The 59306-nt window shown below is 44.9% G+C and overlaps 1 protein-coding gene across 1 annotated transcript; it reads left to right on the forward strand.

Annotated features, from left to right (window-relative positions):
- Nucleotides 1-5336: 5336 nt before the first annotated feature.
- On the forward strand, nt 5337-36941 carry LOC102444904 (SUN domain-containing protein 3-like). Its single transcript, XM_075931447.1, has 13 exons — nt 5337-5436; nt 18335-18443; nt 22292-22387; nt 23909-23993; nt 24973-25043; nt 26086-26147; nt 26514-26554; nt 27020-27179; nt 29623-29707; nt 30301-30416; nt 32121-32288; nt 35475-35564; nt 36703-36941. The coding sequence occupies exons 2-13, from the start codon at nt 18356-18358 to the stop codon at nt 36820-36822; spliced, it is 1182 nt and encodes a 393-aa protein (XP_075787562.1). The 5' UTR covers nt 5337-5436; nt 18335-18355; the 3' UTR covers nt 36823-36941.
- Nucleotides 36942-59306: the final 22365 nt, after the last annotated feature.

Below are 59306 nucleotides of genomic sequence, written 5' to 3' on the forward strand. Positions count from 1 at the left end.
AGTTCACTGGACCACTCCACCTCCTGCCCTTCAAGTCACCCCCTCCGCCCACCTTTGGAGTGACAAGACACAGGATAAAGGACCCGCTGAAGGGAGAGAGGTGGGGTGGGCTCTGGAATGGGCTAGGGGATCAAGCAGCAGCAGCCTGGAGAGCGCAGCATGGTGGGTTCAAGTCCTGACTATCCTGGGAGCAGCCAGACAGCTGCCCCAGGGATGGAGCAGCAGAAAGAAGGCAGCTCCACCCCACCCCCAAAAGCAGCTGGCATGTACAGCAATGGCTCCATGTGCTGCCCCTCACCCACAGGCACTGACCCCACAGCCTCCACTGGCCATGGTTCTCCATCATTGATCAAGGGGAGCTACAGGAGTGGCATCTACTGGCATGTGGAGAACCCCTGCTCTGATTTCCTCAGCAGGCTGCAGGGACATGTCAGCCACCTCCGGGAGCACAACCAACCACAGGGATACTCCAGACATGACCAGTTAGGCACTTTGGTACTCAAAGAATTAAATTTAAACATAAGAGAGAAATGCAAGTTATGAAATGCATAGTCCAGTCAAAAACTAGAAATGACCCACTTTGCAAGCAGTAAAAGAAGTGGCATGTACATGTTGAGTCAGGAGATGAAAGGGAAGGACAGTGTGGCTGTGTCTACATTGGCACCCTTTTCCGTTAAAGGGATGCTAATGAGACTCTTCGGAATTGCAAATGCTGCGGGGGATTTAAATATCCCCCGCAGCATTTGCATGAACATGGCTGCCGCTTTTTTCCGGCTCGGGGTTTTGCCGGAGAAAAGCGCCAGTCTAGACGGGATCTTGCGGAAAATAAACCCTTTTCCGCAAGATCCCTTATTCCTACTTTCAAAGTAGGAATAAGGGTTCCTCCGGAAAAGGGATTATTTTCCGGAGAATCACATCTACACTGGCGCTTTTCTCCGGCAAAAACCCTGAGCCGGAAAAAAGCGGCAGCCATGTAAATGCAAATGCCGCGGGGGGATATTTAAATCCCCCGCGGATTTGCAATTCCGAAGTGTCTCATTAGCATCCCTTTTCCGGAAAGGTATGCCAATGTAGACATAGCCACAGTGTGTGAGAGTGACAGAGATTTGCATTGCCAAGCTTCCTCCATCCCCTTCTCTCTCTGGAGGGCGGGGGAGGAGGGACACCCTGACATCAGCCTCCCTGTTCTCCCTCTGGCACCCTGCACGGCAAGCAGGAGGCTTCCAAGAGGCAGCTCCAAGGCAGAGGGAAGGAGCTCTTGAAATCTTCTTGGCTAAACCAGTCAGGATCACCTGTAAGAGGCTCCAAAATCTACTGGTAGATCCCAATCTGCTGGTTGATGACCACTGCATTAAGCAAAGACTGCATATTGCTGGACATCTCAAAGCTCAGGACAAGTAGAAAGAACGAATGGGACAATAAATAGAGCCCTGAGAAAAGGAGCAATCAATAGAGTTAAGATTAGAATTTAAAATTACCTTTAATATTGATAGCTGTCAGGGGAACTATGGCCTCACATAGTGTAATTTTATTTAAAGCTGTGTCTGGGAGATATGTGAGATTACCTGAGGAATAGTCAGTAATTGGCACACCCCCAAACGGACTGAAATTTAGGGTGTTTACAGATCAATGGACACAACAACTGTTACCCAGGGCATGTCTAGACTATGGGTTTTTTTCCGAAAGGAGATATGCAAATTTGGCACTGATTTGCATATCCTCTTCTAATCACATTTTCAAAAGTGGGTCTTTTGAAAGTGAAAGTAGTCTGGATGTGGTTTTTTTGGGGGAAAACCGCTCTTCTTTAAAAAAGGAGGTTTATGTGGTTTTTTGAAAAAGTTTTTTTTTCATGAAAAAATCCACACCCAGACTACTTTCACTTTCTAAAGACCCACTTTTGAAATTGCAATCGGAAGATGATATGCAAATTAGCACCGAATTTTCATATCTCCTTTTGGAAAAAAAAGTAGTCTAAATGTGCCCACAGTGCACTCATAGGCAAGATGGCAAATTCCCAGTCCTGCTGGCCACTCCCTTGGTGGTACATCTGTCCCTAGTAGTCACTCTCTGTGTTGCCAGCCCCCCTCCCTTACCATGTTATGGACAACAGTCTCTTTTCTGGCATTTTTGGTTTTGCTGACACAGCCAAACCCTGACCTTGCTTTAGGTTAGGTGAAGAACCGTATTTGGTGGTTTTAATGCTTAGGCTGTGTCTAGACTGGCAAGTTTTTCCGCAAAATCATCTGCTTTTGCGGAAAAAGTTGCCAGCTGTCTACACTGGCTGCTTGAATTTCTGCAAAAGCACTGATGATCTCATGTAAGATTGTCAGTGCTTTTGCGGAAATACTATGCTGCTCCCGTTCGGGCAAAAGTCTTTTTCCAAAAACCTTTTGCACAAAAGGACCAGTGTAGACAGCAGAGATTTGTTTTCCGCAAAAAAGGCCCGATCGCGAAAATGGCGATCGGGGCTTTTTTGCGGAAAAGCGCATCTAGATTGGCCATGGACGCTTTTCCGCAAAAAGTGCTTTTGCGGAAAAGCGTCCTGCCAATCTAGACACGCTTTTCCGAAAATGCTTTTAATGGAAAACTTTTCCGTTAAAAGCATTTCCGGAAAATCATGCCAGTGTAGATGTAGCCTTACTGTTTAGGAGGAGTTCTTGAACAAACAGACTGCAAACAGACTCACAGACAGACGCACAAATTTCTAAAATTATATATATAGAATCATAGAACTGGAAGGGACCTCAAGAGGTCATTGAGTCCAGTCCCCTGCAAGAGTCCAGCCCACTACCAAGCACTGTCTAGATCATCCCTGACAGCTGTCTGTCTAACCTGCACTTAAATATCTCCAGTGATATTTATTCCCCAACTCCCTTAGGTAATTTATTCCAGTGTTTAACCACCCTGACAGGAAGTTTTTCCTACTGTCCAGCCTAACCTCCCTTGCTACAAATTAAGCCCATTGCTTCTTCTCCTATCATCAGAGGCCAAGGAGAACAAGTTTTCTCCCTCCTCCTTGTAACACCCTTTTAGATACTTGAAAACCACTATCATGTCCCCTCTCGGTCTTCACTTTTCTAAACTAAACAAGCCCAATTCTTTCAGACTTCCCTCATAGGTCATGTTTTCTAGACCTTTAATCATTTTTGTTGCTCTTCTGTAGACCTTCTCCACATCATCTAAATCATTGATGAAGATATTGAACAGAACTGATCCCAAAACAGCCCCCTGCAGAACCCCACTTGTTATGCCCTTCCAGCATGATTGTTATGCCCTTCCAACTGTTAATAACTACTCTCTGAGAACAGTTATCCAGCCAGTTATGCAGCTACCCTATAGTAGTCCCATCTTGGCTGTATTTGCCTAATTTATTGATAAGAAGGTCATGCAAAACCATGTCAAATGCCTTACTAAAGTTTAGGTATACCACGTCCACCGCTTCTCCCTTATCCGCAAGGCTTGATATCCTATCAAAGAAAGCTATCAGATTGGTTTGACATGATTTGTGTTTGAGAAATCCATGTTGGCTCTTACCTATCACCTTATTTTCCAAATGTTTGCAGATGGATTCCTTAATTACTTGCTGCATTATCTTCCCTGGCACAGAAGTTAAACTGACTGGTCTGTAGTTTCCTGGGTTGGTCTTATTTCCCTTTTTATAGATGGGCACTATATTTGCCCTTTTCCAGTCTTCTGGAATCTCTCCTGACTGCCATGATTTTTCAAAGATGATAGCTAATGGCTCAGATACCTCCTCTATCAGCACCTTGAGTATTCTAGGATGCATTTCATCAGGCCCTGGTGACTTGCAGGCATCTAACTTTTCTAGGTGATTTTTCACTTGTTCTTTTTTTTATTTTAACTTCTAAACCTACCCCATTTTCACTAGCATTCACTATGTTAGGCATTCCATCACCATCCATCTTCTTGACAAAAACTGAAACAAAGAAATCATTAAACTCCTCTGCCATTTCCAAGTTTTCTGTTATAGTCAGCAAATCTTCTTCCATTTATGTCTTTAGAAACAGCAGAAGCATAACAGATATTAAGGATAAAACAGAATATACCATTGCCAGTTCCATTAGTAGTAGGTATAGGGCAGGTTTGGGGAACCTTTTTTAGGATGGAGCCACTGACCCAGAGAAAAATATATCAGGGACCATACCCAAGAGAGAAGGAGAAAAAAAAAACCCTCATTGACCTGCTGCCCAAGTGAAAAGGAAGAAAAAAGAAACTTCACAGATGTGGCCCCCAAATGAGAAGCAGAAAAAAAAGACACTCCCCTTACTACCCTGCACAGAAATCCAAAGCCAGAGTTTATTCCAGTTGCATGTTGAACCAATTTTGCACAAAGTCTGACAGGTCCCCCATGCAAGGAGCTTTCTGAATGAAGCTGGAGAAGCAGGGAGAGGTCAGGAGCTTCTCTTCTCTCTTACCACAGTGACAAGGAGACGAATCATCAAAGTTTGAAGCGGGCAAGTTTTATATCAGGCCCAGCTGGCCTGTGGGGACTCACTGTCAAGTGCTGAGCAGGGTTCAGAAAATATTTGACATCTACTGCATAAGGAGATTATCTGGAGTAGACATGGAACCTGGAGGAAAGGGGCAGCTTCCTGAAACCTTCTTCTGAAAGGCCTTGTGCCTGTCATTTAGCTGGAGCCCTGGGCTGACCTGGCCAAGGACACTCAGGGAAAAGTCTGAAGCTCAACCGAAAAACACAACAGGACCTTGGGGAGTCTCCTCTTCCCCAACACACACTCTCCTGCTTCCTGACTATTGGAGCTGGCCAGATTGTAGAAGATTCCACAGGGAAAATAGGGCCTGAAGGGCATCCCATGTCTGCACGCCAGTGGTCAATCTCATGCCAAATCTACACTGGTTTCCCAAACCCAGAGTGGCACTGAATGCTGTGAAGTTGCTCCAGCAACCAATTCTCTACTGTCAGTTGCTTGGTTTCTCCTCTTCTTTCCTGTCTGTGTTCTGGTTCCCCCTTCCCACTCCCTGCATTGCTAGAGAAGCCGCTGTCGCCGTCACATCATCTGTGCAGTGGTGCAGCAGGCAAAGTCCCAAGGGAGCCAGTAAGGGACCAGTTGGGAGATGGGGGCTCTTGTGCTCCCTGACATGCTCTGTGGCAGGCCACTCTGCCTCCCTACAGCCCCTTACTGAAACTTACTGGAGGGGGAGTTGTTTAACCCTCTCCCAGTACCATAAGAAAGGGGACAGGCCAATGAGAAATCAAGACTCTAAGACAGACAGTCCCCAAAGCCAATGGGGAGAGGCCAGTGGCCTAGGTGAGCCTGAGTGACAGGGCAGACAGGCCAATGAGAGAGTCAGGAGCCAGGGTCCCGCCCTCCGTGTGAGCGGGCGCTGCCTGAGGGAAAAGCAGGGGGCGCTCAGGGGCCGCAGCAGCAGTGCAGTTGGAGCAGGCGGAGCCAGGTGTGGTGAGCGGCTGGGCAGTGGGAGGGGGCGGGGCCCAGCGCAGGGAGATGCCACCAGGCGGGAGGGGCTGATGCTGGGGAAAAGGGCCCTGCCACCCAGAGCCCGCAGTGTCACAGCAGCACAGCCAGGGGGCCTGGGCTGTGAGGGACAGAGTGTGACCCTCCCTTGTGTCCCAGAGATGGCTGTTTCTGGCACCCTGTGCCCACACAGCAGGGTTAAATTAACAGAGATAGGCAATCTCCTAGAGCTGGAAGGGATCTCACCGAGTCCAGGCCCCTGCCTTCACAGCACAACCAAGTACCATCCCTGACAAATTTTTGCCCCAAATGGCCTCTGCAGGGATTAAACTCACAACCCTGGGTTTAGCAGGCCAATGCTCAAACCACTGAGCTATCCCTCCCCCTTCCTTGGGCCTTGTAACTCAACAGGCACAGTCCCTCCAGCCCCTCTCCATGACAACTGCAGCACAAGAGGCCGAGACCCAGGTTGCCCCAAGACTGCAGCCTCCTCCCTGGGCAAGGCAGCATTGGGGTGGGAGTTCATCCCCACACTAACGATTGCTGCAGTGGGAGAGAAGAGAAACAGGAAATGTCTCTGACCTAAGCTCCAGTTCTAGCCTCTCTGGTTGAAACAGAAACCGATGACAGCGAGAAGAAACCAACATCTACCTGAAACCTTGACTCTAGCTAAGATCCAGCAGCTCTTCGCAGTCTCCCTATTCTGCAGCTATCCTAAGGCTCAGAGTATCCATGGGGCTGTCACAATTACAGCTGCTTGAACATTATGCTGCTTTAAAAGACATCGCTTTTTACTGCTCCCCAAAGTTCTTTGACGTAAATATTACTGTTTACGGTTCAGCAGTGCAACATTTTATCTGCCATCTCATAATGGACTTGGGTTTGGATTTCTTAATAAAGCTGTATCATCACATGTCCGAATTTTGGATATATCATAGAACTTTGCACTGGTTTCCTCATTTGAAAATTCTCCAGACATGACTCTTCTCTGAAGATCGCAAAGCACTTTGCTAACATTGAAGAACTAAGCCTCCCAACACTCCTGTGAAGAAAACATTTTACAGGTGAAGACACTGAGGCAGAGAGATTAAAAGTTTTATCTAGGAATACAGTGAGTCTAGAGCAGAACCAGCACTAAAACTTTATCATCTTGATGCCTGGGCCTGTTCTAAACCATGGTGCTCCCTATAAGTCACAGAATACATCTTCTATATTTTGTGATCAAACAAATTAATCTGTCACAAACTGCTTATTTAGTAAGTAATGATATCCACTTTGCTTCAGAAGCTACAGTGTCATAAAATAGAAATAGTTGTACTACAGCTTTGCATGCCCAATGGAAAATTATTCACAGCATTATTTCACAGTGTTTTAAGTATTTTTCCATTAGATAATATTAAACCCAAGGCTTAGTATTTCTGCAAAAATATAAAATGGCTCCCATATTTCTCCCTATAATAATGAGCCTGATTGCTTGTTCTGTTGTGGGAGCATTTCATACCCACGTGGTGCTCTGGTATAAATGATCACACAAGGTGCAAGGTGATGGAAAAACAGGCTTTTAAAATGCTTTGCAGCCATCTCCCTTCTTTTAACTTCAGGAATACATAAAAGCCAAAAAGCCCAATGAAGCTGACCTCTCAAGTTTAATTGGTGGACAGGCTACCTGAACCACTGAGCCTACTGAAAGTTTTTTTTTCTGCCTCACATTTTGCTGCCTGTCTAATTGCCTATTGTGCTTTATTATCTTCCATGACTTTAGATTTGACCTATTTCTTAGCTTTAGGTGTGTCCGTTTCTTTGATCATTCTTTGGCTCCTTTGCTTTTCCATCTCTTTTGGCTTTATACTTGGCCTTTTCACTCTTCTCCTTTACCTTTAATCTTGCCCTCTCTCTTCTCTTTAGCTCTTTCTTGCTTCCCTCTTTGAATGGCTTTGTTTGCCTTTCTTTGTGGTGCTCTCCACATCCTCTGACTCTGGACTCCCCGATGGGCTGATTCTCAGTTAAGACTTTCTTGGAGAGACATAGCATCTCTCCAGCATCAGTGGATCTGTCAATGTCATCTCTACAGCTCTTGATACAGTCTTTCCCTTGCACTGTGTGAACTCTGGGCCTCATGAGAGGAAATTTATTTTTCTCTGCTGTTTTCCTTATTTTTGTCTGCTTATTAGGATGGGCCTTTCCTGCCTTTTTCAGCCCTTCTTAGGACACTGTGACTATGTCTACACTACAAGGTTTTTGCACAAAAATAGCCGTTTTTACACAAAAACCGGCAGAGCATCCATATCTCAAGCGCGTTTTTGCGTAAAAAAATACAGTAAAATGACAGGACAGAAGGCTTTTGCTGGTAGAGTTATTCCTTTCTCCATGAGGAACAACTTCTTTTTGTGCTACAGCTCTTGCACAAAAAGGCATGTGTGAATACTCCACAGGGGTTTCTTGTGCAAAAAGAGCCTATCAGAAAAAGCACAGGTGCTCTGATGGCCATTCTGTTAATGGCAATCAGAGCTTTCTTGCGCAAGAGCATCCATGCAATATGGATGCTTTCTTGCACAAAAGCACATCGATTTTGCAATGTGCTTTTGAGGTGTGGACACACTTTTGCACAAGAAGTTTTTACAGAATTTTTCTTCTGCGAAAAGCTTCTTGCACAAAAACCCTGCAGTGTAGATTTATTTCTTCTTGTACAAAAACCCTGCAGTGTAACCTATGGGTACATCTACACTACAGTTTTGTCAGAAAACTACCATTTTTCTAACAAAACCTGAGTTACGTCAACACTGCAATCACGTTCTTTCCAAAGTAAACTGAAAGAAGAGGTGGGGTTTTCCGGTGTTGGTAAGCCTCTTTCTACAAGGAAGAAGCCTTTTTCCGAAAGAGCTCTTTCAGAAAAAGACATGTGTGGACGGGGAAGATGGAGTTCTTTTGAAAGAAGAGGAAAGAGGAAAAAAGCACAGGTGCTCTGGTGGCCACTCTGTGCATAGTAATCACAGCTTAAACGCGAGATAGTATCCATTCAGTGTGGACGCTATCTTTCGAAAAAGCAGATAGCTTTTTCAATACGCTTTTGTGTGTGGAGGCTCTCTTTCGGAAGAAGTTTTTTCGGATGATCTCTTCCAAAAAAAGGTTCTTCCGAAAGAAGCCTGCAGTCTAGACATAGACTCAGATGCTGCCTCTTCTCTCTCAATTCAGTCCTGACTATTGAGTATGTTCTGGCAGCTGCTACAGTGCTTGGAAAATGTAAGGCAAGTTCTCCCTTCAGTATAGACTGCCACTCACTCTTCCTTTATTCCTTTCCCTTGATTTCTTCCCCCTCTCTCTGGAGAGGAATCTAGTGTATTTGGAAACAAAGGATTAGGTTCTTGAGTTGGACTAATGAGCTGAACAGGAGCCAAGTGACCAATCACAGAGGTTATTAACAGCCACTTTTGTGTTCCTCAATTCTGTGATCCTCTAGGAATAGATTTCACCCAAGCATAATTTAGAAAATCTTGAAGGCTGCTGTGATTTTCACCAGCTGCAATTTCTCCTTAGAATTAATTACGGTAGCCAAGGATCACTACTCTTTGTGAGCCTGCTAGGCTGGGGGCCAGAAGAAAGGATAATTTAGAGCAGTGGTATACAACTTGAACCCCAAGCTCTGCATATGGCCCATTTGGGTTCTATGCATCACCCATGTGAACGTTTTGTTTACTGCTGCCCATGTACAGGATTGCCAGTTTCTTCTAGTTTTCATCCATATAGTTTTTTTTCATACCAGTATTACAAAAGTGATATGCACTTAAAGCAGGAGCACCTGAAGTGAGGTGCATGCTGATTGTACACAACTTTGTGAAAGCTACGCATTCCCTCTGCATCCAATCAAAGTGCAAGCACAGATAGCAAAACTATCCTGTCCCAGAAGGACAGCTTGGTTACAACACTGTTGCAGCTCACTGAGATGGAGGGCCAATCATGTGGCCCACTCACTAGCCTAAGTTGCTCTTCATTGATTTAGAGACATTGTATGTAGCTTTATACCAGCTGGGGATTCCTCCCCTCTTGCCACAAGCTCCTGAATTTGTGCAGCTATCTCTCTCTTTTGCACCCTGGGGCTGCTACAATGATGATGCAGAAATGATTTGACTCATGCTGTGGGACAAGGAGTACAGAGAATCTCCATGTTGTGATAAAAGAGTGACGTGATGTATTTAAGGACAATTGGAAATGGCAGATAATCAGCACTATTTCCGAGCATGATGAGACCTACTTTATTGTTCTTCATATGCTTTCCAGCACAAAAGCACAGAGATAACAGAGTGGCAGGCACTTTATATATAGGCCAGGATAAGGAAGAAACATCCCAAGCATGGCTCATTACCTGTGCTTCATACACCCAGATGCCAAATGCTACTCAGGAGACTCTACTCCTAATAGACTATAGATCTTGTTAGCATGACCACCTCTCTTCTTTTGGTATGTTTTGATTAGCAGTGAAATAGATAGTGGTTGACTTTTAGATTTCCATCATTAATTTTCACAGATGAATGGGTAAGGTCACCCCTGTCAGAGTTACTTTTCATTGCAGTGTTTTACACTCAGCTTTCATTCTGAATGTTGTTTTTGTGCCCAAGAACCAGAGACTTACATTATCATTTAAATGAAAAAGGAAATTTTAGAGCACCTGGTGTAGCTGCCAGGAGTGATGGCATTTAGTAATGGGGCAAGCATGTAGGTAGGATGGGGATAGAAAAGTTTGTCAGATACTGCGCTTTATCATCCGCTCCTGTGCATCCTAATGCAAATGAAATTCAACATCACAGAAAAGAGAACAAATGCTATCACTCATTTCAATACCAATACATAAATATACCACATGAGGCAGTGCACCTTTCTAAGCACCTCTATGGAGAACAAACAATAAAAGGGAAGAGCACAAAGGAAACAAAGAAGAGTTTCAAAAGCAGAAAACAGAAGTCACAACAGCATTTGTAGCCAATTAGAGAGATGAATGGGTTACCAAGGGAGGTGGTAGAATCTTCATCCCTAGAGGTTTTTAAGTCTCAGCTTGACAAAACCCTGGCTGGGTTGATTTAGTTGGGATTGTTCCTGCCTTGGGCAGGGGGCTGGACTTGATGACCTCTTGAGGTCTCTTCCAGCTCTATGGTTCTATGAATTAATAACATATTTTACTTCTGTAGTTTTATTATCAGCAGTCTAACAGGTTACTATAGCCCTTAACAATGCTTACAGATTTGATTTTGAAACAATTAATTTTACCTACTGTAAGTACAGATTGAACCTCCCAAATCCAGGACTCTCCAGTCTGGCATCATCCGTGGTCTGGCAGGGCCAGGGATGTTGCTGGGCCAAAGAGCCCCAAAGCAATGCAGGGGCTGGGGAGCACTCGCTGGGACGGGCAGCATCTGGAGAGCACCTGCCCTTGCCTGGAGCCCCCAGCATCAACAAGGCCAGATGGTGGCTGGCGAGCTCCAGCCCTGGCCAGGGAACCCCCGGCATTAGCAGGGCCATGCAGCGGTTTGGGAGCTCCTGCCTGGGCTGGGGAACCCCTGGGGTTAGTGAGGCCACATGGGTGGGGAGTCCTGGCCCCAGCTGGGGAGCCCCCAGCTGCAGCTGGGCTGCTTGTGGCCAGGTGGCCCTGTCTAAACCCTGAGAAACCCCTGGTGGCAGTGGGGCTGGGATGATTGGGCAGCCTCTGCCGGGGAACCCCCGACTGAAGTGGGGCTGGTGGAGGCGGTCGGCCAGAATCCCCAGCAGCAGCAGGGTGGCCCTCGCAGTGGGGCAGACTTGCCAGGTGGCCCTGGCTGGGAAACCCCTGTGGCAGCAGCTGGGCCAGTGGCACTGGGTGGCCCCAACCAGGAACCCTGGGGAACACCCTGCAGCAGTGGAACCAGCAGCAGCCAAGCAGTCCCTGCCAGGAACCCCAGGAGACCTTGGGGCAGAAGGCGGACAGTAGGGTGAGGAGCCATGCCCAGCCAGATTTAGGGGGCCAATGGCAGGACAGAGTGCCCCAGAAAAAGGAGTCTGGGAGCTGGGCAGCAAGCAGGGGAGCACTGGCAAACTTCCTGGCCCAGGCAGCTCAGGTCCTCAGGGTGCCAGACCAGAGGTCCAACCTGTATTAGAAAAAAATAATGAACTTTTCTCAGGATATTAAGGATTGGTCATGTCTCAGAGAAATGGGTGTTCATTCAAAACATAGATCTTTAAAGAAAAAATATTTTATAACTTACTGCGTATGACTGAACCACTTATTTTATAACTTACTGCATATGACCACTAGGCAGTCAATTTACTAGAATCAACTCATTCATCCCTAAAAATATTCTAGAGATACACCTCTTCCTCCAAATGGAAACTCCACTAATAAGATCTATATATTCTCTTCATAATCATACCCCCCCCCCCCAGATATCCAAATCCCTACCACATCATCCTTTTCATCCAGCAGCTGAATAATTCCCTAAAGCACATAACACTCACCATTCCTCCTTACCCAGCAGCCAGGCTACCCTCTCCAGCCCGTCATGCCAGGTACCATATATACCAAAGACAAAGAAAGAAAAAAAGTTGCATTTGATCAGTAGTTGAGTATCAGCAACACCTAAACAATTAGGTCTCAAAGAGGCACTTTTAAAACTGGTACTTCAAACACAGGTTGCACAATACAATTGCAATGATTTTTCCATCCTCTTAAGGAAGTGTTCAAGGAATAAGCAGCTGCTGCCCTCTTGTGGGAACATGTGCACTAGACGGGATTATTTAATTGCAAGACAGAAGCTGTTCTGTCTGGTAAGGCCTTCTAGGAGACCTTCCCAGGCTGGGTCTTCTGCTTGATGGTGTCTTGTTGTGGGTGACAATAGGTAGGTGTGACCCTCTTTGATATTGCACATCCAGGCATTACAATCTGTGTGTGATAGCTTCTGGTAAGCTATTTCCCAGTGGGTGGCTACTTGCCTGTTACTTCCCATTTTTGCTGAAGGTTGCTTCTGACCTGACCTAAACCTAATTCTAAGGCTCTCTTAAGGCTAACCAGCCCTCCTGGATGCAGCTCTTTTAGGAGTGACTAAGACCCACATTACCCTAATTGCCCTTAGGCCATTTTTCTTTGCAGGGTACCTAGGGGATTGCTTCTTTCATTTCAGCTCCCTGTTAGTGCAGCCTTTGGGGTTGCTGCTGCAGACTGTAGTCCCAGTTGTTTTCACTCTGGGACAGCTCCTCCTACAATCTCTCAGCATCCTCCTGGTATCACCTGGCCTCTGGCCCCCTCTTCTGGACACACTCAGCTCGCTGGCCCCCATATTTCCCCAAAGCTGCTTATCTCCCTGTCACTTGTCAGGGCGCCTCCTACCAGACCTCACATAGAATTCAGTCACTTCATTTCTCCCGTGCCTCAGGGCCACCATTCATTAGGCCCACATAGCTGCCTGTGGGTCAAATGTTGCTTCTTGATCCTAATCTGATGGAAGTCATTTTTAGATGATTAAAGCCTAAGTCAAGGCTAGTCAAGGCCTTTATCTTTAGCTGAGATGCTCAGCCTTTGGTTGATGCTTCCTTAGAATTAATTACACAGTTTCATGTGTACTAGTAAAATCTCTTTCCCACATAACATCTAACATGTGGGACTGTTCAGCTGCCGCCCCTTTGGGAAACTGAAAGGATTTCTCTAAGCAACTGTAAAATGTTAGCTGTCATTTGCCAGCAATGGTCATCCTGGTTAGTCTGTTAAGTTACCAATGCAACTGCCATCAGATCAAATCAGCAAAGTTTATTGGAAAGACAGAATGATTACATGTTAGATACTTGTCCTTTTAAGGATGACCACTGTCAGATCTGGGTTTGTTTAGTATTTCATTAAATGTTATTAATTTTGTGGGTCAGTCTTTTGGGGGTGGCAGGACACATACCCCTAAACCCGACGCTGAATCTGTAAGAATTGCCCTGTCTAACATGGACCCAAAGACACTGAGTCATCACCACTGCTGGACTATAGCAATACCATTGCTGTTCCCAAATGCTGACAATCAGACATAGGTACTGTGGTTTAAACAACTTACCATCTTGTGGCAGTTAATAGATAAAATCATTACGGGTGCTCTTGAAATGCTTAAATCTAGAGCTGGCGAAACAGTATTTGTCAGCAACAAACTTCAGTGAATGCTAAACTATTTTGGTTTCACAAATCACTTATAAATACATCTTCCTGTCCAACACATTTGGCATACAACAATCTTTAACCATTATTATAATGGAACAAGTGGCAATCCTGTCTGGCTACGTCTACACTGGCCCCTCTTCCGTAAGGGGCATGTAAATTTCAAGAGTCGTCGTAGGGAAATCCGCGGGGGATTTAAATATCCCCCGCGGCATTTAAATAAAAATGGCCGCCGCTTTTTTCCGGCTTTTAAAAAAGCCGGAAAAGAGCGTCTAGACTGGCCCCGATCCTCCGGAAAAAGCGCCCTTTTCCGGAGGGTCTTATTCTTACTTCAAAGTAAGAATAAGACCCTCCGGAAAAGGGCGCTTTTTCCGGAGGATCGGGGCCAGTCTAGACGCTCTTTTCCGGCTTTTTTAAAAGCCGGAAAAAAGCGGCGGCCATTTTTATTTAAATGCCGCGGGGGATATTTAAATCCCCCGCGGATTTCCCTACGACGACTCTTGAAATTTACATGCCCCTTACGGAAGAGGGGCCAGTGTAGACGTAGCCACTGTGTGTTAAGTCAGGAATTGTTTGACTACTGTTTTAAGTTTTAAAAATGGTCACCCAAGTCCCATGGCTTCAGACCTAGCAAGTTTGCAGAATTTTACTTTTCTGTCAAGGCGCATTCAATCCCTCTCATATTTTGTAATATTTCCATTGCAGTGGTGGTCATTTTTCTGAAGTAAGCACTGTGATGGTGTCATCCGTTCGATCTGTACAGCAAGGAAGATGAGCAAATAGTGACTCCTCAGTGAGACTCACTGGGAATTTGCAGAATGCAATAGTTTCAGTTCACTGTTGGGGTTGGACCTCCCTGGTCTGTCATTCTAGGGACTTGAGCTGTCCCATACCAGGGAGTTTGTTGGACCAACGGAGTCAGTGCTCCCCTGCTGACTGCCTGGTTCCTGGGCTCCTCTCCCTGGGGTTCTCTGCTATGCTGCTGACCCCGCTGAAGTTGGCCCAGCAGGGGCTCCCTACCTTGTTGCCTGCCCACTGTCCCAGGGTCCCCTGGGGTTTGGGAACTGCTTGGCCACTGCCACAGGGTGTCCCCCAGGGTTCCCAGTTGGGGCCACTCAGTGCCGCCAGCCCTGCTGCCGCTAGGGATTCCCCAGCTCGGGCTGCCCTGCTGACTTTAGGGATTCTGCAGATTCTCTGGCCATGGCCGCCTGTCTCCACCAGCCCCCTTCACTCAGCTGTTCCCCAGCAGAGGCTGCCTGTTTCCCCTGACCCCACTGCCACCAGGGGTTTACCGGGATTCCTAGCCAGGGCCGCCCAGCAGCAGGCAGCTTCATGGCCCTGCTAATGGAGGGAGTACCCAGCCACCTGTACCCAGCCTGTCCCAGTTGATGCTCATAGAATCATAGAATCATAGAACTGGAAGAGACCTCAAAAGGTCATCAAGTCCAGCCCCCTGTCCAAGGCAGAACCAATCCCAACTAAATCAACCCATCCAGGGCTTTGTCAAGCTGAGAATTAAAAACCTCTAGGGATGGAGATTCCACCACCTCCCTAAGTAACCCATTCCAGTGCTTCACCACCCTCCTAGTGAAATAGTTTTTCCTAAAATCTAACCTAGACCTCCCCCATTGTAACTTGAGACCATTGCTCCTTGTTCTGCCATCTGTCACTACTGTGAACAGCCTCTCTCCATCCTCTTTGGAACCTCCCTTCAGGAAATTAAAGGCTGCTATCAAATCCCCCCTCCCTCTTCTCTTCTGCAGACTAAACAAACCCAAATCCCTCAGTCTCTCCTCATAGGTAATGTGCTCCAGCCCCCTAATCATTTTGGTCGCCCTCCACTGGACCCTCTCTAATGCACCCGCATCCTTTCTATAGTGGGGGGTCTAGAACTGTACTCAATGCTCCAGATGTGGCCTCACCAGAGCCGAATAAAGGGGAATAATCACTTCTCTGGATCTGCTGGCAATGCTCCTCCTAATGCAATCTAATATGCCATTAGCCTTCTTGGCTACAAGGGCACACTGTTGACTCATATCCAACTTCTCATCCACTGTAATCCCCGGGTCCTTTTCTGCGGAACTGCTACTTAGTCATTCAGTCCCCAGCCTGTAACAATGCTTGGGATTCTTCCGTCCCAAGTTCAGGACTTTACACTTGTCCTTGTTGAACCTCATCAGATTTTTTTTGGTCCAATCCTCTAATCTGTCCAGGTCACTCTGGACCCTATCCCTGCCCTCCAGTGTATCTACCTTTCCCCCTAGCTTAGTGTCATCTGTGAACTTGCTGAGGGTGAAATCCTCATCCAGGTCATTAATAAAGATGTTGAATAAAACCAGTCCAAGAACAGATCCTTGGGGCACTCCGCTAGAAACCAACCACCAACTTGACATCAAGCCGTGGGTTCCTGGCCAGGCTGGGGACTCCCCAGCCTCTGGGTTGCTCCAGGGCTCTTTGGTCCAGCAATATGCATGGCCTGCCGGACAATGGATGTTGCCAGACTAGAGAATCCCAGATTTGAGAGGTTCAACCTATACTTGCATGTCTTGAGTTTGGTTTCATTTTTGTGCTAAGCACCACTGTCTCTGAGCTGACCCCCAAGTCCACCCTCACTGGTTGAAACAGAAACTGATGACAATGAGTGGAAACTAAAGGCTAGCTGAAACCTATACTCCTGCTACGATCCAGAAGCTCTCTGAAATCTCCCAATTCTACCAACTCCCTCAAGACCCTAAAGTATCCTGGGTTTGCCATAGTTACATCTGCCAGAATGTTATTCTGCTTCAAAAGACGTAAACTTTTTATTATTGGTGCCGAAAGTTCTTCAAAGTAAATGCAATTATATTGCCAACAATGCAACAGTGTATTTGCCACCTTATAATGGAATTCATTTTGGATTTGTTAATACAGTTGTATTATCATCATTATTAATTACATGTTTCAGAATTTTTGGTACATCTGAAGCTCGTCTGGACATAACCCTCCTCCAACAATCTCCAAGCCCTCTGTAAACATTAAAGAACTAAACCTCATAACTCTCTCATGAGGAAGCTAGGTCTCAAAACCATTTTACAGATGATGACATTGAGGTAGAGAGATTAAATATTTTATCTAGGAATTCATTTTCCTGCCCATCTAATTGCCTATTGTGCTTCATTATCTCCCATGACTTTAGATTTGACCTATTTCTTAGCTTTAGGCTTGTCCTTTTCTTTGATCATTCCTTGGCTCCCTTGCTTTTCCTTCTCTTTTGGCTTTATACTTGGCCTTTCCACTCTTCTCCTTTACCTTTAATCTTGACCTCTCTCTCTTCCCTTTAGCTCTTTGAATGGCTTTGTTTGCCTTTCTTTGAGGTGCTCTCCACATCCTCTGACTCAGGGCTCCCTGATGGGCTGATTCACTGTTAAGACTTTCTTGGACAGACAGAGTATCTCTCCAGCATCAGTGGAACTGTAATGGCATCTCCAAAGCTCTCAGTACAGTCTTTCCCTTGCACTGTGTGAGGCTTCATGAAAGGAAAAGTATTTTTCTCTGCTATTTTCTTTATTTTTGTCTGCTCTTTAGGGTGGGATTTTCCTGCCTTTCTCAGCCTTTCTGAGGACACTGCCTCTTTTCTCTTCTCTTCTCTTCTCTTCTCTTCTCTTCTCTTCTCTTCTCTTCTCTTCTCTTCTCTTCTCTTCTCTTCTCTTCTCAGTTCTGTCCTGGATGCTGAGCCTGTTCTGGCAGCTGGAGAATGGAAAGCAAGTTTTCATAACAGAGTGAAGTGATTTATTTAAGGATAACATGGAAATGACAGCACTACTTCCAAGGGTGATGTGACCTACTATATTAACTTTTTATGTACTTTTCAGTACAAAAGCACTGAGATGCCAAGAAGACGGGCACCTTATAAAATGCACTGGAATAGGGGAAAAAAATAGGGTATTCTTTGAGCACTGCTCACATGTTACTACACATCCCCATTCCTCTCATCACTTTTGGAGTGTCATGAATCACCTGATTTGTGCTCCGTCCATGCTTCTCCCCTTCCCTCCCAGTGCTTGAACATCTGCAAACAGCTGATTCACAGTGTTTCAGCTCTGGAAGGGTGGGAACAAAGCGCAAATCAGCAAATTCATGGCACTCAAAAAGTGCTGGTAGGGAGAAAGAGGAGTAGGAAGTGAAGGGCTCCAGAGCATGAGTGTGTGAGAGGCACATGTGGTAGGGTGCAGATGGGGTCCACAGTCCACAGGTTGTCCACCATTATTTTATAGTGACTTAACATACTTGAAACAGGTTGCTATGGGTCACTCTTAAATTAGCACTCACCTTCAGTCCAGCCTTCTCTTACTAGTTATCATTTATAAAAGTTTTATTTACACCTTTGCTTGTGGGGTCATGGGAGGGTAAGGCCATGTTTCTTTACTGGTGATTATTTAGGGAAACTATAATAATATCCATATTGTAAAAGCAAATTTAAAGGAATTTTCTTCCAAGGGAGAGTTAAAATTGAATGTCTAGTTCTAAACTGGACAACTGGGGTATGAAGTGGGGATAATTGAGATTCCCATCTGGGAGACAAGCAGTGTGATTCTGGGACTTGTGAAGGTGAGTGCGGGCAGGTACCTTTTCTGTAACTTTTGTTGTTGCAGATGTTTCCTCTGTAATTTAAAAAACTGTTTGTTCCTTCTTACCTAGTTAAATAATGGAACAAGTAGGTAATGTAGCCCCTTCTTTCTCTCAACAGGCACTTAGAATCATTTTTATAATGCCTGGGAGTAACTCTTCTGAATCATCTCTCACATCTTCTAGCCATGGGTCTTCAAATCTTTCTGAGAAGCGCCAGGCAGATGAGAGTAAGTCCAACTACAGAATAATTTTTTGTTTTTGTTTTTAAACCACTCTGCTCTTTTGGGAATGAAACTGTAAAATACTATAATTGGTGTAAAAGGGAGATTATTATTTTCCCTGCTTTTCATGGGAAAAGATTGGCAAATCATGTTTTAAAACACCCATCAAGACAGGCAGAAAGGCAAGAGTTCAGCAGAACATTTCACAACACTGGCACTCATAGCAATCTTAATCCCTCCCTACAAAAACATTTCCTTCTAATCTTTTCCATCCATGTGTGGGTTTTTTCCATCCATATACAGAATAAATGTATTTATGTGCACCAAAGCATATGTGAATGTGCACCATCAGTAGAAACAAAAAACCTTGTGGGTGCTCTACTAATCAGCTTGGCAGCTTTTGAATCTCATATCTTACATGGAAATGCTGCCTACAATACCACTAGTTCTGATCCTGCAGCCTTTGCTCAAGCAAGTGGGAAGTCATAGCAAGAAGGTTTACAGCAGTGGTCTCCAACCTTTTTACACAAAAACACTTTCTCAATTAAAGTGCAATGTAAGATCTACCTCAAACCCAAATACCCTTGCCTGATTTCCTTCCCTGAGGCCTTGCCCTGTCCCCCTTCTTTCATCTCATTCACTTGTATCTAGGCTGGGATGGGGATGCAGGCTCTAGTCTTAGGCATGGGGCAAATGCCTTCTTCCCTTGGCTGCTCTAGGGTCAGCCCCCCTGATTTCTGGGGGTCCCTTATTTTGCCTTCCTAGATTCTGGTCTATCTGTGGGGTAGCCAGGAGTTGAACCTGCTACTCTGTGCTCTCTAAGCTGCTGCCCTGTCCCATTCCAGAGCCCACCCTACTTCCTGAGGCTGCCTTATCCTGTTGCTCCCAGGGAGGGATAGGAAAGGGACTTGAACCTACCACCCTGTGTTCCTCAGACAAATACCCTATACTCTAAGCGACTCCAGAGCCCAGACCCCACCTTCACTTCAGCATGTCTCTTATCCTTCTTTCCTAATATGGGAGCCAGGTCCATCCCTTGGGCAGCCTGTGTTGGTGGCCCAGCCCTTGCCTGAATGGTTGGAGGGGGGCGGGATCAAGCCCACCACCCTGTGCTCCAGAGGCTGATGTCCATCCCCAAGTTCACTGGAGATCCCATCCCACCTCCCTACTTTTAAGCCCCCCACCCTCCACATACCCTGGGAGTAACCAGACACATGATGAGGGACCCTCTGATAACAAGGAGCTAGACTGGATAGCTGTGTCTAGACTGCATCCCTTTTCCGTAAAAAGGATGCAAATTAGACACAGCGCAATTGCAAATGAAGCAGGGATTTAAATCTTCCCTGCTTCATTTGCATATACATGGCTGTCGCTTTTTTCTGGCTCGGGGCTTTGCCGGAAAAAAGCGCCAGTCTAGACGGGGATCTTTCGGAAAATAAAGCCTTTTCCGAAAGATCCCTTATTCCTTATTTTAAGAGGGATAAGGGATCTTTCGGAAAAGGTTTTATTTTCCGAAAGATCCCCGTCTAGACTGGCGCTTTTTGCCGGCAAAACTCTGAGCCGGAAAAAAGTGGCAGCCATGTTTATGCAAATGAAGCAGGGGGGATTTAAATCCCCGCTTCATTTGCAATTGCGATGTATCTAATTTGCATCCCTTTTACGGAAAAGGGATGCAGTCTAGACACAGCCGATTAGAGGCTACTAGGGTAGGGATGGCCTGGGGAGCACAAAGTGAAGAGTTCTAGTCCTGCCAACCCTGGGAGCAGTTAGACAGCTGCCTCACCAATGGAGCAGCAGAGCCAAGGCAGCCCTACTATCCCCCTGGCCCTGCCTCACTCCCAAAAGCAGCTGGCCCCTCATCCACAGGCACCAACAGCCGCAACTGGCCAAGGTTCTCTATTATTGATCAGTGGGAGCTGCAGGAGTGGTGTCTGCAGGTAAGGACAGCATGAACCCCTGCTCTGCCTTTCTCAGGGGGAGGCAGGGACATGTCAGGCACCTCCAGGAGCACACCTAACCATAAGGATAATTACACCAGACATGACATTTTAGTACTCAAAGAATTAAATTTAAGCATAAGAGAGAAATGAACGTTATGAAATGCACAGTCCAGTCAAAAACCAAAAAAAACAACCCCGACTTCTCAAGCAGTAAAAGTAGCAACAACCCCCCCATGTACATGTTGAGTCAGGAGATCAGAGAGAAGAACAGTGAGTGTTTGTGAGAATGACAGAGACACACACAGTGTGTGAGAGTGACAGAGATTTGCATTGCCAAACTCCCTCCATCCCTTTCTCTCTGTGGAGATAGGGAACAGGAGTTGGGGGAGGGGCTCCCCCTTCTCCCTCCGACATCCTGCACAGCAAGCAGGAGGCTTCCAAGGGGCAGCTCCAAGGCAGAGAACAGGAGCAGCGTGACAGTGGGTGGAAGGGCAACTGAAGTACCAGCACTTGAGAGCTTCCTGGCCAAACCAGTCAGGATCACCTGTCAGAGGCTCCAAGATCTACCAGTAGATCCCGATCTACTGGTTGGTGACCACTGGTTTACAGGAATGGACTCCTTATGTGCATTTTAGCTCTTCATTAGGCTAATTGAGTGGACATACACATAAAATATTATCTAATCATAACTAGTAATTACCGCACAATCACATAGGTCAAATGTAATCGATAGCTACATAGAATAAAGGGCCAATGATATCTCTCTGAACCAATGAAAAGGCATGGATCATGTCTCAGTTTCCGCTGAAGCTCAGGGACCCCATTTCAGATTTTGATGTGGGGGGGGGGGAGAAACCTGTGCATGCCATGATGGGGAGGGGGCAGAAGAATGAGAGCATGGGCGAGAGACTTATGACAGCGAATGCAGTGCAAGTCAGTACAAGCTAAGCATAAAATTGGGGGGAAGCAACCCCATCCACCCTCCCACACACACCCATCACCTCTTTCCAGGGGCTACTAAAGCATAGGCAAACTCTAGGCTTTTTGGCAAATTATTTAGCAAGTAGCTAACAGGAGGCATACCTGGGAGGTCGACAAATGCCTTTGATGTCATCCGCAGAGCGTCCAGACTACCGTGCTGAGCCAACAAACAGCTGATCGGCTCAGCGCAGCAGCCATTTAAGTTTAAATGAAGCGGCAATTATTTAAATCTCCACTTCATTTTCCTATGCCGAGTAGTCTAATCTACATGCTTCTGTCACCAGAGGCATGTAGTCTAGACGTACCCTAACATATCCCTCACCTTTTAGTCATGTCTTTTCCAAGCTGAAAAGTCCCTGTCTTGTTAATCTCTTCTCATATGGAAGTCCTTTCTTCCCCTAATCATTTCTGTTTCCCTTTCTGTACCTTTTCCCAATCCAATGTATCTTTTTTAAGATGGGGTGACCAGATGTGCATGCAGTATTCAAGATGTGGGCATACCAGGCATGTCTACACAGCAGGGATAAAGCCGAACGAAGCTATGCAACATGAGCTATGTCAATTGCATAGCTTAAGTCGAAATACTTTATTTCGGCTTTTGGCACTGTCTACACAGAAGGAAGTTTAAGAAAGAGAACTCTTCCTCCGACTTCCCTTATTCCTTGTAAAATGAGGGTTACAGGAGTTGGAGCAAGAAGTCCTCCCGGTCACCATTATTTTGACATTATGTCGAAATAACGGGCTTGTTGTGTAGACACGGACTATATTATTTTGGAATAGGAGAAAATAGGAGAAGAGCAGATGGAAGGGGAGACACAAAGAAAACAAATTTTAGATACCAGCAGCACTTAGACTATACCTGAATGGTTGGAGGTAAATAAAAAGGAAGCTGAGACAGGTTGCCTGCCTAATGACATGATGTTTCTTTGACAGGTGAGGTATTTACCAGAATGTCCTACTTGGCAATTGAGACCAACCCCGATGCTTCATCATCCAGCAGATCTTTGCCACGCCAAAAGAGTGTTCTAAGTATGTACAATGGAAATTTTTTTCTTGTAGAGGTTAAACCTCTAAAATCCAGGGCTCTGTGGTTCGGCAACAGATGTTGCAAAACCAAAGAGTCCCAACTGGCCTGTTTCAGGGGCTGGACTGGAAGTAGGGAGTGTGGTCCCAGAGTCAGTGGGGCCGGCATGGTGGGGAGCACAGTCACCCTGGCCGGGATGAAGACAGCAGGCACAGCAGGGAGCGCAGCCCTACCTGGCCTGAAGGCGTCGGGGCCCTTACCTGGGAGCGCTCTGACCGGTAATGACAGGGAGCGCAGCCTCACCTGTGCCAGAGGCCGTGGGGTCCAGGAGTGGGGCCCAGCACAGTGGGAAGTGGAATCTTGGCCCAGCCAGAGGCAGCAGGACTGGCGGCTGAGAGAGCAGCCAGGACTGGTACTCACGGTGGTGAGCAGAACCCTGACCGCAGGTGGAAGCGCAGTGCTGGCAGGGCTGGAGGCAGCAGGGATGGTGTCGTGGAGCAGAGCCAGGAGGGGAGCTTTGACTCACGTGGTTTGGGACTGCTCAGGTCCTGAAGGTGCTAGACCAGGAAGGTCCCACCTGTAATATACGTTCCTCATGTTCATTAGCAAGAATAAGGAAAGATTTTTCAGGCAAAAGCTGCATCAAGGGCAGGTAGTCTGACATGGAGAGTGGAGTTCAAGCACTACAAAGGATTGCATTGATCCAGGAACTGCTGACATGCACTTTTTATTTTGTTTTCTTACTGGTCCAAAGATGTCTGTTTGTCTGTCTGTAACACAGCAATTCCGGGAAAACACAATCCAATCAATTCAAGAATACTAGGGAATGTCCTTGGCACCAATGGACAGAACTCTATTGGCTTTAGTGAGAATCAGAAAACTGGAAAAGCCTGATTTTCAACTCTGGAGACAGAGATGAGGCAACAACTTTAGGGTTAGAGTTATGCCAGACAGAGCCCTTCAGCCTAATCACTTTTGAAATTCTAGGCCTGCATTGCATAACTATAGTTTCTTTTATATATTCTAAAATATGGTCTTCCTACAGGCTCCTGAAAGAATATGCTGTACCATAATTAAATACACCTATTCTATCAGAAATTTATATTTAGATGGTTAAATTTTCTGCCTCTTTTGGACATATATCTTGTCTTTACATTTGTCTGTAACGGGCGTGTTATACACTTGGGGCTACATAATGATAGTTCATAGTAATAAAGGCTAAAGTAACTTCCCCTCTTTCACATAAAAAGTGGCGCTTCCTGCACCACCACCGGAGAACTCCTGTGTGACTTTGAGATGGGAACCACTGATGTAAACAAATGTAGTGATGTAGGAAAATCCTATGTATGTATGTGCTACTGTATATTTTGTATGATGTTCCATGTGTGGGTTAATGAAGATGTGAAAGTAGAAGCAATTTAAAGCAAGGGACAGATCCAAAGCCAATTGAAATGAATAGAAAAAACCCCACAGATTTTGATGGCCATTGGATCAAGCCCTAACAACCATATGGTTTGTTTTCACAGGAACAATATTTAACATCCCATTCCTTCTGATAATGGCCTTTCTCTCCCTCCCAAGAGCTCTCATAAAGGCTTGTATCTCCACAAAGTAAGCATGAAAGTAAAATTCTTCTGAAGGGTGTATTGAAGGGTAAATTGATATTCAGGAGACAACAGAAAACTCGGCCAGAGACTGGCACAGGAGTTAATGGGGCGATGGGCTCAGTTAGGGTATGTCTACACTATGTGAAAAAGTCAAATAAAGATATACAACTTTAGCTGTTAATTGTGTAGTTGAAGTCAAAGTACCTTAACTTGACTTTTGGTGCTGTCCACACTGCAGGAAGTTAAAGAAGAACATTTTCTCTTCAACTTCCCTTACTCCTTATGAAAGCAGGACTACCAGCATTGACTGGAGTCCCCCATCTCAGTTCGAATTAGCGTGTCTTCACTAGACCTACTAAATCAAACCCTGGAAGATCGACAGCAGCAGCTTTGATCTTCTCTGTAGTGTAGACATACCCTTAGAAACAATGTGTCTGTGATTGTTACTAATACAGGTTTCTCTGCAGTTCTGTGGCAGCTGCTCATGAAACTGAGCAATAACAAAGTCCATCTGCTGGCTCATCACCAGGACCTGCCATTGGCCAAAATCTCAGACCCTGAAAACAGCCTGAGTTAACAAGCTAATCAGAGGAGAATGCTATGAGACCCAGGGTACAGAGTCCATGGCTGCTATTGAAACTGTAGGGTCACAGAAGCCTCTCTGGCTGTTGCTTCTTCCCTCAGAGTCCATGGCTGTGGTTTGATCAGTGGTTTCATTAGTCACAGATCCATCCACAATATCTTGCTTCTTCTCTGCCTCATCTTCCACCTTATCCACAATTCTCCTGCATTTTGGATGAGGGCATGCAGAATCTTTTATGAAACACAGATGGAAGAGACCTCTATGTAGACTCTTAAATGGGTGCTACAAGCCTGCAATGGGGATGACAGGATTTGCCCTAGCCTGAATGAAAGTAGTATCAGAACAAGATTGTGTGAGTGCATGTGGATGCTGTGATAATTCTGTGCTTGGTTTCCTTCAGAGACCTAATCACCTTGCAGAATGGCAAAAAAATCTTCAAGATTCTGTTATTTCTGGTTCCAATAATTTATGGTGAGTAATCATTGAATTCAGGGGATATGTAAAGGTAATCTCAACTTTCAGTGAAGAAAAAAAATGCCCGTTTACAGAATTAATCTAATTACATTGATTGAGGGATTCTTATGACTAGAGACTATGATTGTACTATTATACAAGTTTTTTTCTTCAATGTCTAGCTAGATATTTCCATGGCTCAACATCTCCAAGCATCTCCTTGTATTTCCAAAAAATTGCAATCAATTTTCTTTTCCTTGTCATCATGCTGGAGTAAATAGGTTGGCTAATTGATAGCTCTGGGGGGGAAGAATGGGATCAGTGTTTGTGGGAGATGGAGTAGGTGGGTTGTATGATGAGGTTGTTTTTTTGTAAGGAACTGCTTTATTGTGATGGAAGCAAAGCTGAAGAGCTGAGTTCCACATTTAGTTTTGAATATGGGTGAGGACTCTGGCCATTTACATGTATATATCATGTGGGAGGAAGTTCCACAGTCTAGAACCAGCTCCTATGAAAGTTATGTCTCTCCTCCTCAGAAGCCTCATATTATTTGTCAACATTACAACGTAATGTTGACCAATAATGGGAACATTGTTCAGGGGGAACATTCTGGGAAGTCACAGATGTGAAAGGAGAGGTAATCTCAGTTAGCCTGGCCAATTCCAGGGGTGGCTTTGAATGTTGGGACAGAGACCTAGACCTGAACTCTGTTCAGAGAAGAACCAATTCAGAGAAAGGAGTATCAGGGTGATGTGCTCACCATGATTAGTGTTGTCTTGCAGACTGAATGCTACATTCTGTACCAGCTGGAGCACTCAAGAGGTGTGACATCATTCATAGATATACTGAGCTGCAATAATCATGTCAGGGGTATATGGGTGACCAAGGCTGGGCATAATAAGTTTGATAGGCTGGAGCTTAGTCTTTTCAGAGTTATATGCAGCCCAGCTTCATTTCTCTTCAGCTAACATGTTACCATGGGAGTTTGTAAGTAGATAACTAGGCCATAGTAGTGATTCCAATTTAGGTGAAATAATTCTGTTGTGTGTGTGATTTGCAGCAGGTGTTTACTGTGTTGGCTCACTATCATCCAAGAGATTGACAGAGGGACTGGCATCACCGGTAAGTGTCTCTTGGGACAGGAAAGTAAACTCCTCTGAGTCAAAATGAGAAGCAGCTTCAGTAATTGCCTTCCTAGACAAATTTGTTACCCTCAGCTTCTGTGGCAGCCTCCTGCGGTCTTTGCACTTTCATCATATAGGCAAAATGACCATTAACATCAATGATACTTTTGCCATTATAAAGAAAAAGTTGGGGCTGCAGGATATTGCTCCATCACCACCACCTGATTACTGGCTTCAATTAGTTGAGCATATTTTATCTGATTCCAAAGAGAGGAAGGAACATCTGCACTGCCTGCATTGAGAAGTCACCATTGTGGCTGTGTTAATGGTTAGTATATTTGCTTTGCTTGCTTTTCTCTTACAGGAAATGACAGATCTACATGAGACAGAGCTGAATTCACTGTGGTAAGAGGGATTTCTTGACAATGAATTGACTTCAATGAAGGGGTCACTGTAATTCCTTGGCTAACTGTGCATAATTATGTCTCCTTCTAGTAGCTGGTTCACTTTGAGCGTTAGAGCTGGATACTTAGCCAATAGAGTGACTTCTTTTACGGAAGCAGTAGGGCTCTTGCTTTTGCAGCTGAAGGTCTGGGTTCTATCTCTAGGGATAACAGTGATGTCCTCAAGAATGCAGTGTCGAGTTAACCACGGCACTCCGAGTGCACAACAGCAGCAGAGGTCCTGTGCACACACCAGAGGCAGCATTTCATCTGGTATCAATGAAACCTCATTCTCCTCAAAATAGAGGGAATGGGGCCTATTTGTCCATCTGACCAAATAAAAGAGGCATGGGCATATTTTCAGTCTCCTGTTCTCATTAAATGAAGAATGGTGTCTAATATCTGTTTTTCCACCCGTGTTTACAAGGCAGTCACACACACTATTGGAAGAAAAAGTCCATGAAATCGAGCTCCTTAAAGAGCAGATGGATCATCTGCGTGCAGAGATCAATGGTGTGATGGAGGGCATCCTGCATTCTGTTCAAGAAATCCTAGAGGAGAGTGACATCCCAGGAGAGAACAGAGATGTAAGAGGCTAGAATTGTACAAATACCCTTCTGTAGCTCTCCCCATTCCCCCTCACTGCTTCCTGTCCCACCCTTCCTAGCCAATTAGGCCCTGTTAGTCCAGTTCATAGAACTGAATATTAGGGATGGGATTTCTAAAACACTCTGCACTGGATGACACTGTTTTGAAGTCAGTGGGAGATTTACCCCTGACTTTGCTTAGAGCACAGTTGTGCGAGTGCGGAGCACTTTTGAAAATCTCACTCTTGGAGCTTTATCACTGCTGTATTCTGATAGTATCGGATAGAACTTTGACAATTATGCCATTTCTCACTAAAATGTCTCACAAGTGTAACACTATTAACACTACCATATGAATTTGTTTTACTGTTTCATGAAAATGTACAATTTAGGGTCCGTAAATCCTTCAACAGTTGATCCCAAATGGCAGCTAGAGACCCAAGGGGTCTCTCACAGTACACTCCTGGATAGCAAATAAAGCATTGAACTGAGGGTCAGGAAAGCTGGCTTGTAACCCTGAGTCTGGCATTGTCTTGCTTTGTGACCTTGGTCATGTCAGTTAACCTCTTTATGCATTTATTGTTCCATTTATACTGAGATAACACTTCCCTGTCTTTACAAAGCGCTTTGAACTCCTTGGATGGAAACACTATGCATCTTATAACACTAAGGATTAGTTTTTGCTTTCTAACTTAACCCTCTTTTCCCATCATGGAGACTTGTTCATTTCCTTATCCTTGACACCTACTCTCAACGTCACATTTAACTGAGCCACCAATTTTAGCTGAGGAGTAGATACGATTCCCAGTCAGGCCTCCTTAGTTATCTATCTGAATCATTACTAAGTGGCAAGATACTTGTTCTTGCATTCTGAGGCCTGGATTGCACTGTCTGCATGGTGCTCTCACATTTATCTGGCCCCTAAAACAACAGAATGTTGAAGAAAACAAACCCAGTCTCTGACATAACAGAGAAGAGCTTTATTGTGTGGCCTCCAGCTCAGTAGTTGAATAACTTTACATACTTCCAACGATTACTGGGACAACTTATCTGAGATGGAAATTGCTGTTGAGCATTTCATTATTATTATTATTATTAACTAGCCAATTAGCCCGTCATAAGACGGGATTTTCAGGTCTCTTCTCCATGTCAGTCTTCTCTCCTGAGCCTCCGGTCTCTCAGTGTGTGTTTGTCTGTCTGTCTGTCTCCCTCCCTCCTCCTCCTCCTCCTACCTGCCTTCCCCACTCTCTCTCTCTTTCTCTTCTCCTCCCCATCCTGCCTCTCACTCGGGGGACCGTGGAGCCCAAATGGCCTTTTGGGCTCCGCACTCCCCGTGCTGCATGGGGAGCGTGGAGCCCAAACAGCCGCTTGTGCCACTTGCTCCCATGCCTGGCTGAGCGGCACAGAAGTCAGCCGAGCGCCACAGTGGGAGGCAAGGCGGTGATGTTCACGGCCGGGGGCAGGGCCTAGAGCCACTGTCATGCCACACGTCACCACCCCGCACCCTTGCCCCTCCCACCGTGGTGGTCAGCTGACTTCTGCGCCGCTCAGCCAGGCTGCCACAGGGGAGCAAGTGGCGCAAGCGGCCGTCTAGGCCCCGCATTCCCCATGAAGTATGGACCACCCAGAGGGAACAGCCAGCATTTCAGCAACAGCATCACCCAGAGGGAACAGCCAGCATTACAGTCTCTCAGACACTGGGCTACTATATATATGACTAGACAATTAGCCCATCATAAGATGGGATTTTCAGGTCTCTCCTCCACATCGGTCTTCTCTCCTGAGCCTCCAGTGTCTCGCTCCGTGTCCCTCTCTCTTGCCTCCTGCTACTGCCTCCCCCCCCCCCCTCGCCGCACTCCTCCACCTCCTGCCTCTCACTCGGGGGACCTCAGAGTCCAAATGGCCTTTTGGGCTCCACACTCCCCGTGCTGCTTGGGGAGCGCAGAGCCCAAACGGCCACTTGCGCCACTTGCTCCCATGTGGCGGCCCAGCTGAGTGGTGCAGAAGTCAGCCGAGCACCACGGTGGGAGGCAAAGGGGGCCGGGATGGTGATGTGCACAGCTAGGGGGCAGGGCCTGGAGCGGCTGTCACACTGCACATCACTGTCCCACCCCCCCTTCACCTCCCACCATGGCACTTGTCTGACTTTTGCGCCGCTCAGCCAGGCTACCGCAGGGGAGCAAGCAGCGCAAGCACTCCCCATGCAGCACGGGCCCCTCAAAGGGAACAGCCAGCATTTCAGGCAATAGCACCCCCCAGAGGGAACAGCCAGCATTTTGGCGTTACAGACTCACAGACACTGGGCTACTATATATATATATGATAATAATAATATTAATTCTCATTCACACCGCATATTTCACCTTAAGTGCCTATGAATGAGTGTTTGTTGCTTGTAAATATCTTCCTTTGATTACCTTATGTCTTCTCTATTTTTTTTCAGCAAGTGCTTGAGATGATAAATGTAGCATTTAAGAAAGTTTATGAGGACCGTGTCCAGATGCCTGATTGGGCTCAGAAATCCATAGGTAAGGATACTAATATCGTTTTGCTCTTATATAGCACCTTTACAATGGTAAGTACAATTATTCCTCCTTAACGGACTGGAGAAACTGAGACACAGAGGCACTAAGTTGTCTTGCCTATGTTCAGACAGGTAGTCAGTGGCAAGCATCAAGGATATAACCCAAGTCATTAGAATCCCCATCCTCTCCCTTCACCATGATGTCTCTGGTAATGTTATGAACTTTTAAGAAGTATCTGAGATATTCTTCTCCTCTGCACTAATTTACGCACTTAATCAAAGGTGAATGGGAAATCTTGATCTTCCTTACACTACTGTGACACAAACCAACTTTAGGTAATGAGTCATCATTTATACCATATTAGTAATCTCCATATCAGACCATTGTGGGATGTTCTCTACACCATATTGTGACATGAATCCAGCCATAAGATATTGTATTCACTGTTTTTCTTTGACACATAGGAACTCAGATACAAACATGAGGAACATAGGATGGACAGATTTATGGTTTATATGTGACATTAGAAATATCTTGTAGTCCGCTGCTTATCATAGGGTCTGATCTTTGTTAATATATTTATATTATAATTGTAGGTGCCACCATTGATACAGACAGAACATCTAAAAGTTATGAACTTGGGAAAACAGAGGGGTGTTGTTTTAGTTCATGGTTCTTTTCTTCTGCAAATCCTCCAGATATTATTTTGCAGGTAAAGCACATTTTGTGTGTTCTCTTATTCTGTTTTCAAATATCTTCTTTCAAAAATCTTCTCAAGAACTCCTCCTTCAATGGTGGGCCTTCAGTTAGTTAGCCAACTAGTTAAGGAAAGGTTGAGGAGCAGTTAGGTATAGATAACCTGCATTTAAAGCATTACCCACAAAGGTATTGTAATGCTCAGTACCATGGTTGCTATCCTGAAAAATCACAGAAATAACTCTGAACCACAAAGACTGAATTAGGCACGTCAACTTCATATACAATAAATAGGAAGTGATAGGCAACTGACAATTAAATCCACAAAAGACATCATGGTAGGCCAGAAATCTCCTAAGCTAGCAGATGGGAGATGCTGATGAGATAGAGGATGTCCTAAGCTCCTTCCCTCTTATGGAGATAGATTTCTTTCTCTACTTAGTGATTCACAAGAGGAACCCCTTTGCTGAAGTCACATGCCTTAGGCACCTAAGTCATGTTTTGTGAGAATGAGTTACATGCCTCCCTTGTTCTACATAAATGGCCAGAGGAGGAGGTGCTCACTTTATAAATTTTAGCACAGTGGTTAGAGCACTCATCTGGGATGTTGGAGACCCAGGTTAAATTCTTCCCTCTGGGGGGGTGGGGGTGGGGGTGGGAAGGAGAAGGAATTTGAATAAAAGTCTTTTCCTTAGAGTGCTCAAACCATTGAGCTCTGGGATATTTTAGAATCATCCACTCATGCATATTCTCTCTTTCTCTCTCCCCCCTCGCCACCTGCACTCCCCCCTACATTTAGATTTGAGAGAGGTGTCTGGTGGCCTAGAGGGAGGCAGAGGGTTCCCATGTAGCTTGTAGATACAGAAATACAGCTGCTAACAGAACTTTTACCTAAAAGACTTTGGCACCAAGTCTGTTCAAGCATCTACAGGGTTTGAGAGAAATTCTTTGGATTGCAGTGAAGCTTAAAACTGGAACATAAGCACCTAAATCCAAGACGTAAGCGCCTAAGTCTGGAGTTTAGGCACCTATGTATCTTTTTGGATAAGAGCCTTTGAGCCCGATCTGAAATCCACTGTAGTCAGTGGAATTCTCTCTTCTTTTTACAAATAAAAACTTCCATATATGTCATTAATGCATATAAAAATCCGTACATTTTAATGGTCTTTCTCTCCTCCACCCTTCATATGATGCTAGCCTCCTTAGCAACTGATCCAGTGCCTCCTGAAATATTCACTGTTTGCCCCAACTTCTTGATGGCAAAAGTGTACTTAATATCACTGAAAACCATGTTCTCTTCTGCTGTCTGTGATCTTTAATCTGTAAACTCATGCTTTGAATGACTGCAAACACCTTTGGCCTGATTTAAAAATTATTCCTGGGCTCCAGTTCAGGTGTGTGGGAGAAAGACAGAACTGTGTTGACTTTGATGGTGCTATGGCCTAACTCCCAGTGTTTTGGGAAAGGCAATTTTCCCTATAATAAATAATAAGGCCATCTCAGGTTTGATCTGTGAGCTCAATGTCATGAAATATTAATGTGCTCTTTCAGGTGATAGGCAAGGAAATCTACATTTGTGCAGATTTGACAGAACTGTATTAATTTAACAACATAAAGTCAAATAACAGAAAGCATCAATCTTTCTGTTTTTCACTGAATACACATGTATGTGGGGAGAGTTCCTTCATTAGTGATAATTGGAGTTGATTTTTGCTTTCAGCCAGATGTTCACCCCGGAAACTGCTGGGCTTTCCAAGGATCTCAGGGTCAGGTAGTAATTAGGCTGCCTGAAAAAATTTACCCAACCGCTGTTACAATTCAGCATATCTCCAAGGCAATCTCTCCTTCAGGAGATGTAACTAGTGCCCCCAAGGATTTTGCTGTATGTGTGAGTATCTGCCTTTAACTTTTTAAACTGAAATGTTATGATGGGTAAGTACAAGAAAAGAGACTTGGCTTTACACTTGGGCTACGTCTATACTGCATGCTTCTTGTTCAAGAAGCCTTTTGCGCAAGAGTTTTTGCACAAAAACTTATTGCGCAAGAGCACGTCCATACTGCTCAAAGTGCATCGCAAAAGCGATGTGCTTTTGAGCAACAGAGCATCCACATTGCATGGATGCTCTTGCACAAGAAAGCTCTGATGCCCATTCACAGAATGGCCATCAGAGCACCTGTGCTTTTTCCCATAGGGGTTTCTTGCACAAGAAACCCCTCTGTAGCATCCATGCTTGCCTTTTTGTGCAAGAACTCTTGTGCAAAAGGGAGTTATGCCTCGTAAAAGGAGGTTTACCTACGGCAGAAAAAGCCCTCTGTTCTGCTGTTTTACTCTTGATTTCCTTGTGCAAAAGCGCATTTGAGGTGTGGACGCTCCACGGGTTCTTGCGCAAAAACCTTGCCATGTAGATGTAGCCTTGCTATTTACATGGTATCAGTTCTGTTCTCTTCACAACAGTTTAAGGAATTTTCAGATGAGGTGGTAATTTTATCACTACTAACAGTGATCATTTCTATGGTACTTTTTTCTGAGTATCTCAAAGTGCTTGACAAATAATAAACAATTCAGCCTCACAACAACCTGATGCTGCTAGTAAAGGATACAGAATGATTAACATCATCCACCTCTCAAGTAAAAACAGCAGCTGTTTAACATTATCACACAGCAACTCTATCCATTAGGTTTCAGGCAGCTCAGCTGAAACTGCGGCAGAGATTTAGGAGGAAAAATACAATTACCTGTACTGAAATTTCACTAGGATAACGAGGAAAAGATGAGTACGCATTCAAGAAATGATTTAGGATTTTCAGCAATCACAAATGGTTTAATAACATGTCCAAAAGACAGCCTTTCCAGCAATTCAGCATCAGTGATGGAATCAGTCCATGAGCTCAATGTCATAAAATATTAATGCTGAATCAGAGAGGAATTCTACTTAGGGTACACTGGAAAAAAAAAACCAGCAAATCTCTGAGCCTGGGTCAATTGATTTGAGTTCATGGGGCTCATGCAGTGAGCAAGGGTAGCAGGTATAATTAGCCATGGAAGGCTAAGCCTCCCCAAACAGGATGTGGCACACCTCTCTCTGGAAGTATGCTGCTGGCCTGCTCTCTCTTGAGCACTGCTGCAGAAAGGCAACCTAGACCATGCACGCACCTATGCTCTGCCCTGGGGCCCCAATCCTGAGTCTCAGTTTTCTCCCCATGACCCTGACCGTGCTGCTCCTCTTCCCTTCCACCTCCCCCTTGAAGCCAGTCGGGGTCTTGGTCAGGTGAGATGGGGCTGGCTTGGACCCAGAGCAGCTGGGGCCCACTGGCATCCCAGGACAGCTGAGACCCTTTGGTCGGTTGGCTGGGGCTAGCTGGTGGCCCAGGGCTTAGGTAACTGATAGGCCAGGGACATGGGGCAGCGCAGGATTCAGGGTGGCTTGGGCAAGTGGTCTGGACCTCAGGGTGGCTCAGCTGGGTCAGCCAGTGCTCATCTGACTCCAGTGAACTGGGAGGAAGGGTGTGGAGTAGAAGAGACAGGTGGAGGGTGCAGGGAGCGAGCATCCCCAAACAGGGAGTTCATGTGCTGCCCGTGGCTATGAGGCTAATAACAGCAGTATAGATGTCCCCACTTGACTTGAACCTCTGGGTTTCTGGGATTGAGAGCCTTAATGATAGGCTGCATCTAGACTGGCAAGTTTTCTGCAAAAGCAGCTGCTTTTGCAGAAAAACTTGCCAGCTGTCTACACTGGCCACTTGAATTTGTGCAAAAACACTGACGATCTAATATAAGATTGTCGGTGTTCTTGCGCAAATACTATGCTGCTCCTGCTTGGTAAAAAGCCCTCTTGCGCAAATGCTTTTGTGAAAGAAGGCCAGTGTAGACAGCTAAAAACTATTTTGTGCAAAAAAGCCCTGATGGCAAAAATGGCAATCGGGGCTTTCTTGCACAAAACCGCGTCTAGATTGGCATGGACGCTTTTCCGCAAAAAGTGCTTTTGCACAAAAGCGTCTGTGCCAATCTAGACGCTCTTTTCCGCAAATGCTTTTAACGGAAAAACTTTTCCGTTAAAAGCATTTGCGGAAAATCATGCCAGTCTAGACGTAGCCATAATGCTTATGCTGCTATTTTAGCTCAGTAGCAAGAAACCAAGCCGATTGACCTGGGCTCTGAAACTTGCTGCCAAGGATTTTGCCGATGTTGTTTTGGGTGGAGTGTTTGTGTGGGTTGTTTTTTGTTTCATTTTTTGCACTGAAGATGTAACCTTACTGACTAACCAATCCCACGTGATGCAGAGATGTTCCCTGGAAGTCTCTGATCAAAGTACTGACCTTTTCCAACTTTGTAGTTTGAGACTTCAAATAAAATTAAAAATAACTATTTAATTTTAAAAACCCCAAGTATTGCTTAATCTGATCTGACCATTCTTGTGCCACTAGCTCATGTCTCCTAGAAGGTCCCTTAGTTTGAGAGACTGCTAATCTGGAGTCTGACATTTCACACCCCCAAAAATTCACTGTCGGACACAGTCTTATGCTTCATTAGTGATGATGCAAAGGACCAGACTCCATGACTCAAATGTAAGATTTTCTGTCAGAAATAAGCTATTGTTGAGATCTGTCCCTTTAAAAATAAACTTCATCCTGTATTTCCTGTACAGTTTCTCTTTATTTTATACCCCCACAATACTACTAACAAAGTCCTGGATCTGAGAACGGGGGCCCACAGAGCTAAGCCTGTCATAATCAACTGATGAACATGTGACTATATGTTGTGTTTACCATCATTCTGATGCAGGATAGTTAACTCAAGAAAAGGCTTTTGCTAAGAGAACGTGGCTAACATCCTTTGTCAAAATCAGCTGCTTTTAACTTCTGGAGACGTCCATATTGCTCCCAAAATCCCTCAGTTTCTTTCCTCCTGATTTTCAAAGGAACAGTGCTGATTTTCAAAGGAACAGTGAACTCACTGGGTGAATAATACTGTTCCCCAGCATGTACAGTCCAGAATGGAAAACATGGTTGACTTATTTTGTTTCATTTCAATAAATCATCATTTGTTCCAGCTGTCTTTCCACTTTGATTTTAGGGACTGAATGAGGAAACAGGGAAAGAAACTCTGCTGGGAACTTTTATCTATGACTCAGGAAAAGAGAGTATTCAAACTTTCCAACTGGAGGTACTTTAAAGGGTGGTGAGATTGGGCAAATGGTACTGTATACATGCAGGTTTGCTTTTTAGTTTTGTTTCTCCTTTCTGTTGAGAGGATTCCAAAGCGGTTAAACTGGTGTTTTTGGAGAACAGAACTGTATTTGTGGACAGTGTGGGAATGGATAGATAATACAGGCAGTTATGTGAACTGGGTTTCAAGGGAGGCCCATGGATTTCAAGGGAGGCCCCTCTTTTATCAAAGTTCCACTTCTGCAACAGCCCTTCTAAGTTGCAGAAGACAGTGGCTCTAATGGCACGTCTATACTTCCCACAAGATCGACGCTCCAGAAGTCAGTCTTCTAGCTTTCGATTTAGCGGGTCTAATATGGACCCATAAATCAAATGCTGCAGGCAGCCCAGCATCTAGTACTCCTCCTTTTGCAAGGATAAGGGAAGCCGATGGGAGCCATCAAGGCTTGGCTTAAGATAAGCTGACTCCAGCTATGCATTTTGCATTGCTGGAGTTGTATGCCTTAAGCTGACCTTCCTGGTCTAGTATAGGCCAGGCCTAAGGGAGTAAAAGATGTGTAGGGTAAAATTCAGCAAAAGATGCATCTGTCCCAACTTCAGAATTGACACGGTGTACATGAGAGTCAAATTTAAACTCTGTTCTTCCTTCTATTTTTCTCAATCAATCTCCCATCTTTCTCTTCCTTCGTCTTTTGTATCCGAAGCGATGGAGGAAAAGTGCTTTTGAAGCTAGGCAGCTGGGTTTTTGAAACACCTAGATTTCATTAGTACCACCTTGAACAAAGCAGTGGGAAAACAAAGCTGGAGAGGCAATGTGGAAGGGTTTCAGATTTATATGCACAGGAGCTGAAATTTCCTGTTGTTCCAGACACATGCTGCAGCTGTTCTCAGCACAGAATTTCAGGTGGTGCCAACCGCTTTCCAAGCTCTGGGATTTGATTTAACATACCCTGAGACAGGTTCAGCTCTGGCATAGGTAGAACCATTTCCCATTAATTTCCATGGGAATTTTCTCCTCTTACTTCAGGACTGAATTTGGTCTAATACTAGAGTTACTAATAGAAACGAGACTAGGACTAAAGAAAAACATTTAAAGTAACACAAGTTTTATTTCTCTTAACTTTTTTTAATTTCAGGGTGAGCTTTCCAAATCTTTTGTTTACATTAAATTCAATGTGCTGAGTAACTGGGGCAATGCAGAGTACACTTGTGTTTATCGAGTCAGGGTACATGGGAAGAGGACAAACAGCAGCTGAGGCCCTTAGTGCGAAGACATGCAGCGAGAAAACAATAAAGACACCTAAAAATGACAGATTTTTGTCAACTAGTGACTCTCCTATGCTCTGTTAAAGAAATAAACAAGATTTAACTTGGATGTGTGCCAAGTCATGAGTACTGGCAAGTGGAGTCTTAATTATATTTATGGATTGAAAAGCTTTAAATCTTACAGGATCCTCTAGAAAAACACTAGAGCAGGAGTGCTGGAACAGTTTGTATAGTGGGGCTATTGAACCAAACTGTAAATCCTGCATATGATGAAAACCACTTCAAGCCAGGGGATGCAGCAGCAATCCCAGCAGTTCTATTTTCAGTACCTATGCAGTAGAGCATTACTGACCACTCCAGGAAGGAACTGACCAGGGTGCAGTGGTGGGAATACCTCCCTCCAAATCAATAACAGCCTTGCTGACCTCATCTCAGTTGAAAGTTGTCCCCTGCATTACTCACTGGTACATTTCGGAGTGAATGATAAATTGTGGCTAAGTCTGTGGGTCTTCACTCTTTCCATTCTTGGAAACATTTTTCCTACTAGACTCTGAGTTTCTCTCTTCCTTTATGACTTAAGAATTTCAAAGCAACTATATGTAAGGGCTTGTCTTCACTTACTCCAAGATCCACGCTTTGGAGATTGATCTTCTGGCATACGATGTAGTGGGTTTAGTAAGAACCTGCTGAATCAACCACTGATGCTGCCTTGGTCAACCCAGGTAGTCCATGGAGTTGTGAGGAGTAAGGGAAGTCGATGGGAGAATTTTGCCTGCCCACTTCCTGCAATGGGAATGCCGCAGAAATTTGACTTAAGGTAGATCGACTCCAACTACGCTATTCATAGGTGGAATTGTGTATCTTAGGTTGACTTTCTTGCATAGTGTAGACCTGGCCTAACTCGGCAGATCTTCTCTCTATCCATAGAGATACAGGGTGCATGAGGAAGTATCATTGATTGTGAGGGATTTGTCAGGACAGGAAGATGCTTGGTGCTACCACAACACTGGTTCTGACTTGTTCACTTCCTCTCTCCACCAGTGTTCCTTGTAAGCTGTGCTGTTGTGCATCCACCCAGGAAAGAGTCAAATGCCACTCAGCTGATTAGCAGAGCACCCACAGCTAGTTTTTTGTTCCTACGGGTGGTGCACATTTGCACAGGCCTGGGTGCACAGACAATACATTATTCCACACATGGATGGAAAAGATTAGCTGGAATAGTATTCCCCACCCAGAAGGGACTGCTTTGGAGTGGAGGCCCTTCCCCCTTGCTAATTGTATCATGAGAAGCAGAGACTAGAGTTGCACCATGACTGCAGTTCCCTACTCTCCCCCACCTAGACTGCATTGAGGTGGGAGCCTCACACTGACTTTTGCTGCAGCTGAGAGCCAAGACACAGTAAGAATCCATCTAAGGATAGCCTGCTCCTTCCTCTGGGTAATGGAGACATAGGTGGTGATGAGCTAGGGGATGAGATTGATGTCCGTGCTAGTCCAAAGTCAAGCCATCCCCATCACTGCCTTCCTTCCAAACTTCACAAACACTGGGCATCAGTAGCACCCACTCCTTAGCAGCTGCTTACGGCTACATGTTAGCCCAAGGCCAGCAGTGGAAGGCAGACAGACAGGAGCTCTTGGTGCAAGTGCTGAGAGACTCTTGGTACTAGTGATTGGACAGAGTAAGGGTTCTTGTTGTGTGGAGGAGAGGGTCATAGCTCCCTGTGAGCGGGGCATTCATTGGGATATTTGCATGACAGTACCAAGCAAACAGTCTCCTATGAAGGTAGCAATGCTGCCTGCTACTATGAGGTTTCCCCTTCTGCTAGGGTTTCCCCTCTGTCCTTTATCTCCACATATGTTGGGCTCCCCCTTACACTTACCATGCCTGCTGCTGCCTGAGAGCAGCTTGTCAGTCACACTCCATGCACTGTGACAGCTAGGGAAGCAGGCCTGGCTGAGAGTTTGTAGCTTGTACCATCAGTAATGAAGAGCAGATGCCATAAGCATCATTGGATGGGTTGGGTCTATAAGGCAGAGGGAATGTGTTAAATTTGGGCATGAGGAAGGATTTGAAGCGATGGTCCCAGAGGAAAGTCATGCAACTGGGCAGGAGATAAGGTAAGTTGGTGCTTCAGGCTAGAGGAGGCCTAGCTTTAGAGGCAGGCAGAAGGCTGAGAGCTGCCAGGGAGATGACGGTGGCTGTCATGGTTTTCCTGAAAATGGCATAGCAGCAGAACATAGAATCACCTTGAGGAGGGTGGTGAGAGTAGGAAAGGGTCTGGCAGTACTGACTGCACTTAATTAGGGGCATGGGCTGCAAAACATGGTAAGAGTGGAAGGCCCCTTTCTCAAGCTCTCTACATCATTGTGGCCAATGGTTGCTGAGCCAGAAGAGATGAATGGAGAATGGCGCCTGAAGAGGGGCTACAGAAGAGCTAGAGGCTCATAGAAAGGAAGATAGTATTTAGCCCAGGGAGGAAGCACCCTCCACCAACAGGGGAAAAGAAGAGAATACTGTGACAGTGAAAGACTATTTGTTTTGATTTCCGGTGGATTTCTATGTAAAACCTGGAAGGGGTGGATATCGGGCTTCTGACTGGAAGGTACAAGCACTGCAAGTGGCTCAACAATGTGTGGAATTTCATCAGAGTGGGGCATGGACATCTGGCCAGAGCATCTGCCTAACACCTTGTATTCGCTGTTTGTTATTGAGGGGGAACCACACAATCTATCGAGAGAACACAGGCCCTCTGATGCCAATTCCAATTATCATGATATACTTCTCTTGGCATTGTGGCCACTGGTTCATAAAGTGTTTTTCATAACAACTATCTTTCTCCACCTTCTACCAAAGAGACTCTAGACTTCTCTAATTATTTTACTGGCCTGTTACCAGTCAAGAAGTTTTCTTGTCTGGCCTAGGCCTAACCCTAGCCCTAATTCTTTGTAAATTATTTTTACTAAAGGCCACCATAGAAAGCTTTCTTTACATACACATTGAATTATTAACATCTGGAGCACTGTAGCCTCCTAGATAGAGCTCTGGGGTTCCATGAATAGAGATTAGGGTTCACAAGACCCCTGGGTGTTTTACTTGGCTTGTTGAATGACTTTGGGCAAGTCACCTCCTCATTCTGTGACTCAGCTTCTCCTGTAAATAATTGTATTTAGCTCCTTTCCAAAACATTGTGGGTATGCCTACACTTAAAAATAAATCAAAATAAAACCCTACAGCAGCAAATCGCATAGCCAGAGGTTCATGATGGACAAACTAGAGAAATGGTCTGAGGTAAATAGGAAGAAGTTTAATAAAGACAATTGCAAAGTACTACACTTAGACTGTGTCTAGACTACATGCCTCTGTCGGCAGAGGCATGTAGATTAGACACATAGGCAAAGGCAAATGAAGCCGCGATTTAAATGATCGCGGCTTCATTTACATTTACATGGCTGCCGCGCTGAGCTGACAAACAGCTGATCAGCTGTTTGTCCGCTCAGCGCGCTAGTCTGGACGCTCCCCTGCCGACATCAAAGCCCTTTGTCGGCAGCCCCGTTATTCCTCGTGGGATGAGGTTTACCGGGGCTGCCGACAAAGGGCTTTGATGTCGGCAGGGGAGCGTCCAGACTAGCGCGCTGAGCGGACAAACAGCTGATCAGCTGTTTGATAGCTCAGCGCGGCAGCCATGTAAATGTAAATGAAGCTGCGATCATTTAAATTGCGGCTTCATTTGACTTTGCCAAACAAACAAATCTACATGGCTCCGTCGACGGAGCCATGTAGTTTAGACGTACCCTTAGGAAAGAACAGTCGGTTTCACACATAGAGAATGAGAAGCAATTGTCTAGGAAAGAGTATTGCAGAAAGCAATCTACAGGTTGTAATGGACCTAAATATGAGTCGACTGTGTTGCACACCAAAAAAAAAAAAAGGCAAATATAATTCTAGGATGCATTAACAGGAGTGTTGCGGGCAAGGCATGAGATGTCATTCTACCATTCTACTGTGTACTGATTAGCCTCTGTTGGAGTATTGTGTCCAGTTCTGGGCACCACATTTCAAGAAAGATGTGTAGAAGGACCAGAGAAGAGCAAGAAAAATGATTAAACATCTAGAAAACATGATCTGTGAGGGATGACTAAAAGAATTGGGCTTGTTTAGATTAGAAAAGAGAAGACTGAGAGAGGACATGATAGCAGTTTTCAGGTTTCTAAAAAGGTGTTCCAAGGAGGAGGGAGAAAAATTGTTCTCCTTGGCCTCTGAGGATAGGACAAGAAGCAATGGGCTTAAATTGCAGCAAGGGAGGTTTACGTTGGGCATTAGGAAAAACTTCCTAACACTCAGGGTGGTTAAACACTGGAATAAGTTGCCTAATGAGGTTGTGGAATCTCCATCACTGGAAATATTTAAGAACAAGTTGTATAGACATCTGTCGGGGATGATCTAGATCAGGGCTACTCGACTTCGGAAGCCTTAGAGGCCACAATGATACTCACAGCACATGATGAGGGCCGCAACTTAAGTGTGGCTGCATATACATGTGAATATACATGCAAGTATATGCAAATAGCATCTTTCACACTGACAGTCATGAATGCAAAGATTAAGGCAAGAATATACAACACACAGGCCCCATTTAAGTCAGTTCTACTGATATTAATAACATGCAACAGTTACCCAATTTCCACCCATCTGACAGCACTTTTAATGAGCAATGACAGTCGAGGAATTTAACAACTAAAACGCATAGCAACAGAAGATCATTATATTGTTTTACCGGTATGGAGCGTGTTCCCATAGGAGACCATGTTCAAAGGACCCCACCTGCAGGCCATGTGTTGAGCCCCACATAAACCCAAACCGCATTGCGGGCCACAAACAAATGGGCCGCAGGCAGCCCACAAGCCACATGCTGAGTAGCCCTTATCTAGATGATGCTTAATCCTGCCATGAGGGCAGGGACTGGACTTGATGATCTCTTGAGGTCCCTTACAGTTCTAGTGTTCTATGAGTCTATGCTATTGTGCTAAAGACAGTCACACAGATGATCTTGAGGACTGTGATCAAGTTATCACAGCTTTTATCCATTCATACACATTACTCTTAGGCTGCGTATAGACTGTCATGATTTTCCGCAAATGCTTTTAATGGAAAAGTTTTTCCGTTAAAAGCATTTGCGGAAAAGAGCGTCTAGATTGGCATGGATGCTTTTGCGCAAAGCACTTTTTGCGGAAAAGCGTCCGTACCAATCTAGACGCAGTTTTGCGCAAGAAAGCCCCGATCGCCATTTTCGCCATCGTGGCTTTTTTGCGCAAAACAGTTTTTAGCTGTCTACACTGGCCCTCTTGTGCAAATACATTTGCGCAAGAGGGATTTTTCCCGAACAGGAGCAGCATAGTATTTGCGCAAGAACACTGACAATGTAATGTAAGATTGTCAATCTTACATTAGATTGTCAGTGTTCTTGCACAAATTCAAGTGGCCAGTGTAGACAGCTGGCAAGTTTTTCCGCAAAAGCAAAAACTTGCCAGTCTAGATGCAGCCTTACTGTAGTATGACAGTAACATCTGGGAGCCCTGAGATCATGGCTCCATTGTACTAGATGCTATAGAAAAACATAAAATAGACTGAGGGTTGGATAAAGGAAATATCATCCCTAATTTACAAATGACAAATTAAGACACAGAGAAATTAAGTGGCTTGCCCTAAATCACACCTGGAGGCTGGGACAAAACTAGGCATCTGCCTGCTCCTAGAGAAGGGCAACTAAGATGTGACAGGATTATGATGATCAATAGATGGCTTAGGCAGTGGTGCTATAAGGAGGGCTTTGGGATGTATGGTCACTGGGAGGCATTTATGGACAGAGGACTGTTCTCTAGAGATGGACTTCACCTAAGTAGGGAGGGAAATAGACTTCTAGGATGGAGGCTGGCTCAATTGATTAAGAGAGCTTTAAACTAGGAATTTGGGGGAGACGGTTGGGAGATGCCCAGGTAATCTCTACGCCAGACTTTAACACTGAGAGGGAGGAAAACGAAGTAAGAAAGGATATAGCTGGGGATAGGAGAATGAACATGAGGAAGGGTGGGATGGATACTAGTCTAATAGGTCATATTGGAGGTATAACGTCTGTGCCAAATTGGGTAAAGAATGTGAATGAGGCCAAACAGCAAAAATTAAGATGTTTGTACACCAATGCGAGGAGCCGAGGTAACAAAAAGGAGGAACTAGAGCTATTGGTTCAGGAAGTGAAACCAGATATTATAGGAATAACAGAAACATGGTGGAATACTAGGCATGACTGGAGTACAGGTATTGAAGGGTATGTGCTGTTTAGGAAAGACAGAAATAAGGGTAAAGGTGGTGGAGTCGCATTGTATATCAAAGATGAGGTAGATTGTAAAGAAATAAAAAGTGATGGAATGGAGAAGACAAAGTCTGTTTGGGCAAAAATCACATTGGAGAAGAAAACTATCAGATCCTTCCCTGGGATAGTGCTTAGGGTGTGTTATAGACCACCAGGATCCAATTTGGATATGGATAGAGACCTCTTTAATGTTTTTAATGAAGTAAATACTCATGGAAACTGTGTAATCATGGGAGATTTCAACTTTCCAGATATAGACTGGAGAACAAGTGCTAGTAATAATAATAGGGCTCAGATTTTCCTAGATGTGATAGCTGATGAATTCCTTCATCAAGTAGCTGCTGAACCAACAAGGGGGGGATGCTATTTTAGATTTGGTTTTGGTGAGTAGTGAGGACTTCATAGATGAAATGGTTGTAGGAGACAACCTAGGCTCAAGTGATCATGAGCTAATTCAGTTTAAATTAAATGGAAGGATACACAAAAATAAATCTGAAACTAGGGTTTTTGATTTCAAAAGGGCTAACTTTAGTAAATTAAGGAAATTAGTTAGGGAAGTTGATTGGACTAAAGAAATTATGGATCTTAAAGTGGAGGAGGCCTGGAATTATTTTAAGTTAAAGTTGCAGAAGCTGTCAGAAGCCTGTATCCCTAGAAAAGGGGAAAAAAATATAGGCAGGTGTGTTAGACCAAGCTGGATGAGCAAGCATCTCAGAGAGGTGATTAAGAAAAAGCAGAAAGCATATAAGGAGTGGAAAATGGGAGGGATCAGTAAAGAAAGCTACCTTATTGAGGTTAGAGCATGTAGGGATAAAGTGAGAAAGGCTAAAAGTCAGGTAGAGTTGGACCTCGCAAAGGGAATTAAAACCAATAGTAAAAGGTTTTATAGCCATATAAATAGGAAAAAAACAAAAAAAGAAGAAGTAGGACCGCTAATTACTAAGGATGGAGTGGAGGTTAAGGATAATCTAGGAATGGCCCAATATTTGAACAAATACTTTGCTTCAGTCTTTAATGAGGCTAATGAAGCGCTTAGGGATAATGGTAAGTTAACAAACGGGACTAAAGATAAGGAGGTAGATATTACCATATCCGAGGTAAAAGCCAAACTTGAACAGCTTAATGGGAGTAAATCGGGGGGCCCAGATAATCTTCATCCAAGAATATTAAAGGAACTGGCACATGAACTTGCAAGTCCATTAGCAAAATTTTTAAATAAATCTCTAAACTCAGGGATTGTACCATTTGACTGGAGAATTGCTAATATAGTTCCGATTTTTAAGAAAGGGAAAAAAAGCGACCCGGGTAACTATAGGCCTGTTAGTTTGACATCTGTAATATGTAAGATCCTGGAAAAAAATTTTAAGGAGAAAGTAGTTAGAGACATTGAGGCTAATGGCAACTGGGACAAATTACAACATGGTTTTACAAAAGGTAGATCGTGCCAAACCAACCTGATCTCCTTTTTTGAGAAAGTAACAGATTTTTTAGATAAAGGAAATGCAGTGGATCTAATCTACCTCGACTTTAGTAAGGCATTTGATACAGTACCACATGGGGAATTATTGGTTAAATTGGAAAACATAGGGATTAATATGAAAGTTGAGAGGTGGATAAGCAACTGGTTAAAGGGGAGACTACAGCGGGTCATACTGAAAGGTGAACTGTCGGGTTGGAGGAAGGTTACTAGCGGAGTTCCTCAGGGATCAGTTTTGGGGCCAATTTTATTTAATCTTTTTATTGCTGATCTTGGCACCAAAAGTGGAAGTGTCCTAATAAAATTTGCGGATGACACAAAGTTGGGAGCTATTGCCAATTCAGAAAAGGATCGGGATATCATACAGGAAGATCTGGATGACCTTGTAAATTGGAGTGATAGCAATAGGATGAAATTTAATAGTGAGAAGTGTAAGGTTATGCATTTAGGGATTAATAACAAGAATTTTAGTTATAAGCTGGGGACACATCAGTTGGAAGTAACGGAGGAGGAGAAGGACCTCGGAGTCCTGGTTGATTATAGAATGACTATGAGCCGCCATTGCAACATGGCCGTGAAAAAGGCTAATACGATCTTGGGATGTATTAGGCGAGGTATTTCCAGTAGGGATAAGGAGGTGTTAGTGCCATTATACAAGGCATTGGTGAGACCCCATTTGGAATACTGTGTGCAGTTCTGGTCTCCCATGTTTAAGAAGGATGAATTCAAACTGGAACAGGTACAAAGAAGGGCCACTAGGATGATCCGAGGAATGGAAAACCTGTCTTATGAAAGGAGACTCAAGGAGCTTGGCTTGTTTACTTTAACCAAAAGAAGGCTGAGGGGGGGACATGATTGCACTTTTTAAATATATTAGAGGGATAAATACCAGGGAGGGAGAGGAATTATTTAAGTTTAATACCAATGTGGACACAAGAACTAATGGATATAAGATGGCTAGTAGGAAGTTTAGACTTGAGATTAGACGAAGGTTTCTAACCATTAGAGGAGTGAGGTTCTGGAACGGCCTTCCAAGGGAAGTAGTGTGGGCAAAAGATCTATCTGGTTTCAAGATTAAACTAGATGGATTTATGATGGGGATGGTTTGATGAGATAACATGATCTTGGTAACTAAGGGTATGTCTACACTACCCTCCTAGTTCGAACTAGGAGGGTAATGTAGGCATACCGCACTTGCAAATGAAGCTCGGGATTTGAATTTCCTGGGCTTCATTTGCATAAAAGGGGAGCCGCCATTTTTAAAACCCCGCTGGTTCGAACTCCATGCAGCGCGGCTACACGGGGCACGAACTAGGTAGTTCGAACTAGGCTTCCTAGTTCGAACTACCGTTACTCCTCATTTCACAAGGAGTAACGGTAGTTCGAACTAGGAAGCCTAGTTCGAACTACCTAGTTCATGCCACGTGTAGCCCGAGGAGTAACGGTAGTTTGAACTAGGAAGCCTAGTTCGAACTACCTAGTTCATGCCGCGTGTAGCCGCGCGGCACGGGGTTCGAACGAGCGGGGATTTAAAAATGGCGGCGCCCCGCTTATGCAAATGAAGCCCGGGAAATTCAAATCCCGGGCTTCATTTGCAATTGCGGTATGCCTACATTACCCCACTAGTTCGAACTAGCGGGGTAGTGCAGACATACCCTTATTCTCTTGTTTCTCTGTGCAATACCAAATATCCCTTTTCCACCCTTCCCTACTCACCTTGTAGCTTCTGCTTCCATATACAGTAGACTTCCGATAATCTGGAATCTATGGGACCTAGGTGGTGCCGGATTATCAGATATGCCGGACTATCAGGAGGTATTTATAAGCTAGTTATATATATACTGTATACATTATATACTGTATATAAAGTGTTCCTAGCCCTTATTGTACATACTGTATACAGTATACTGTAAGGTTTTAGTTTTTTAAAGCCTTTTTTACCCTTTTTGCTCAGTTCAGCTGCTGCTGCTGTTACCTTGTGACTCATTTTTTGCCAAAGCTCACTCAGTAGGCTCTTGCCATTTTGATGCCGGACTATCAGGAGTGCCGGACTATTGGATGACGGACTATTGGAGTTTTACTGTATGTTGTGATTTAATGCAGCTTATCTATGCCACAGCTATGCACATTTTACACCCCCATCACCTTTAAAGATTATTTTTCTAGTTCTTCCTGACAGCCTGATCCAGCCTGTAATTTCTAAGAGCTGTAGTTCTGCCGTTCTTCCAAACAACTCACTTGCACATGGCATTGCACAGACAGTAGATATGATATTAAGCCATATGTTTCACGTTATCAAGTGAATGGCCACTGAGGCATCAGTGAGTAATAACCATCATTTAGAATCAGTGTCATTCCACTACTTTTAATTCTGTTCCAACTTTTTGGCTGTTCTGTATAATTAGAAAACTAGGTACCAGATCCCCAAGTCGTGAAAATCAAGATAAATCTATTGACTTCAGTGAATCTTTGCTGATTTTATACCAGCTGATGATCTGGTGCATAGTTGGCTAACAATTTTGTATTCAAAACAAAATCCTTTTCCCACTATTGAACTATGCAATCAGCCATCCTTTCATATTCTTATCAGCCTTATAATTAACCTGTTTCCATGGGGACTACCTCCTGTTAGTGATCTTATTTGAAGGGGTTTATTTTGTATCTGTTTTTTGTCTGCATACCCTGCTGAATCAATTAATCATTTCATTAAAGCTGCAAATAGGCTGTACTAATCAGAAGCAAGTTGAGCATCATTTTAAAAAAATACACTTCAGAACAAATGAACCATACTATCCAAAATAGGATGCCTTGTATTATAAAAGAAAAAAAATAAAACTGGAGTTAATCAGCATAATAGATGTTCCTTTAGGGAGGGCAGTTGATGGCAAAACAGATATCACTAGTGGTTTGGTCTGAAGGCTCATGCTATCTGAACAGTTTTTATTTGCTATACAGATGTTAATGCAAGAGAGAACAAACAATTTAGCTATAGCTATCTGTTCTTCTCTGGATGTTTGTGGCGACTTACCAGGCAATTCATTAGCCCTGTTACAGTGATTGAAGAAGAACTCCAAATGCTGCATACATAGAACCAAATCTAGGTTCACTTTGCTTTTCCCCCTCTGAAAATGGATGGAGAATAATTCTGTCTGTTGTATTTTGGGGATTCCATATGCACATAGGCAAGGGGCATGTATAATCCTCGCAAAGGAAGGAGTATGGGGGAGCAGAGGATATGCACTAAAATGAGAAGACCATGGCCAGGACTGGTGAAAATGGATGCTTGAAATTAGACTTCAAGTTCCATATTTAGGTTTTTGTGATGCTGACAAACCAAGTGCCAGCTCTGGCCTGTGCTGTAGGTCTTCACTGAGAGCTGATAAATTCATAGCTAAAAACAAACTAGCTCACCTGTGTACATTAGATTGGACCTCCCTGGTCTGGCATCCTGGGGACCTGATTGGTCTGAATGAGGGATTTTGCTGGACCAAGGGAGGTCATTTCTGGCTCCTCAGCCCAGCTTCCTGGCAGCCATCAGCCTCCCTGCTGCATCCCATCCTTCTCCTGCCACCGTCCTGTTGCCCCTCCAGCAAGCCTGCTGCCATGCCAAGTTCCCAACTCCACCAGCTCTGCCATTGCTGACCCAGGGCTCCTGGTCCTGCCAGACCTGCTGCAGCAGTCCACAGTCCACTGTGGCTGACCACTGCCCTGCTGCTGGGGCTGGCAGACCAATGCTCTGGTGGAGCAAGCTGGTGCTCCATGTACTCTGCCAAGGGCTCAACCAGACTCCAGTGGCAGAGCTTCTGGCCGCCGGTCCCTCTGCAGCCAGCCCGGCTGGGCTCCAAGACCACAGATGGTGCCGGACCAAGGAATCCCAGTTTAAAGAGTTCCAACCTTTAGTTTTGTTCATAAGAGACATTAGTCTTATATGAATATATTTAGTGTTTCAAATGTATGAAATGCTTATAAGTTGTTGCGTGCATTAATCTCACTTGTAATGTCTGCATTCCATGGTAGAAGGTAAAACACAAGTTTGTTTTATCACAGTAAAAATGCCTGCTCTGAACTTGTGAATTCAGATGGAAAGAGTGGGCTACTGTAGGAAAAAAGCTTTGTTGGTTGCCCCATTCGCCCATGGAGAAGTACAGGCAAAAGGGCTCATCGAATTGGTTTTGCATGCTGGAAGCGGGAAATGAAAAAAATCTTCATGATAGTTCTTTCTATCTCTTTGATGTCTATCTCTTACAAGGGCTACACCTAAGAAAAATCATGGAAGGGATCCTTAAGGAATCCATTTTGAGGCACTTGGAAGAGAGGAAAGTGATTAGGAATAGTCAGCATGGATTCACAAAGGGCAAGTCGTGCCTGACCAATCTGATTAGTTTCTATGATGTGGTAACTGGCTCTGTGGATGTGGTAAAGTCAGTGGATGTGATATACCTTGATGTTAGCAAGGCTTTTGATACGGTCTCCCACGATATTCTTGCCAGCAAGTTAAGGGAATGTGGTTTGGATAAATGGAGAGTAAGATGGATGGAAAGATGGCTAGAAGGCCGGGCCCAGCGGGTAGTGATCAACAGCTCGATGTCAGGATGGCAGTCGGTTTCTAGTGGAGTGCCCCAAGGTTCGGTTCTAGGACCGGTTTTCTTCAATATATTTATTAATGACCTGGATGAGGGGATGGATTGCACCCTCAGCAAGTCTGCAGATGACACTAAGCTAGGGGGAGAGGTAGATACACTCGAGGGCAAAGATAGGGTCCTGAGTGACTTAGGCAAATCGGAGAATTGGACCTCAAGAAATCTAATGAGGTTCAACAAGGACAAGTGCAGAGTCCTGCACTTGGGACAGAAGAATCCTAAACATTGTTACAGGCTGGGGACCAACCAGTTAAGTAGTAGTTCTGCAGAAAAGGACCTGGGGGTTACAGTGGATGAGAAGCTGGATATGAGTCAACTGTGTGCCCTTGTAGCCAAGAAGGCTAATGGCATATTAGGGTGCATTAAGAGGAGCATTGCCAGCAGATCTAGAGATGTCATTATTCCCCTTTATTTGGCTCTGGTGAGGCCACATCTGGAGTATTGTGTCCAGTTCTGGGCCCCCCACTACAAAAAGGATGTGGATGCATTGGAGAGGGTCCAGCGGAGGGCAACCACAAAGATTAGGGGGCTGGAGCATATGACTTATGAGGAGAGGCTGAGGGAGTTGGGTCTGTTTAGTCTGCAGAAGTGAAGAATGAGGGGGGATTTGATAGCAGCCTTCAACTTCCTAAAGGGAGGTTCCAAAGAGGATGGAGAGAGGCTGTTCTCAGTAGTGACAGATGGCAGAACAAGGAGCAATGGTCTTAAGTTGTGGTGGGAGAGGTCCAGGTTGGATATTAGGAAAAACTATTTCCCTAGGAGGGTGGTGAAGCACTGGAATTGGTTACCTAGGGAAGTAGTGAAGTCTCCATCCCTAGAGGTGTTTAAGTCTCGGCTTGACAAAGCCCTGGCCGGGTTGATTTAGTTGGGATTGGTTCTGCCTAGAGCAGGGGGCTGGACTTGATGACCTTCTGAGGTCTCTTCCAGTGCTATGGTTCTATGATTCTATAAGAAACAAAAAGGCAGAGCTCCCCAGAGTTAAGCACTGAAAGACATTTAATGCTGACAGGTTCCTACATCTTTTGACTCACAAACTGAAACTCATTTGTGAATATATACTTGCTTGCTTTAACCTGTACATAACTCTTGTATTTTTGTTTCCTAGTTTATACACCTTTAGTTATTTTATTCCAGGATTAGCTACAAGTGTTGTCTTTGGTGTGAGATCTGAGGTACAAATTGATGTGGGGTGAGTTCCTGGTCTCTTGGGACTGGATGCAATTTGAATATTTTGTGCTCTTTGATGTAAGTGAGCATTTATAATGAAGTCCTGGGTGGCAAGATAAACTGCAGAGCACATGGCAACTGTCCATGGTTCCATGGAAAGACTGTTACAGGGCTCTAGGAATTCACACTTGTTACTGAGTTGGAAAAATCTAATTCGAGAACATACCACCATGGGGTGTCTGCCCTGCTTTGACAATCTGTCCTGGGACTGGCACTCTCAGATATGGGCCATGCCAGAAGCCTTCAGGTCACCAGGTCCTGATGAAATGCACCCTAGAATCAAGACCGCTGATGGGGGAAAGGGGAGGATGGCAAAGGGGGAAGTTGCCCGGGGGCCCAGCAATTCAAAGAGGCTTGGAGCTCCTGGCTGTCACCGTTGCTACTGTGGCAGCAGTGGCAGCCAGAGCCCTGGGCCCCTTTGAATTGCTGCTGAAGGCTGAGGGGGGCGGAGGGCTAAGGGCTGACTGCCCTTTCCACTCAAGGCCTTGCCCCACCTGAGGGCATGGAGCCAGACCCCTTCCCCCACTCCTTGCCGCAGGACGCACGGTGGCTGTTGGCTCCTCTGTCTAGAATACTCAAGGAGCCGATTGAGGCAGTGTCTGAGCCATTCGCTACCATCTTGAAAAGTCATGGAAGATGGGAGAGATTCCAGAGGACTGGAATAGGGCAAGCGCTGTGACAAGTGGATGACTCCCTGCTTTGAGTACACTGCTCAATCCCATATTTGAAAAAAGGGTGTGTATGGGCGTGTGTGGCACCTCTGAAAGATTCCAGATTCAAAGTGCAGCGATGGAAGCTGCATATTTATTCATGAAATCAGTTTGCATAGCTTTTGTCAGCTTCCCTCAATCTGCTCTGCTAATGTGCTCGCACCCTAAGCAGGAAGAGAGGGTATTCTATCTTCAGGTCAGTCACTCCCTGGCCTCTCCCTTTAAGGATGCCACTTGGTGCTAGCTGTGGAGATGTTTTTGTGACATAGGCCCTTCCACTACAGAAACGTGAATAGGAATGTAACAGTGTAGCCAACACTACTTGCTGGGAGGTTCAGATACTAAAGGTGTTCCTATGAATTACTGCCTGGTGCCTAGGAAATACGCTAAATGCTATGCTGCATCAAAAGACCAGAATTCCTTCAAAGTAAATAATACTATTTACAGTTACCAACAATTCATCATTATATCAGCGATCTTAAAATGGAATTGGTTTGGGATTTGTTAATAAAGCTGTATTGTCATCAGGTGTGGATTTTGGGCACATTACGATACGTTGCACTTATATCTCCTTCTGAAGATCATCTGGACATGACCCATCTCTGAGGATTTCAAATATTATAGACCTAAGCCTCACAATACTCCTGTGAAGAAGCTAGGTCTCAAAATCATTTGACAGATGAGGACACCCAGCAGAGAGATTAAATATTTTATCTAGGATACAGAGAGCCTTGCTCAGAATTCTGACTAAAACCCAATCATCGGTGTGACACTAGTGCTAGACCATGCTGTGTCCCAGAAGTCACAGAATGCCTCTGGGCTGCTCTGACTTATCCCAGCTGCAATTGCTCGCTAGAATCAATTCTGCTGGCTGAGGATTAGTGCACTCCAACCAGTGCTCCCTCTTATTCTTTGTTAGCCTGCTATGTAGTGAAAGGGAGGACCCTCTGTGTAACCTAAATTATGATAATTTAGAGCCGGTGTACATTGCTCTAAAGCTCCTAAGTTTAGGCAGCTGTCCCTCCCATTTGTACTCTGGGTCTGGTACCAAGACAAGGGAGCACAGATGTTAAGTTGTGGGGCAAGGAGCAGGGAGAATCCTATTTTGTCATATCCAAAAGAAGAACTTCGTTTAAGGATGAAGTGGAAATGACAGATAGTCAGCACTACTTCTAAGGGCGGTGAGACCTACTGTGTTGACTCTTTTGGAGCTTTCCTGCACAAAAGCACAGAGATACCAAGAAGACAGGCACTTTGTAAATGGGCCAGAATAAGGAAAACAACTTGGTTTTCTCCCAAGCACTGCTCAATACCTTAGCTCCATACTCTCCTGATGTCAAATGCTACTCATGAGACTCTGCTCCTGGTAGACTGTATAGAACTTGTTAGCATGACTGTCTCTCTTCATTTGGCATGCTTTAAAGTGAAATAGATAACCATTGTAACCTTTTGGTGTTTAGAGAGAAGGCCCCTTTAAATCTTTTTCTTGAGGCGGTAAGTGCTGATGGTTCCAGAAGGAGGAAGAGCAGTGAACGAGGAGGCAGCTGAGAGAGAAAGGGGATAGTGACAGGGAAGGTGTGACTAGAACTCTAGACAAGGAGCAACAAGCAGACCCTCAGAGTGAAGCAGCCAGGAACCTGCCTGGGTTGGACAGAGCAGCCAATCAGGGACACCCAAGATAGGCGCAAGGACGAGCATTGTGCCAGGAAGGAATTGCGCGAGGAGGACAAACTGGAACTGGACCCACTATCACTGCTGCCCAAAGCTGCATGGGGCCAAGTGTTCTGGGACTTGGGACTACACACTGGGAATAAAGCGAGAGGCTATAGCTAGTGTCATGCTAGGTGGGTTTGCAGACAGCAATGGAAGAGGACACCAGAAGGCTTTGTTGTTGAAAGCTGGCTGGTGGCAGAGATGACTGGGAGCCCCCAAGCCTCACTGCCAGATGGAACTTTGCCCATGATTCCTGAACTCTGTGGCTATGTCTACACTGGCGCGATCTTGCGCCAGAGTTATGCAAATGAGGCTAAACGTGGAATATCACTGAGCCTCATTTGCATATCTAATGTGCCGCCATTTTTGCAGAAGAGGTTCTTGCGCCAGAAGGAGCATCTACACTGCCCCTTCTTGTGCAAGAAAAAACCTCTTGCGCAACGCTGTTATTCCTGAAAATAATCAGCATAGCAGCATTGCGCAAGAGGGCTTTTCTTGCGCAAGAAGGGGCATTGTAGACAGCTCCTTCTGGCGCAAGAGCCTCTTCTGAAAAATGGCGGCTCATTAGATATGCAAATGAGGCTCAGCGATATTCCACGCTTAGCCTCATTTGCATATCTCTGGCACAAGATCGTGCCAGTGTAGACGTAGCCCTTGTGCAGACACATTGCTCCGCCCTTTTACATTGGGCCTGTTGGGCCTTGAGTTAGATGCAACCCATTTGTACTGCTGCTCCTTTCTTTCCCCCTTTTGTTTTTCTCTTTTCATCCCTCTGCAAATAAACATTTCCTTTCACAATGTTCTTTGTGTTCTTCTGGTGTGTGTGTATCCCCTTGTGGGGAGGCAGGTGCAGTGGAACAAGTACCCGTGGGATGGAAGGGACTTTCCCTGCTGCATTCCTGTGTGTGTCTTCTCTTGGCCAGAGCTACCTGCAGAACAGACTTGGCCATGAGGACGCTAATGTTGCACAGGGTAGACATTTAAACTGTCATTATTATGTTTCATGCATGGATGAGTCAGGTTGTTCCTCTCGGTTACTCTTCCAGGCTGTCTGAAGACTCATTCAGCCAACACTGCAGTGGTTAACATAAGAATGGCCATACTGGGTCAGACAAAAGGTCTGTCTTGCCAGAGGGAATGAACAGAACAGGTAATCATCAAGTGATCCATCCCCTGTCACCCATTCACAGCCCAGATAAGCAAGAGGCTAAGAACACCAGCCCTGCCCATCCTAGCTTATAGCATTGAATGACTATATACTTTATTCAGTTCTCTTTTTAAACTCTGTTATATTCTTGGCCTACGTCAGCATCCTCTGGCAAATTGTCCCACAGGTTGACTGTACATTGTGTGAAGAAATGCTTCCTTTTGTTTGTTTTAAACCTGCTGCCTATTAATTTCATTTGGTGAGGTCTAGTTTTTGTGGTATGAAGAGTAAATAACATTTCCATATTTACTTTTTCCATATCAGTCATGATTTTAAAGACTTCTTTGATATTCTTCCTTAGTTGTCTCTTTTCCATGCTGAAAAGTCCCAGTTTCATTAATCTCACCTCATGTGGAAGCTGTTCCATACCCCTAATCATTTCTGTTACTTTGCATTTATCAGCATTTAATTTAATCTGCTACCTTACACTCAGCTTTAATTCTGAAAGTTGTTTTTGTTCCCAAGAGCTAGAGACTTACATTATCTTTTAAATAAAAGAGGAGATTTTAGAGCACATGATGCGGCCAAAAGTAGTGATAGCAGTAATGATGGTGTTTAGGTAGAAGGCAGTGATGTTGGTAAGACAGGGATAGAAAATCTTGAGTGTCAGTACACAGCTTTATCATTAGACCCTGTTCATCCTAATGCAAATGAAATTCATAATCACAGGAAAGAGAACACATGGGCTTTTCAAAAACTCAAATCACTCATCTCATTACTGATACATAAATATACCACATGAGCCGGTGCACCTTTCAAAGCAGCTGCATGGAAAACAAAGAATAAAAGAAAAAAGCACCAAGGAAACAGAAATTTGCAAAGCAGAAAACAGGAGCTACAATAGCGTGTGTGAATGAATTAATAAAATGGTTTGCTTCTGTAGTTTTATCATCAGCAGTCTCACTGATTGCTATAGCCCTTAACCAAGTTTTCAGGTTTGACTTTGAAACAAAATTCATTTTACCCCCAGTAACCACTGGAAAAAATTAATGAACTGCCTACCTCTTAGGATATCAAGGGCCAGTTGTGGTTCAGAGAAATGGGAATTCATTCAAAACATACATTTTTAAAAAATGGTTTATAACTTACTGCATGCAAATGAGTGATTGGGCCTGAACCCAGCCATGACTACTAGGCAGTCAATTTACCAGGATCAACTTATTCATTTCTAAAAATTATTATACAAATACACCCTTTCCTGTAAAGGGAAACTTCACTAATAAGATCTATACATTCTCTTCATACTCATTCAAGCTGCTTTGTAGCATATGCTAATCCAGGGGTTCTCAATCTTCATTGCACTGTTATCCCCTTCTGACAATAAAAATTACTACATGACCCCTGGAGGGGAGACCAAACCCTGAGCCTGCCCAAGCCCTGATACCTCAGGTCCAAAGCCAAAGCTTCATCCCAACTGCCCTGAAAAGGGAGGCCACAGATGAAGTCATAGGGCTTCCGATAAAAAGTCTTTTGAAGCCATCCACTGGGCAGTGGGCTCAGGCTTCAGATTTGGCCCTTGCACGTCCAAGCCAGATTTGGTGACCCCATTAAAACAAGGTTGTGATCCATTTTGGGGTCCTGACCCACAGTTTGAGAACTGCTGTGCTAATCAATTCTGTCATTAAGTAACTTCTATGCATTCCTGCTGAGGATCTCAAAGCACTTCAAAACAATAATGACAGTAAATATTAAAGTGCTCGGTGTAGAAGGGAAGCATGTTCCCCTCCTGTGAGATGGGAATGCTACCTACAAAGCAGTTACGGATGACACATTCAGTACACTCCCAGGAAACATCCCACAGCACACACCCCATGCATCAGCCCCAAACAATCCATCCATTCACCCAGGAGCCTTTCCTTCTCAAGGTCCTCCATTCTCCAGTCAAGCCCTGGCCACAGCACCACCAATCACCTTGATGAATCAAGTCTCCAGCACTCAGGCAACCCACTCCACTGCTGCCCCAAGCTCCCATCCCATTCATGCAGCTTACCACCTACCACTGCCAGGCATCCAAATCCCCACCCCATGTTTCTTTTCACCCAGCTGCTGGGTAGCTCCCTAAAGTACATACCACTCTCTATTCCTTCTCACCCAACAGCCGGGCAACCATATTTTCTTAAGCTAACACCTATACGCTGCTGCTGGCCACTCACATCACCCAGCCACTTTCTGTCTCCTGGCTACAGTACAGACGAGAAGCGGTTAAGCCCTAAGGATGCATTGTGCAACATGTCTCGGAGAATCTGTCTGCAGGGTCTTTAGTGAACTGGACCAAAGAGATGGCTCAGCAGGGAAGGATGCCTAGGGGATAGAGCAGCCCTGTATGCATAGGGGTAGGACCTAGGGTGAGGGCAGTATTAGAACAGAGTGCTATGCCTTTGCCCTGGAGGCTGCTGCAGATCCTGGGGTGCAAACAGGCTGGAAATAGCTACCTCCCCACCACTGCAGAGCCTAGGTGAGCAGTGGAGAAGCTTCCCCCTGCCAGCACTGTGTGGGGCTTTGGAACATGCAGGACTTGGCTCTTCCTGCTAATCAGTGCCCTGGGCCAGAGGGTCTTTAGCTTTCTGTAGGTGCCAGCCCAGCCAGAAGCAGTGCGGGAAGGAAGGAGCCTGCCAAAGCTTTTGTGCAAAAGGGCCAGTGTAAACAGCTCAGATTTGATTTGCGCAAAAAAGCCCCGATTGCGAAAATGGCGATCGGGGCTTTTTTGCACAAAAGCGCGTCTAGATTGGCATGGATGCTTTTCCGCAAAAAGTGTTTTTGCGGAAAAGCATCCGTGCCAATCTAGATGCTCTTTTCCACAAATGCTTTTAACAGAAAACTTTTCTGTTAAAAGCATTTGCGGAAAATCATGCCAGTCTAGATATAGCCCCTTTGTTTTAAGCTGGCATGTCTCTCTAGCTGCTGTGCAATCCCCCCACCCCCTGGCCCTGATTAGCCAGGGGCAGGGGGAGTGGCAGGGCATCTGTGGGACAGATTTGGCCCACAGAGGGCCCTTTGCCCACCCCTGATCTAGAATTCTAGACAGTGCTTGGTAGGGTTGCCAGATGATTTCAACAAAAATACCGGACACACTTGACACGACCTTATAATCTACATTACATCTTATTTAGAAAATACCGGACATTTCTATTTTCTCATTTCTATTTCCTCAATTTGTTTTCCGAACACAAAGCTCAAATACTGAACTGTCTGGTTCAAAACCGGACACCTGGCAACCCCCTTAGTCCTGCCATGTGGGCAGAGGACTGGACTCCACCTCTTGAGGTCCCTTCCAGTTCTATGATTCTATGAATAACTGAGCATCAGCAACACCTAAACAATAAATCTCACAGAGGCACTTTTAAAAGAGTGCCTCAAAGACATGTTTTGCAATACAGTTGTAATGATTTTTCAATCCTCTTAAGGAAGTGTTCAAGGAATAAGCCGCTGCTGCCCTCTTGTGGGAACATGTGCACTAGACTGGACTGTTTAATGGCAAGCTGTTCAGTGTGGTAAGGCCTTTTAGGAGACCTTTCACTTTGTCTAACCATGCTATATTTTCTACTTGATAGTGTCTTGTGGTGGGTGACAGTGTGTAGTTGAGCCCCCCTTGATTTTGGTACCCAGATGTGGCAGTTACTGGTATGATACTGTGCTGACTATCCCTCAGGTTGCATGCTTGCTGGTAACTTCCCATTTTTGCAAAGATTGCTTCTGACCTGACCTGAACCTAATTCTAAGGCCTTCTCTTTTTTAAGGGATATCCAGCCCTCCTGGATGCATCCCTTTTTGACCCACATTACCCTAATGCCCCCTTAGGCTTACTGTTCCCTTTTATTTGCAGGGTACCTAGGGGATTGCTTCTTTCATTCCAGCTCCCTGTTAGTGCAGCCTTTGGGGTTGCTGCTGCAGACTGTAGTCCCAGTCATTTTCACTCTGGGACAGCTCCTCTTACATCCTGTCAGTGTCCTCCTGGTACCACCCGGCCTCTGGCCCCCTCTTCTGGACACACTCAGCTCGCTGGCCCCCATATTTCCCTAAAGCTGCTTATCTTCCTGTCACTTGTCAGGGCGCCTCCTACCAGACCTCACATAGAATTCAGTCACTTCATTTCTCCAGCGCCTCAGGGCCACCATTCATTCGGCCCACATAGCTGCCTGTGGGTTGCTTCTTGATCCGAATCTGATGGAAGTCATTTTTAGATGACTGAAACCTAAGTCAAGGCTAGTCAAGGCCTTTATGTTTAGCTGAGCTGCTCAGCCCTTGATTGATGCCTCCTTAGAAGTGAAATGCAGGACAATGTAGCACTTTAAAGACTAACAAGATGGTTTATTAGTCTTGTTAGTCTTTAAAGTGCTACATTGTCCTGCATTTTGCTTCAACTACCCCAGACTAACACGGCTACATTTCTATCACTATTCCTTAGAAGTGGTTACACAGCTTTACGTGTACCAGTAAAGTCTCTTTCCCACATAACATCTAAGATGTGGGACTGTTCAGCCGCTGCCCCTTTGTGAAACCAAGAGGATTTTCTCGCTGTCATACTGATCCTCTATCTCTGAGCCAGCAGCCAGAAACTGTCAAATGCCAGTTGTCAACTGCCAGCAACCATCCTGGTTAGTCTGCTGTGATGTCAACAGATCAACTGCCATCAGATCAACAAAGTCTGTGTTGGAAAGATGCAATGATTACACGTCAGATGCTTGCCCTTTGAAGGTCAGTCTGTCAGGTCTGGATTGTCTGACATGTCATTAAAGTTCATTTATTTTATGGGTCAGACCTTTCTGTCTTTTGGGGCTGCCAGGACAGGTACCCAAACCTTGGGCTAAATCTGTAAGAGTTGTCCAGTCTAAGGTGAACTCAAAGCCATTGGCTCATTGGCACACCACTGTTGGCCCCAAATGCTGACAGTAAGATGGAGGTGCTATGGTTTGAAACAACTTACTATCTTGTGAGAGTTTATAGATAAAATCATTCTGGATGCACTTGAAATACTCAAATATTAGAGCTACAAGTTAAACAGTATGTGACAATGGCAAACCTCAGTGAATGCTGAACATTTTTTGGTTTCTTGATAACTTATAAATAAGTCTTCCCATATGAGGATTTTAATGTCTGAATATATGTGATCAACATTATGATGGAGCAAATTG

The sequence above is a fragment of the Pelodiscus sinensis genome, chromosome 6 (genome assembly GCF_049634645.1).
Source record: "Pelodiscus sinensis isolate JC-2024 chromosome 6, ASM4963464v1, whole genome shotgun sequence".
In the NCBI taxonomy this organism is placed as follows: Eukaryota; Metazoa; Chordata; order Testudines; family Trionychidae; genus Pelodiscus; species Pelodiscus sinensis.

Coding starts and splice junctions, on each gene's coding strand:
- LOC102444904 (XM_075931447.1), top strand. CDS start 18,356: ATGCCTGGGAGTAACTCTTCTGAATCATCTCTCACATCTTCTAGCCAT. Junction 23,994..24,972: donor AAGGCTTGTATCTCCACAAA/GTAAGCATGAAA, acceptor GGTTTCCTTCAG/AGACCTAATCACCTTGCAGA. Junction 35,565..36,702: donor TTCAAACTTTCCAACTGGAG/GTACTTTAAAGG, acceptor TTTTAATTTCAG/GGTGAGCTTTCCAAATCTTT.